General features: G+C 43.5%; 2 protein-coding genes across 3 annotated transcripts in view; both read left to right on the forward strand.

Moving 5' to 3' along the window:
• Positions 1 to 9,525: 9,525 nt before the first annotated feature.
• On the forward strand, positions 9,526 to 57,912 carry BACE2 (beta-secretase 2). The gene is made up of 9 exons (XM_068179567.1): positions 9,526 to 9,941; positions 32,781 to 32,869; positions 39,747 to 39,963; positions 41,707 to 41,835; positions 43,042 to 43,176; positions 45,977 to 46,078; positions 49,474 to 49,623; positions 50,835 to 51,003; positions 56,770 to 57,912. Exons 1-9 carry the CDS (start codon positions 9,627 to 9,629, stop codon positions 57,021 to 57,023), a joined length of 1,560 nt encoding a protein of 519 aa, XP_068035668.1. The 5' UTR covers positions 9,526 to 9,626; the 3' UTR covers positions 57,024 to 57,912.
• Positions 57,913 to 68,810: 10,898 nt separating this feature from the next.
• The window catches only part of FAM3B (FAM3 metabolism regulating signaling molecule B), a 10,857-nt gene continuing 8,691 nt past the window's right edge, over positions 68,811 to 70,976 (forward strand). The window contains exon 1 of one of the 2 annotated variants that reach the window (XM_068179598.1): positions 68,811 to 68,957. In XM_068179598.1, the coding sequence (XP_068035699.1) occupies positions 68,939 to 68,957 (19 nt within the window). In that variant the 5' untranslated portion in view covers positions 68,811 to 68,938. Of the gene's footprint in view, positions 68,958 to 69,503; positions 69,667 to 70,976 lie in introns of those variants that run through there. The other variant, XM_068179596.1, reaches the window with a different exon arrangement.

Consider the following 70,976-nt stretch of genomic DNA (forward strand, 5'->3'; position numbering starts at 1 on the left):
TAGTGGAAGGTGTCCCTGCTTAACATAAAGGTTCTGCAAAGTTCCAGTTTGGTCTACTTTTTCTGGCATTTATCCTGCAATTCTTTTAGAAGAATAATGCAAGATGAAAGGTAACTTTTATACAGTTTTCCTAAAGCCCCTTTACTCTTATGTGGAGCTTTTAACTGGGAAGACAAAGCAGGCATGGAGGGAGAAGATGTGTCAGACTGTGCAGACTGTGCCTCACATCCACATGCATCTACAGCAAAGAGAGAACATTCATCAAAACAGGTAATGGGATTCTTCAGGAAGCAAAAAAAAACCTTTCTGCCCATGCTTCCCTCTTGAAAAAAAAAAAAAAATTGGTGCTGTAAGTTTAAAACTCTGCCTTTGGCTTGCGTGAGCTGCATTTCCTCAGCAGATTATCCCTGATCTCACTGCCCTTGGCAGCATTAGAGGGGGTCACATTTTTACACGGCTGAACTACTTGAACAATTTCTTCAAAGTATGAAATAAAAACATTCTTTCCTTCAAAGCAGCCGTGAATGCTTTCTTCTTTATTCTGTTTGTTCAGTTTCTCTTTTTAAGTCAATAAACACTTTATACCTTGCATTCATTGTGAGAAAAACAAATTCTACTCCATTACTCCTATCTACATTCTGTTTACAGCATCAGCTGCTGAAAATGAAGCATTTCACATGTGCATTCTAAGATTTAAGTGCAACCCCTAAATGATTTTCTCCCCTGCAAAAGTCCTAATTGCATTTGGCAGGAATGGAGTGGGGAGTGACATTTCTGATTATCTTCTGCCAAGCCTCAAAGAGCTGCTTTGTCCTCTTTCTCAGCTCCCAGGAGAGAACCAGTGCAGTAAACACCATCTCCTTAGGTACTACATGTAGCAGCAGCAGACATATTTGCAAAGGTCACCTAGCAGAAGGCATTTCTGCCAATTCCCCTTCAAATCCAAATGCTTATTATGAACTATTTAAAGCTGAGCCTGCTTATACAAGGTGGAGTGAACCCAAACTATGTGTTATAGCTCTCTTTTGTTATAAAGGGGTAAGATTTGCCAATGTTAATAGAGTACGGGAGATGGATAAGGGTATTGCTAATATGAGGTAACCAAAAAATTATTCAGTCCTTTCTCACAAACATTATATTCAGCCTACATGAGACCCTGGAAAGATGAAGCAGAAATTCCTGAATGCTTTTCCTCTTTGAAAGATGTATTCTCTCATACAAGTCTAATAAAGGAGATTACCTCCAACACTGAGTCAGCTTCTATTTTTTTTTTCCATTTCCTAAATAGACTAATAGGATTACCAGTACTAAATCCTGAAAATCATATTCAAAAGCAACACCACCCAAACCTTTGTCATGGAGACTAGAGTAGAAGGTGAAACCCTGAAGATTTTTTTTGTGCTACTTCAGAAACTGTTAAAATGCAGTCAATGAACTCATCCAGCAGAGACCAAGAAGGAAAAGGCCTCTCAGAATCCAGAAGGTCTCGCTGCTCTCAAAATAAGACAGAACAGATTCCTCTATGGAAAATCTTAATTAGTTGCCAAACCACTTCATCTGAGGTGTGCTGGATTCCTGCACGCCCATCCTCACTTGGTGAGAAGTGCTCAAAGCTCCTGTGCTCTGTGTCCACTGCCTGTTCCTGCCACCCCAGCAGGGCCCTTTTTCTCCTCCAAGTCACGTCACTGTGCAGGTCCCTGTCTCTTTGTGCTGTCACAGCTCTTCTGTCCACCCCTGAGCACGCCAGGCCACTTCAGCTGGAAGCTGTCTCCCTCCCTGCACTCTCCCAAGAGTCCCTTGTCACTTCTGTGGTTTCTGTTCAGCACTGCAGTGCCCAAGAGCCCGAGCTCCAAGGAAAGTCTGACCCAGCCCCACAGCAGGACTAAGGAGCTTCCTTCAGCCTGAAGGTGCAGAGCAACCAAGAGATGGAATGTGGTGTAAAAGGGGCCCTGGGAAGGAAGGAGCTGCCAGATGGGCTGCCACTGAGCACATGTAAACTGATTTTTATAGGAAAATAACCATGCTCACATTTGGTTTTATTATATATACTTCATAGGCTAATTTCCTTTGAGTCTGTTTTTTTGTATTCTAGCACCTGGACATCCCAGATTTGCTTCTCACACATGAACACCCCAAATTGACTGATTTTTTTTTTTTTTTTAAGCTACATCACAGTATGCTTTTCTCCAGTGCATTCCTCAGAACAGCCAGGAACAAACTTGCAGAAAATAGAATGAGTCTCTTGCAGACCTGCAGCCCAAAAGATTTTAGCCTCTGAGTTCAGCAGTTACAAGCTTCTCTAATTCAAAGTTCTGTGCATTATCAATCAGAAATCCTGCAAACAACTCCAAGAAATATATTTCTGATGCCCAACATAAGAAATGGTGCAAACTATTTAAGAAGGAAAGACAAATTGAAGTAAAATTACCAGATCTTGCCCTTACAAGCAGCAAATCAATCTGGTTTACTTCAGTGGGCCCTACCTATACAAACGAGGGAAGAATCACCCGAAGTTTTTCAAGCTTTATTTTCAGCCTTCTGCCTTTTCTTGGCCAGCTGCCTGGCAGAGGCTGCAGCTCTGAAACAGCCTCCCTGATGTATTGTTTCCTGAAAACAAAGAATTCCAAGAGGCAAGCATAATTATTCTCATTGTTGGCTTCTGGAAACAAATGGCAGGAGACATAAATTATGAGAAGACCTCTGTGTCTGATGAGGAATAATGAACTGCTGGAAAGACAGAACAACTGAAGTGCAAAGTCATGTAACATTTTGCACATTAATAACTTAATCAACTTTCCAAGCTGACAATTTTTTACTCATGTTTTTAGAAAGGGATCAGAGTGTTTTGCCTTAGGACATTTTTTTTCTGGATCATTTCTTTACTGTCATTATCAGGTAAATGCAGGATAGCAGCCCTTTTACTTATTTGACTTACTTAACCTAAAAGCACCTAAACCATTTTTCAGCTCTCTCCTGCAGAAAGTCCAACATTCACAGCTGAAAACAGTTCATCATCACTTTTTTTTACAGTATGTGTGAGTTTTAAGTAGCATTTTGTGTTTATCATTAGCACAAACACTCAAAAGTCTAAATCTACCCTGGTACATCCTGAACTGGAAGTTCATTCTGTAAAACACAATTCCATTCCACCTTTCTCTGGCATCTCAGAGATCTCCAGAGGCCCAGGAGGATGACAACAAGACCTCATTTTGCAAAGCTGATGGATGCAAACCTCTCTTTGGTACATCAGGTTTTCCCCATGGCTTAGAAGCCAAGAATGTTTCCGTGCCTGTGGACTGCTTTGCTGGTGACATTTTCATTTGTCATGCACACGTTTGTCTTCACATGCATGAACTGAGAAACTTCAACCTTTCTAAGAATTTTGGAAAAATAGAGCTCAATTTTTGGGTTTTTTTAAATGTTTTTTGTTGGGTTTGGTTTTTTAATTCGAAAGAAATGGGATACAGAATAAGTTATTTTGATCAAGGTCAGTGGGAAGAGTGTAAAAATTTTTTTCCAGTGTTTCTCTATTACTATTTTGGATTAAAAAAAAAAACAAAAACAAAAACAAAAAACACCCCAAAAATACACAAAAAATCCAAACCAAACCAAACCAAACCAAACCAAACCAATAATAAAGAAAGTCTTGGTCTTTGGTCTTTTTTCAAGACCAAAAAGCCAGAAATGAAAAATCAATAGCTCATTGTCAGGTTGCAAATTATCTTTTATCAAAAAAAAAAAAAAAAAAAAAAAAAAAAAGGGTGTTAAAAAAACCTTTAATTAATCCCACCAATTACATGCACCTAGATTGTCCCTCTTAATTCTCCTTCATCCCAGAATCACTCAGGAACCTGGTTTGTGCTCAGCCTTCAGCATTTCAGATTGAATTTACCACAGCAGCATATCTAAACTAGAATCCAGCAATGTACTGGCCCAGGAAGAGAGGAAAGGAAGGAATTTCTATGCCCAGCTGGCAGTCACTGGCTTGAGGACCCCAAGTTAAAGAAACTGCAGATTTTCATAGATTATGACAAAATTTACCAGTCCACAGAGGTTCTGCCAGGGTCAGCATCAGGGTCATAAAGAAAGGTGGACCACAAAAAGCAGCAGATTATAAAGACAGGTTTCAGGAACTAATTTCACCATCTGTGAGCCCCTTTATTTCTTGAACTTTCCAGTTCAACAGCTATTGCCTAGAATTCCTTGAGGGTTCTCTATCCCAAGTCCTCCACTTCCAAGTAAATACTGTGGAGTCCAAGCACTTCTGAAAAGTCTTAACCAAGCCGAGTGATTTCCTGAACACCCAGCAACAAACTATTCTTACAATTCTTACTATTTACAATAAATGAATAGTCCACCACTTCTGGGCAAGTGCGTTGCAGCCCCACATTTATATCTGAGTAATTTCAGCAGTGCCAGCTCTCACTGTGTTGTTTTTAAAGCACTGTTATAGTTCACTGCATGTTTAATTTTTCATAGTTTATGAATTTATAACCATTGCTGTTTGTGGTGTAGGAAGGTCTGGAATCAGAAGGTTGATATTGGATCATTTGAAGGTCTAACCCACAAATTATTTCTTCCCTGGTGCCAGCTGCAGAATAGAGTTGAGGAAGCCTGCAGAACTTTCTGAGGAGAAATAACACTTTTGTGGCAGTGGTCAATGCATTTTTCACAAGCTCTGCAGGTTGCCTCAGATGTGGGGCAGGAGCTCAAATGGCAGCTCCCCAGGCAGCAATGAGTTACATCAGACCAGAAATACCCAAACAGAAGGTGGCAAACAGTCAAAGTAAAAATAATAGTGAATATATTGATGGTGCTGTAGCACCAGGGTGGCCATGAGCCTTGCCTTAACTCAGCTCTGTGCTGCCCTTTGAGACTACGTGGTCAGAGCAGGCCTTACTTGCAGCCACTTGGATCTGCAGCTGCTTCTGCCTCTCCTTCCTTGGTTCCTCCTCCTTTCCACAGAGGAGGGATCATGGCTTCTGCACAGCCCCTCTGCTCTAGCACTGGGACAAGCACCAAACAAGGTGCATTTTGCATCTCTGCCCTTTGATTGCTCACACGCCACTTTGTTAGAGAAAAGGGGATCATAACATCATGGAGTGGTTTGGATTGGATGGAAATTTAACGCTCATCCAGTTCCATCCTCCCTACCACGGGCAGGGACACCTTCTACTCTCCCAGGTTGCTCCAAGCCCCAGTGTCCAACCTGGCCTTGGGCACTGCCAGGGATCCAGGGGCAGCCACAGCTGCTCCAGGCATCCTTTTCCAGTGCCTTACTACCCTCACAGGGAAGCATTTCTTCCTGACATCCAATTTAAACCTGCTCTCTGTCAGTTTGAAGCCATTGCCCTATGTTCTGTCACTGCATGCCCTCGTAAAAGGTCTCTCCCCATCTTTCTTGGAAGGCCAAAATTAGGTCACCCTGAAGCTTCTCTTCTCCAGGCTGAGCAGTCCCAATTCCCTCAGCCTTCCCTCACAGGAGAGCAGCTCCATCCCTCACATGTTCAGCTGCAGCCAAAGGAAGCAACCATCATTCTGAAAACTCACTGCACAGACAGTGCAGCGACCAAAGAAGACACCTCCACCCACAGATCCTGTACCCCAAATAAAGAGATGGATGGTGATAAGGATTTGCATCTACATCCCCAAACACAGACTCTTCAGCCACAAGATTCGTTTTGCATGAGCTCTACACACAGGGCGGATACTCTGTCCTTTAAAAAGTCCCAGAAGTGTCCATGCCCCCTCTCTGGCACAGGAGACGTTTCAGAGCCCCAGGGATGCCACTGGAACAGCTCTCCTGGGTGGCACATTTCTCATCCCATGGGCCAGCTCTTTTATTTGCGGCCTTTGAGGACAAACAGAGCCAAACCTTGGCAGACACAAAGCAGAGCCAGACCTCGTGGCCTCTGCTGCCCCTTGATTGTTTACACCCCTCTTGTACAAGCAGTCCTTCACTGGATAAGGCCCCAAATATGAAAAAGCTGATTGCAAGACAACCACAGACAGAGAAGACATTTTCCCAGTCACATCCAGGAAGAACAAAGCCTCTCCTCTCCTTGGGCTACCAAATTCTGTGAATTAACCCTTTGCACACTGCGGGTCCAGCTGGGTTTCCTTCAGGAGCATTGTGGAATTACAGTAAAGAACAATCACTCTTCTTAAAACCAAAGTATTGATTATGCTAAGAGCAAGAACACAGAAAGCAGACACAGCAGTTTTAGGACAGAAGTCTTTGTGGCCATCTGCCCTTATCATTGTGTAACACTAGCACAGGTCAGCCTGACTCCTTCAGAAGCTCAGCAGAGAAACACTTCGATCTGAGCAGTCCCCTAATAGCTTCCTCCTCGGGAGGGAGAGGATCTCTTTTTAGCCACACACAGTTCCTTCTGCTCAGATCAGCTCCAGCACTTCCTCTGCATCCTCAGATGCCTTCTCTGTTCCTGCTGGTTTTCTCAACAGGCCTGATTTAACATCTCCACAGAGCAACTGTCCCCTCTGACTGAGTTCACACACCTTGTCCACAGCACAGAGCAGCTGCATTTTTTTGCTGCTCTGTGCTCTGTAAATACTGGTGGAAGGTTGTGTTATAGAGACAAATGTTAATTCACTGTCAAGTGGCTCAAGGTTTAAAGCACCACGGTGCCATCAAATTGAATTAACACAGAGTTGGATTAAAGTCAAGATTTACCTGAAAAATTCTATTTGGACAGTTGATTTTAAGGAAAAAAAAAGGCCTATTCACAGAGACTGATACTTAAAATTACTTTTAGTATTATTTACTCGAAGAACACATATTTGGGATCACAAAAATAGAGAAAAACAAGATTCACCAAATATTGTAGAATACAAAGCGCACAGACACTTCAATCTATTTCTGGCATTTCATTTATTTGCTGTATGTGATACATAAAAAACCCAAACATGCATGTTGACTGTGGCATTCCTTGCATACAGATGACTTTCCCTTTGAGGAACATCTTGGATGTAGTCACATTTGGCTCTCTGGGAGGATTTTTTTATATATCTCCTTTCCCAAGCAGCTGTTCACATTGCACTTTTAAGGCCCATTCCTGCCCGTGCTCAGAAATGCACTGGAACTTCTCACCTGTACGTGGCACAGCCTAATCCCTCTCAGATACTTAAATAAATAAAGGAGTAGGGGAGGCAAGGCAGAAACCCCATGGCAGGCTGCACACCAGCCCTGCTGGGATGATGCCATGGGAGGGCAGGAAGGCTTCACACACAACATCTCATACACAGCAGCTGCCTGATGAGCATTTGCTGTGAGACTGATCCAGGGCTGTGGGAAACAGGACGAGAAGAACTTTTACCAAACAGCATGAAAAAAAAGGACAAGTTTTCTCTTCAACACTTAAAGGCTATGCTATATCTTCTATGCTCTGAAAACTGTGCACTCCTTTGGCTGGAATTGCTTTAGCCAGGAGTGTGGTAATGTATCTTAGCAACAGCAGCAAGGGGGATGACTTACTGTACTGTAAAAGAATTAAAACAAAATGCACATAGCTGCTGACTGTTCTAAATACATCCCTACCACTCTGAGGGGGTGTTCAATTATACTTCTGATTACTTTTCCCATTCCCTTTTCCAAAGGGGCGGGGGCATTTCTCCAGTTTTCAGCTCACGCATGAAGAGCCCCAAGCATTTTAATTCCCCTTTGGCTTCAGCTGTGACTAGACAGGCCCTACAATGCAACCTGTCACTATCCCAGCCACGTTAGGAAAAGCCATTACTGTAGCACCCCGGAGATAACCTCTTTGTGTGAGCCTGGCTGCCACTCCCTCAGGTGTTCAGCTGCCATCAGCCCACAGCAGCATTTTCCCTCTGTCTGGAGCAGGTGAGACTAGACAGACCAGGGCTGCAATATTTCACTTTCCTACTTGTCAGGCAAAGAGAAAGCTTTGTGCAGCAGGGGAACTTTGCACAATTTCACCTCTTACCAAGGTGTGTGGTTTCCCACAGCATAACAACATCCTGAGAGGAAGCTTCATTTATAACCTCTCCTCCAGCCCCCAGGCAGGCCATGGTCCTTGCAGGATTCCCCTGCAGCATTTTCCTTCTTGCAGAGAGCTCCACCAGCCAGGACAGGGTCTGCATCCCCCTCCTGCCATGGGTGCAGGAGGAAAAGCATCCAGCTGCACCAGAAGCACTAAACTGATCCAAGGGAGGCCCTACAAAGTGAGCACAAGGGCTCCAGATTTGAGGTGACAGAGCCAGAGTAATGAAAACATCAGTGAAAAAAAATGTGAAAACACCTCTTTTCCTTCAGCAAGGGAAGGTGGGCTCCCACCTTCTTTTTAAGGATTATCCTCTTCAAGCAACTCTGACAAACGCCTACGGTTAACAGCCTTACCCGAGTATCCTTCCCCCAGACAGCCTCCCCAGGAATGAGCACTGTCTACCTCTTAATAAAACTTCATTTAATACCTGTGAAACACCTGGAAATCTTGTGGACGATTACTCCAGCTCAAGGAGGGGAAGGGGGGAGCTCTTTCAGTTTACTCTGGCAGAGAAGGGATCTCAGTCCACACAGTTCTGCACAGATTTACACACAGGGAGAGACCAGGTGGTTGCCTAAGACAGCAAACTGATCAGGGGACACCGAGAGTACACATGACTTCAGCTGGCTATTTTTCAACTTTATCTACAAGCGAGGACTGGGGGAAGAGCCAGAAACAACCACAGAGTGACTCTGCTTAGACTTGCCCAGCGTTACATTTCAAGGTTTTTGGACTACGCGCTCCATCCAACGATCCATCAGGCACTGTCATTACTCCAGAGATGTCGAGACTAATTCCACCCTAAGTGTTCCCATCTTTCAAAAGGCCGCACTTGACTGCCGTTATTAATTCCGTGCATGATGAAGACATTTAAAGCCTCGCATGCTCTCTCAAGCAGACGCCTTGCGTGCCTCGCTCTTGCCGGTGCAGCAGCTGAATTTCCACACGCACACACACACACACACACACACACGCCCGCTCCTCACACCAGCCGCCACCGTGTGAACCGGCACACGGGGACACGCTCCCGCATCCCCGAGTGACCCCACATCCCCACCTCCAGCTCCTCCTGCCCGACCTCAGCCTCCGCTCCCGCGGGGTCGCGATGGGAGCGGCGCCCCACGGAGGCTGCCGGAGCCCGGAGCCCCGATCACCCTCGCACCGCACCGGGAGGGGAGCGGAGCCGCGGGTCCCCGCTCCGCCGCTCTCCCTTTAGGGCTTTCGGAAACTTTTCTCCCCACGGTGCCGTCACGCCCCGTTAGCGGGGTTGCGGGCAGGGCCGAGCCGAGCAAGGGAAGTTTCTCCCGTGGGCGCTGGGTCGGAGCAACTTTCCCCGCATGGCCCCCGGAGCTCCGAGCGCTCCGGCTGCCCGGGGGCCGTGCGGGAGAAACGCGAGGAGGAGCTCGCTTCGGGGGAGGGGGAGATGGAGCCGGGGCGTGGGTAAGCCGCTCCCTTCTTCTTCTTCCTCCTCCTCCTCCTCCTCCTCCTCCTCCTCCTCCTCCCCCCCGTCGGCTGCTCCAGTCTGGCAGCCAGGCGGCCGCTGCCTCGGGCCGGAGCCGCCGCACTTGGGAAGCGACTCCCGGCCCCGGCGCTGCCGCCGGGATGGGGACGCCGCTGGCGGCTCCCGGGTTGCTGCTGCTCCTCCTGGCCGGCACCGCGGGGCTCTGCCGGGCGCTCTTCTCCCTCCCGCTCCGCGTGTCCCACCCCGCCGCCCCCGCCGGGTCTCCGCCCGCCCCGGTGGTGCTGCGGCCGGCGAGCGGCAGCCGGCAGCAGGATGCCCCCGGGGCTGCGGACGGCTTGGCCTTGGCCTCGGATCCCGGCGGCACCCTCAACTTTTTAGCCATGGTGGAGAACCTCCAGGGAGACTCTGGCCGCGGCTACTACCTGGAGATGCTGATCGGGACCCCGCCGCAGGCGGTAGGAGCGGGCCGGGGGCTGCGGGCTGGGGGCGCTGGGAGGGATGGAGAGGAGGGGGCCAAACTTCTCCTGGGTGGGAGCGACTCGGCCGCCTCCCCCCGGCTCCAACGCAACTTTGTCCCGGTGCTCGGCGCTGGCGCCTCCTCCCTTCCCCTTTCTCCCCCTCCCTTCCCGGGAGACGAGGCCGGTGCCCGGCGCGGGGGAGCGGCGGCAGCAGCAGCGACTTTCCGCGAACCCGCAAGGGAGGAGAGAAAGGAGAGAAGCATCCCCGGCTGCCCTGTCCTGCCCTTGCTCGGGAAATCTGCCGATCTGGTCCCCAGGATTTCTCTTAGGCTGTGTCTCGGCGTTTGGATCCGAAGCGAGCTGCTCTGCCAGTCGAACTGACCATGTTTTAGAGACAGAGGGTGCTTTTTTGGTTATTCTTTGCTTTTTTAAGCTGCTCTGCATCGTGATTGGGTGCTTTGGTAGATCTTCCCGGGGCTCCCGGGAGAATCACTCGGCATCTTCCTGCTAAACTAAGTGATGGCTGGGCTCAACCAGCCCCTTCTATCGGGAATCCATGTGTTGCTGATTAACGGGGCAAAGAACGTGTGTGCGTTCTGAATATTGTTTTCAGGTAAACCGTGTTGCCTTGAATCTTCCCTCTCTGCCTCCACCAGTGTGGCTGAAGTTTGTTTCGAGTTTTTTTTTTTTTTTTTTCTCTTGTTTTGTTTTGTTTTTTGTTTTTCCATGTAGTTGCTCTTTCATCTGTGTCATGAGATCCCAGGAGGAGCGGTGCTGGGCTGCTGGTGGGATGACTAGTCAGCTGAGCGGGGATTAATTTCCTGAGAGCCCTCGGGGCTTTCCTTCAGAACTTTGTGTTTGCTTCAGGAGTTTCGGTCCTGAGGTTCCCAGTGTAGACAGAAAAAAAAAAATCTTTATTCTTCTGCTTAACTCCCCTACGTAATAAAAAGCCAATGAATGCCGGAATGCGCAGCCAATGGGGAGTGTTCAGCCGTCATTGCATTTTTGGATGTCTGTGAGCTCTTTCTTTTTTTGCCCCTCGAATGTAAGAGGATTGGCCACATCATCTCTCTAATCACAAGGTATCACACTGGGATCAATACATGCATTGAGAAAGGCTGGCATTGTTTTATGATCAATAAATAGAGATTAAAAAAAAAAAACATACCTAGATCTGACATATCAAGGTGTGGCCCAGTAGCCACAGAGGCCATGAAATAATTTTTTTCCTCTGTTTTGAGTGATGCATATTTGACTAGTTCTGTTAGTGTGGTGTGGTGTGTGCTTCATAACTCCAGGGAACATTCAAACATTCAATATTGGCTTCTGCCAGAATCGAGGCACCAGATTTGATTGGACTAATCACCCAATTCAGCATGTCTTAGATGAAAAAAATAACTTCAGGTAGGAAAGGTGACTATCAAGTATATTATCTCCTTACATGTCTAGGGGCATTCTGAAATGGGAAGAAATGGAGAAGGAAAAATGTGACAGGCCTTTAATAATATGACTGGAGGTCTAAGAGGGATAAATGTGCTGCCCTCAGTACACCCACAGGCTTCACTTATGCTTAACAGCTCGTATCACTTTTATTACAGGTGATGGAAGGTTTCAGCTAGACTTGCCTCTGATTTTTATTTTTTCTAGATTAAAAAAACATGTTTTGAATCTGATTGCAAAGCTTTTACTACTTCGAACTAGTTCTGACTTCTTGCAAAGTTAATTATTTTAAAGACTACCACTGGTTTAGCACATGTGAGGTTTTATTCACACATAGACCCACTGAGGTTGTAAGTAAGATTATAAATGCTTGTTTCCCAAATCAGATCTTGGTGTGTAATGACTCAGTGGAGTGCAGTTAGAATTTATTCTGTACTTTTGATGAGGACGAATTTGTTATCTCATTCCCTGCCTGAAACCAGAAGACTTAAAGATCACAAATGTACTTGCTGTTTTTCTGCTTTGCAACGAGTAGTATAAAGCTACAAAGCTGCTGCTCTTGGTACTTGAATGCTTCACATGCTGCTACTAAAAGCAAGTGTCTGCATAGTGCCAAGCGTTGGATTGTGTTAAGCTCCTTGGGCAAGTCGTTGCTGGAGTTGGGAGTGGGCTGTGCATGATGGTGTAGAAAAGGAAAATCTTTTCCTGATTTAAATGCTCCTCCCAACCTGACTTTGCTTCACGTCAGAAGCTGCGCTGCAAAGTGACGCTTGGACACCTTCCTTTGCTCTTGTACCCCTCCAGCTTGGGGCTTCCCAGCTGCCTGCCCGAGCCAGGCCTGTCCCAGGACTGCCAGCCCAGGGAGCCGGAGCGCTGCCCTGACATTTTGCCAAGGAGGAAGGAGGATGCTGGCAGCGAGGAGCGGCGGAGCAGCGCGGCTGCGGTTCCGCGCTCTCGGAGCAGGAAGGTGCATGGCACAGCTGCTGCTCTGCACGGGAGCAGAGAGGGGATGGGGAAATGCTCGCAGGGCAGTGGTGGACCACGACCAAGTAGCAGGCTGTGAGAAGAGAAAGCAGATTTGATGTCGTGGTTACAGTAGAGATGGTGCCCAGTGACTTCGGGAGCGTGTGCGTCAAGTGTTGGAAGCTGCTGTGCCAGAATAGGGAATGAACATTTGTGAAAGGCTTCAGCACTACTGGGCTTGCTTTACTGCTCAGCTGCATTTTTAGAAATTTTCCTTTTTTAATTCCTGTTCTTGGAAGGAAGCTACTATGACAGAATCTCATTTTTCAGGTCATTTAAGGCATACTTTTTGGCTTTCGTTCCAATTCTGATTTGTCATATAGCAGATAAACACAGCACAGAACTGAGATTCACAATGGCAGTTCTGAAACACTTGTTCTGATGGTACAAAAATAGAGCAGCTGTGTGAAGTCAAAATTTATTTTATTTCCAAAACAGGAAACTTCAGTGCAGTCAATCCAGTTTTGCAAAGTGTTTGCAGCCAAAGTGTTTCTGATCATTTCCAGTTTTATGATACAGTATCCTTCCTAATCCTATCAGATCTCCAGACCAGCTAGCAGGTTGGTGTCAGGTGTTATTATTCCCACTAATTCTTATTCATTCACATGTAGACCTACTTAAAAATTATGTGAAAGGTGAAAACGATCTGTTGTATTGAAGGGTGTGATGTATTTGTCCCTTATTTTATGGATGTATTATGTGTCCTACTCCTGATGGATTATGGGCTTTATACCTGTCTGTATAGGTGCACTTCTTCCAGTTCCAGATTTAAATAAGAGGTGGCAAGAGCCCAATATAAATTGTGTGCAGTGTTCGTAGCTATTTCTTTAAATAATCTGATGGAATTCCTTTGCTCTATCTTTTATTATTTTGCCTACTCTGAGATTATAAGCACTGTGAGAAATTGAATCCAAGATCATTTAGGTTTTTTTGTTATCTTCACTGCAGTTCTCTTCATATTAATTTTGTTTCTCCTACAAGCTTTTGACCAAAAGAATAGTCAAACTCTTAAAAAAACCTCATGTTTTTCACAGCTTTCTTGAAGTCCATCTGGACTGCATTAAATGTTTGCAGGGACAGTACCATTGCTTCATCTTGCCTCTTGTACAAGGTGGTGGTAGTCCTGCTGATCCCACTGCATTTCCAAGCTGTGTTTTTATGGAGAACAGGTAAATGTTATTCCTGCAGCTTCTCTGTGAAGGAGAGGCCAGGCGTTCAGCCCCTGAGAGCTCCGGTCTGATTAACCACAGAAGGACCCAACCTGTGCTCTGAATGCCACATCTCCTTTCTTTCAGTCTCAGTTTTTCATTCTGTTCATGAAGAGGCTTTTAAATCTGCTGTTTATCCTAATGGCAGTTTGTTCTGTGCACAGGGTGAGCAAAAACCCCTTCTATAAACTTGCTCCCAAGTTTTAAGGTCAGTGTGGATGTTGGGTCTAATGGCCCCCGCTGCAAAACACAAACTTCAGTTCCCACCTAATTGGTGGGAGGTTATCTTCCCTTCCATTTCTTCCAGCTATTAAAGAGAGGAATGATAAAGAAGGATATGTATTAAATAACTCTAGTGTGTCGTGGAGTCAGAATTTATGGCTTCGTGTTTTGAAGGTGATGTACACAGACATTAACAAGTTCTGAACTTGCAGCCATTATTCCTTAATTGGTGGTAGCTCTCATTCCCTGAGTGTTGAAAGGAATGAAGATGTGAGGAAAGATTCAACTGCTCTTGTAATCTGATTTTTGGTGCTGTACTATTCCCCAGCAAGCTCAGCTCCGCTTTCTTAATTTTGCTGAAAAGGGGCTCACTGTCTTTCTAGATACAAGGAGTTTTAAAATTTGATCTTTCTTTCTTCAAATGTCAGAAGGCAGGTTCCATCTCAAGTCTCTCTGTCTTCTTTTTTTTTTTTAAGTAATTACTAAAGTCTTTTGTATTTATTTTTGAGTTCTTATGAAAGCTGAAAAAAACAAAAGGCTGAGAAGCAAAGACAAGTTCGTGTTTTGAGGTGGCAGCATCGAAATCCTTCCAGATCTGTCTAGTGGAAATAGTATTGAAATGCAAAATATTCCTCTTTTTAAATGGTGATTTGAGTCAATTTTGGTTGTTGTTGTTGTTGGATACCTGCAAAATAAAAAGGACAAGGACCTGGCAGTTGTAATTCAGGACTAATACAGTGAACAGCTGTGGGCTGTGATGTGTTTTTGACCCAAGACAAGCAAGAAAACATACCAGGTTTGAGTTGACCAAAAAGTCCCTGCCTTTACAAATTAGCATTCTAGCACTTCCTTCCATCCAAAATTAGCCCTGGCAAAAGAGGCTGTGTAGGGGTAGTAGAGCCTGTACTATAGAAATAACCCAAAATGTGAGTGCTGATTACACTGAATGGAAGAAGCTCACTGTGGTCATTCCTCAGGATGTGCTTCTCTCCCAGAGTTAGGGATTAGAGCCCCACTAACTGTTCCTTGAAAGGAGCTTTCTACTCTTCAGAGAAGTGATTGAAGCTTTATTATCCAGGGTCTCTGGTTGAGGCAATCCTGAATTCAGATCCTGGTGGGTCAGGGCAGAAGAGCTGTTGTGAGGAGCAGGGGTGGTGGAAATAGGTGTCAGGCTCACATTTTTTACCACTTTGCATTTCATTCCTTATCAAGGAAAAAGCATCAGTTGAATCTAGAAAGAGAAAGTAGAGGGCGAGCAAATAACTGTTTTGCCTGAATAAAGTGTAAATTAGTTGGGATTTGGAGCAGAAATGAGATGGAAATGAAACAGTGGATGAAAGAAAGCCCATGTGGAATTTCCATGTGTTTGGTTCATTTGGATTATTAAGGAAGAAATTTTTCTCTTCTTCTTTGGGTTTTTCTTGTGTTTTTTTTTTCCCTTTTCCCCCCACTCTCTAACTAGAGGACTGTGAGCTCTAGGGATTGCATCTGGCAAGACAGATTTAAAAGCTACTAAACCTTGCAGGGGTCTTAATTTTCTTGAAGAGCACTTAGGACTTCGAGTATGTGAGGACACCTTAGCTATTACATTGCCTCCACATATTATAATTTTTGAAATGTCCTCACTCAGTGTAAGTGAGTGTCCTCACTCAGTGTAAGTCTGACCTGATGTGTTGTCTGGTCATGGTCAAGTACAGCTCTGCTTGAAAAAGGAAGCTGGTACAATGGCTCTCACATGTGCCTCTCCAGTGTGACTTGGACAGACCTCTCTCCCCCTTTTCCTACTGGCTGTAAAATACAGATTTAATTGTACAAACAACTTGTGTAAATAAGTGAAGGAACCTGTTTCTTCTATTTCAGCATAGATTAGGGTTTGAGATCAAATCTTCAAAGTAAAGGAGGCAGCTCTCAGCTGCCTTAAAAAAAGGAAGTGTTTTTTCCTGCTATTGACAGGCCTGTGCTACGTCTTGCTGCTTTCCAGCCTGGGTTTGCTCTGTAGATCCAAGCTGATGAAGCAAACACAGAACATGTTCTAAGGTCACTTTTACACCTGAATTTGTATCCATCAGCTCAGTGCCCTTCAAAGCACTTAAAGTAGCCCAGGACTAGATAGATCTTACTTTCCTTTCTGCTCGTGCCTCCACCACAGCCCGCCGCGCGACTGGATCGTGGTGTTAAGGAGCTGGGCTGGCAGGACCTGGCTCACTTGGGCTGGGAGCAGCCTAGCTGAGAGGAGATCCTCAGCATGAGCAACCCACTGTGCTTTTCCCTTGGCTTGAAACGCTCAGGGAGCTCCTTCACCGCTGGCAGCACCCAAAGGAGGTCAATGTAGGAGCTTGCCCTGGAAGAGATGGGCCAGAGACTGCCCACACAGCCACACCACAGACAGCAAACATCAGGCCTCAAGAAATAAGAAGCCACAACTAATGACATCCAGGCAGTTTATGGCGAGGAGCAAAGGATGAGCAAAGGACTCTGAGACCAACTGGGAGTGGCCATGCAGATCAACAGCCTGTGGTTGGCCAGAAGGCTTTTATATATATATATATATAGTGTGTGTGTGTGTGTTGTCCCCACTTTGGGGTCTTCTGAAACAGCCTCTTTATGGAAACAGCCTCTTTATGTTTTGTTTTGAATCCCTGTTTGTGCCATTTTAATTTATTTAATAAATATCTTCAGTGCTGGCGCTTCACTTGTACCCGTCCCTTCCTTGTTTCTGTGCCACGTGCCCACAGCATCATCGAGCTCCCGAGAGCAGAGGGCTTCCCTGTGCACCCCACAGATCCCTTGGGGTGTTGTTGCCAGCCCATCTCCAGCTGCTCTGCTGCCAGCCGGGTTGGAGATCACCGGCGGCCGGACGCACACCGCAACGGCTCCGGTCTGCACCAACCCCACAGCTTTGGTTTCGCTGCGGTGGGTCCTGCTTGGCACAGCAAGGGATGCAGCAGCCTGGCATCCCCTGAGAGCCTGTCCCAGATTGAGAAGCAAGATGTATTCCATTTGCCATCTGTATGGCAGTTGTCTTCTTTTAAGTGGGCAGTTTTCCTTATCTCTTTCACAAACAGTTCTTCCAGGGAGACATCTGCTGATAATGGGCTATTGAATGTCACTGCCTGACTGATAAGAACTATAACATCCCATTGTGGGGTGCTCCGCCCAGAGGGAGGAGCCAAGCATTCCTAACTGGATATAATCTGGGTTTTTGGAACACCAGACTCAGCCTTTCCACTGGTTCCCAACAGGAGCAGCTGGGGTTTTCCACTGGACCTTCAGAGGAAGATTTTGCCCTTCCCTGACAGAACAAGACAATTTTTCACCAAAAGAATAATAAAGTACTGGAATTGTCTTCCCAGGGAAGTGGTACAATCACCATCTCTAGATGTGTTTAAAAAAAGACTGGACATAGCACTTGGTGCTGTAGTCTAGTTGAGGTGTTAGGGCATAGGTTGGACTTGATGATCTTAGAGGTCTCTTCCAACCTCATTCTTCTGTGATTCTGTGATTCTACAGGATCACTGCTCCAACAGAACCACATCTGTCACTCCAGGAGGACTGCAGCTATTCCAATTTGGATGGCTACCAACACTGTGGCCAAAAGGGTGTCAAGTTGTATTCTGACTCTGTCAGTGATTTTTCTTTTGTATTATTGCAGGTATTTTGTTTCTTTTCCCCTTTCCTAATAAATTGAATTTCTGACTTGGAGTCTCTCACTGGTTTTGCTTTCAAACCAGAATAGAGCCTCACCACTGAGCTCTGAAAACTTCTCCCCCTTAGGGTGAGAGCAGCTGCTGCTGCCCACAGGCCCAGCCAGTTCAGCAGCCTTGCCCCAGGTGTGGCTGTCCAATGGACTTTTGGCCATGCACGTCTGAGAGCAGCCACGTAGCAAAGTCAGCCCTGGAGCCTTCAGAAAGCATCAGGCCAGAGTCAATGTTTGCTCCCTCTTTTGCCAAAGGCTGATAAAATAGCACCTTTTTCCCCCTGATCTCACTCCTCCCTCAGACTTCTTCCCTCATTCTTCATTTTGCCTGTCTTTCCTACTGGTCTCGCTGCCTTTTCTATGTCTAAGAGTATTTTATGGGGAGGGCAGCTGGGGATGAATGTTCTAGACTTTTATTTTGTTGTTTTTTTTTAAAGTCCTTCTCTAACAGATGAAACCTGTCGGGTATCATGGGGAAGGAATTTGAGGAAAACAAGCTAGATGGGGGAGAAAGATCTTATTTGAATGAAAATTACAATTCACTGAATACAATTAATGTGTCATAATTAGGCCCTTTTGAAGGGAATCTGTTAAGACAGTAATTGCACTCTGCAATCCCTTTTTCCCTCACCACTGCTTACTAATAATTTGATATTGTGAAAAACAAATTACTTGTAGATTTTGTGCTCTTTGCTCAGCTTGCGAGTACTAAAATTAGTTTATTTTATTTAGCTTTATGGTTGGCTTATTTTTGTACCTATTTACTAGCAAAAACTGCTATTAAGCTAGATTGCATGTGTTCGGGGAAAATGCTGGTTTCACATCCTAGTCTGGTCTTATTTTAAAAGAGGAAAGGTATTAATGCTGCAGTAACACTTGGTAAGCTTCTCTCCCTAAATACAGAGAAGAATCCATCCTTAGGGATCCAAAACTCCAAAACTGGCGTTTTTGATTTAAAGAAAAAACATGACAACTCAAGAACTGAGAGTCACCTTTCCACTTGAGGGAGGGATTAAAGGCCAGCTCCTGCCATTTGACAGGGGAAAAATAATTGGATGCTTTTGTCAGCCATGTCTCAGATAACTCCTTGATATTTGTGAGTGGATCTGCCTGTGAGAGTGGCTCTTAGCAGAGCACCTTGGAGCCCACCTAGTGCTCAGGCTCAGGTCAAGGCCAGATGTGAGAATTTTTTCACCACCCAGGCTCTTTCTGCTTCCTACTTTGCTTCCATAAGAAGCTTCACACCAGAGAAGATCAGGATTTGGGGTTTCTACAGGAACAAAAGGCTTACCTACTTTGTCATCATACGGAAGCTTGGGTCCTGCATGTGCCAACTTGAACATTTTATTGTGGCATTTGGGAAGAAAAGAATTTGAAGAATGCCTTTGGCAGTAATAGTTTTGGCATAGAAAATAAAATACTAGGGTGTTTTGTTTTGACTGCAGGATTTGGATCTGTTTTCAAAATTGTGACTTTGTGAAATCTCGAGGGAGGTTTTTTCCTCACTTTTTTTTTTTCTATATAAATGGAAACTTTACTTCCAGAATTCCATTATGATACCTGTTGATACAGAAACCTTGAATGTCAGTGTCTGCAGTATAAGAAATTAACAGTTGTGGCATCTTTTCAAGGCCAGGTTGGATGGGGCTTTTAGAAACATGGTCTAGTGGAAGGTTCCCTGCCCATGGCAGGGGGTGAAATGAGATGATTTTTAATGTCCTTCCCAACCCAAACCATTCCACGATTTTATGATTCAAGCCAGAGCACACTATAAGCAACTTGAGCTCTTCAGGGCAGTATTACTGTGCTGCCTAAGCATGGTTTGGAAAGGCGGTGCCTTTTTTCACTGTACTGCCTGGTAGATGTCTGCTACAGGAAAGAGTGAAGTGTGAGGCATGTCAGAAAATGATTCATCTTTCCTACCTTTTCTCTGACTAAAGAGATTTTTATTTAATTCATTCATTTTTCTTCTCAGCGACTCTTGGGTTGCAAATAAGACAGAGTTCAAAGGTGGTCACACTTCTCAAAAGTCTGGGAGCTGCTGGAGCAATGTAACATCTGATGCAGTCACAGTGCTGCAGTTTAACTGTCAGAGGATAATCTTCTCATTACTTCTCAGATGCAAAGTCCTCCAGGGAATAACACAAACATTTCACACGATCCAAAGTGCCAGGTTTTTGCATTTGAACCACTGAGATAAACCATATGGGGGATGGGAAAAGTTCACAAAATTTCTCAGGAGATGTGGTTATGAACGCTGGTGTGTGCTACATGTTCCAGCTAAAATTAACTTTCATTTGCACTCTGCTGAGCCTTCAGTTTTACCTTGAATGACCTTTGGTCATTGGCAAGTGACCAGATGCCAGTAGTACTTGCTGCAGCTTTTTGTCCAGATTTGGGAGCTTTTCTCCATGGCAGGTGTGCACAACAGCATTTGCCATTGCCAGAGGGCAAAATTCCACAACTCCGGTGCCCTGAGCACCATCAGCTCCAGTGGTGTGAATAGAATAGTTTGGGTTGAAAAGGATCCTCAAGACCATCCAATTCCAGCTCCCATCACACATCCATCATCACACAGTGGGATGTAACCCCTGGCCAGAGTAGAAGGAAGCTCATTCCGACACTGGAATTGTTGCTGTGTGGAGGAATGGGTTGTAGGGAGCTGCTGTTATGGCGTGTCCGGGCAGACTTTATCAACCCGAGAGCATAACAAAGTCTTTTAACTTCCTGCCCTACAAACTCAATCTGGTATCTGGAAATGAAGCTGTGTTCCTGCATGCCTCTGTGTTCTCCTGTGTAATCAAGATTTTTATAGTGGAACTTGGTTAACAATTGTAATGATGTATGAGCCACGGGCGAAGCTGGTTCATTTCCCAGAGCTGCTGCCTCTCCAGCATCAGCCAGGGGAAAGAGTAAAGTATGAATGTTTGAGAAGGAGAGAGAGAAATAAACTACTCGAATAGCAGGGAAGGAACAGTGCTGCTTTCAAAAAAGAGAATTTTTTTTAAAAGCATATCTTATTTCACCTGAGAATCAAAACTACCTTTTAAATTGTCCTGACAAATTTTTAAGTAAAAACATTAGAACAAATATGAATAAAAAGCACGATTCTTATTTTAAATTAATCAAACACATCATTGGTTAACAGCTTTTTTTCCATTTTTTTCCTCTTTTTTTCCTTTTTTTTTTTCCCTAATCAAATAGTCCTTCCTGCTAATGTGGAGCATAAAGCTGATTTCTGTTTGTGCCTTTTAACTCCCTTGTATAATTCTGAGGAACACCCATGATGACAATCAAACTCTGCTTGGCAATATCCTAAATAGGTCAGGTGCAATGGGGAGCAAAAGCCTTCCGTCTGTTGTATTCCCTTTATTAATTGCCAGGGAAATAAAACCACTGGAGTTGCATCACCTTGTTTGTGCTCTGGGACCTGGGACTCCCTGTGCACATTCCTGTGGCCACCAAAGATGGCACGGAGCACTGGGAAGCTGCCTGGCCCTACACCTTTTCCCCAGAGGTGTGGCTCAACTTTCCTAACAGGAAACACGATCAGAATAACCAAATTCTAGTCTTTGTGCCTGACATTGATGAACTTGTGGGTTTTATCCTGATCTTTCCCTCCTTCCCTTCCTTTGCCTGCACTGGCAGATCCAGTCATGTCCCTTTACCATCCTACCAGCCCAGCAAGTGTGTGAAAGTGTGGGATGGTGGTTGTTTCTGGGCAGAAAGGGAGGAAAGAGGTGGGAGCTGCTATGACAGGTGAGGAAGAGGTGGTTCAAGGTAGTTAAGAGGGTGGGATCAGCCTCTCCAGCTCCTCAGGCTGATACAACCCAGATCTCGTGTTAAATAAAACCTGGCAGTGCTGCAAACCAGGCCTGAAGAACAAGTCCTGGCATTTTTATAGCAGAGGTCATGCCTTGAAGTACAGGGAGTCCATAGCTGGCTTTCCAAGGTGTGTGCTTGTTTATTTACCTCTCCCCATACCCATCTATCCTGGCCAATCCAGGGATCTCACTGGGTGACCATGGGAATGTCTGTACTTTCCCGGCCTCCAGGAGGGACAGGCTGCTTCCAGAGCCCTGAACTTGTCTTCAAGCAGCAAGCTGGGTGTTCCCGTGGCATCATATCCATTGACTTCCATGTTTTGGGAAGGTTGGTTGCTTCGCTGTTGTGGTGAGCAGATAGAGAAAACCCAGGGAAATATTCTGCACTTTGGGTTTGTTACAGCGTTTTAGGAGAACAGAGTGGAAAATGTCTCTAAGCATTCAGTGTCCTTGAAGAGAAGCACCAAAAACACATGAGGAGGTATTCCTGAAAGTGGGCAGTAAGTGCAGCTAGGAGGATGCTCTAATGAGTGCTGCCCCACAGAGTGGGTATGGAAGTGCTGCTGGGAAGAGCTCATTCCAGGGAGAACGGATAGACTTGATGAGTCAGGAGTGTCCTGCTTTCACCTCTCCTCCTTACAGCTCTCCAGGCTTTGAAAAAACCTCTGCTAACACTCATCTCCAAAACTAACATCTTGACAGAGGAGGGGAAAAAAATAACCTGGAAAGAATCGTGTCACCACAAGAGCGAGGTGAAGGGGGGAGGAGAGATAAGAGATCAGACCTGGCATGCAGCCTTCTGAAAAATCTGATTTTCCTCACTGCTGTCCTGCAAGTCTCATTTTCTTTCTATTTGCCTCCAAAATGTAGCCTTTTTTCAGTGCTACTCACTACCTTCAAATCAAAGAATTATTAAATGGCTTGGGTCAGAAGAGAACTTCAAGATCATCTTGTTCCAAACCCCTGCCATGGCAGGGACACCTTCCACTGTCCCAGGCTGCTCCAAGCTCCATCCAGCCTGGCCTTGGACACTTCCAAGGATCCAGGGGCATCCAAAACTTCTCTGGGCAACCTGGGCCAGGGCCTCACCACCCTCACAGGGAAGTTTTCCCTAATATCCCATCTAACCCTACTCTCTTTCAGTTTGAAGCCATTCCCCATGTTCTTGTAAAGAGCATCTCTAAAAAACAAAACAAAAGAAAACAAAAAAACCTTTCTGAAGTGTTGAAGGAGCAGCTTTGGTGCTTGGTTTCACATCTCCAATGCAATTTGAAAGCCAGGATCTTATTTAAAATTGAGCTTGAAGTTCAAATCTTTGGTATGAGGGAGACTTTTGAAAAAAGTAGGAATACAGGAGTGGGACTGAACACCTCTTGCAGGGTTTCTGCCTGCTGCTGAAGGGCAAGGGGGCTGTGGTGTCTTTGGCAGAAGGGAGATTACCAAAAAAACAGCAGTGCTCATGAGGCTAGGGATGCCTTCTAGCCTAAGCTCAAGAACATTAGGAATGGGCTTCATTCCGCTGATGAATTTTGTTATTTCCAGATGGCACAGTAAACATGGGCAGTGACTAACCTAGAGGGTGAGGAAGGTTTTAAGATTAGTCCCTTCAAGCTTCTTGAGTTTCCCTAGCATGGCTTGGCTGTGTACATATGTGTAAAACTGTTTTGGTCTAACTGCAGTTGGAGGGCTGTTGATGTAGTTTCAAAACAACTTTTTTTTTTTTTTTTTTTTCTGTAGGACTTCTGAATCTAGGTAGAGAAGAAGAGTTAAAAATGCTTTTTTTTTTTTTTTTTTTTTTTTTTTTTTTTATTTGACAGCAGTTTCACTGAGTCTAATGAGCAATAGAGGAAAAGAAAAGAATGACCTGACAAAATAAATTGGAAGCTAATTTTGGAGAGCAAAAGCCTCGGAAAATTGAAATTCTGAACTGAATGCAGCTTCTACTGTAATCATTCACTGGGTATAATACATTAATGTAGGCTTACTGATTTCATTTCCTTAACCCAAGAAATAAAAAAAAAGGCAAAAAACTCTCCTTAATATTGTATTCTGAAAGGTAAGGTAGTAGCATGATTTCTGGGGTTTTTTTTGTGACACCCTTAAAAAGCCCAACCTCTAAAATTCATTGACATGATTATACTTTTTAAAAAGATCATGCCCTAAGTAGTGCTGGTGAGCAGAACAGCCACAGCAGACATTTCACCTCAGTGAAACAGTAAACAGTGCCCTGTTTACTGTGGAGCTGGAAGCTCTCGCCCTCCTCAGGTCCTCCTACAGCATCCTTAGCTCCATCTGATGTCCCAAAGAGCTCAAAATCCTGCTGGACAGTGCCCAGCAGGTCTGCCCTGGGGTGGTGACACTCTGTGGTTTCCAAGTGAGGAAGAGTTTTATGCTGAGAAGGAGCCTGTGAAATGGGTGATGCCACTCACAAGCACATCTCCAAGAGTTAAGCTCTTTTTAGCTATGGAATTATTGAATTAATAGCTGTGTCTCCAGCACCTTAAGTCACCCTGTTCTCCAGGGAGGGAGGGGTGAGCTCTGGATGAGACTCTTGCTAATTTAGAACACAGGGCTTAGACTTAGCCTGTCTCTAAACCAAGGCTGCGTGGGCACTGGGATTCCTCTTGAGGCTTGCAGTTAAATGTGAGAGCTGCTCCCAGTGGCATTTGGCTTACAGCCTCCCTGTCTCGTCAGTGCTGTGCTGTAATTACCAAGAAATTGATTAATTTCGTTCCTTTACACCTACTAACAGGTGGAAACGGGCTTTTGGATTTGACAAGAGCTTTGTGTGCACTTAAGCACAAATAGCTGATGTCTCATGCATTTGTTCTTGAATTTCAGAGTGTTTGTGGGAGTTTTGTTAATCGTCCATTTGTCTAGGCACTCATTATCCTTCCATTCAAGAACGTGTGTGGTATAAGTACAGCAAATGTACAGATTTTCCTCACTCAAATTTGGGAGGATTTCTGCTGCTCTCAGTGAGCACTAACTCTGCTTGTGCTTAAGGGTTGGTGCCTACCCTGGGGAAGGCTGGTGAAGGCACCTCTCGGCTTCCATGCAGGTTTGGCTTCCTTCTGAAAGGTTTGGCTCCCTGGGGCTCTCTGTGGCACCCGAACATCTGTTAAAAGACTGTCACACTTTTCCTTCATCTTCTCAAGCCATTTAAAGCCTGTCAACACTTATTTGCAGGTGATTTTTTTCTACACCTCTAGATTATTGTCGTTACTCTGCAATTAGTCCAGATTTTCCTTAAAACCCAGTGCTTTGGGCCAAGCATGACTTCAGCTGCAGCTGGTTTATGTGAACTACAGGACTGCTTCACACACCTGGTTTTGTGTGCTATAGGGTGTTAGGTGGGAGAGAAACTCGTATCTGGGGGTGGGGGAAATAAAAAAGGTTAATCTTTTCAGAAAAGGCAATGAGACAAAATTGCTACGATTCACACAGCTCTAAGATAAGCAAGTAATGGCTCATGTTCAACAGCAAAGCATGTTCATATAGCATGAATAGGATGGATGTGTTGTATGATAAATCTAGACACAGCAAATAAATTTCAGCCTGAAAAATAAGATAGCACATGAGATGGCATGTGCAGAAAGAATGCTAATGTTTAGGGAACCGAGGGCATTGGCAGGAAGGAGAGCGTAGAAATGAAGAATAGATATTTTGTTTTGTTACCAGGATTGATTGGCTGACTTTTTTTTTTTTTGTCTTTAAACCATAATAGCCTTCCCTTATTGTCAAAATGATAATATATATAAAGCACTTCCTGTAATATTTTTCTTCAAAATGACTATTCATCAGTCCCACAGTCAGATGCTCATATTTCAACTCACAATTTAGTTTAGCAAGTTTATACTTCAGAGCAATCCGTCATTTTAGCATTTGTGTTTTTTATACAAATCTCCTCTACAGAAGCATGCAGTGCTCTTAAACACGGATAGATTGGCTAATCCAGATAGTACTTTGTAATCTTCTGGCAAAGAAAGAGATTATTGCTTTTCAGGCAGGAAAAAAGAAATATTCCTTCCAGACTAGCAGTGCAGATCATGGAGAGATTGAGGGGAAAAACTCTTGGTCTTCTGCTGGGCACAGTGAGGGTGTGAGAGTGTTTGGGAATAAATGTTTTAAGTGGCTGGAAAAGAGAGTGAATGTGAAGATAGTAAATGTAAAAGTAGTAAATGTAAATCCCAGGTCCTGGCACCACATGGGAATGGAGTGAGGGGAATGGCAGCAAAGGCCAAACACTCTCTGGAGAGCTTGGTCTGCTGCTGGCACTGGTTCTCCTGTTAACTCCCCAGACTGCAAACACAGCACAGTTTCTGTGGCAAACTTCTGCTGTTGTGAAAGCAGGAGTTATCTTTGGTGATAAACTTGACCTTCTGGTTTGCCCACATTTTCGTGCAGCAAAAAGTCACCTTCCTTTGCATCCCCAGAGCTGCAGCAAAATGTGGGCACCACCTGCTGAACAAACGTCATTAGAAAATTAATCTCATTCTTTTTTTTTTTTTTTCTTTCCTCACAATGCCTCTCTTATGTTGGCTGCATGGGTGAGCCCTTCTTGTGACCATGGGAGGGGTTTTTTGGAGGTAGGAGCAGATAGGTCTGTTTCCTCTGGTGAGGTGACCTCACTCAGGGCAACACTGGAAATGCCCCTCCTGGACTTGCTGTAAAATGTGGATCTGCCTTCCTTCTCCTCCTCCTCCTCCTCCTCCAAGGTGAAGTATGATTCCACCCAAGCTGCAAAGGACCATTTGGCTTTGGGGTGAGGTGTTCCTCCAATGCAGGGACTGCTTGTGAGCAGTGAGAAATGGGAGAGTCCATCCTTGCCCCAGTGTTCATAGGCAGTGGGCCAGTCCAACAAATTTACCTATTTTTGTTTTCAGTCTTAACCTTTTAAACAAAGTACATAACATTCTGCAAGCAGCAATCTGTCATTGTGGAGGCTTTTCAGGTTTATGCCTGACTTTGCAGTCTTCTACATCTAGAAATACTTCCAAAATTTTCTCTTAATTCATCTTTTAATTTGCTTTCATTTCTGCATCTTCAGAGGAACAGATGAAGAATCTATATTAAAGCTTAGCCTTCTGATACTTTTTTTTATTAGAAAGTAGGCTGTAAATGCTAACTCTAAGTAACACAGGGGAGAAAAAAAAACATACAGTATGTTTGTACTTAAAAAGCCACTGTATATTGTAACATTACTAATTTGTAGAAACAAATTACTGAAATAACCTGACTGACAGTCAGTGCCAATAATAACACGTAATAACTGTGGGCAAACACAGCATATAGTTACTGGTGTTTTCTTTTCTGTGTGATGGTTGTAAGCAATTCTTGCCAGATGGGCTGATAATGTAATTAGGAATCATTGTGTTAAATGAGGCAGCATTTAAATTGCCAACTAATTTTCCTATCTATTAACCAGCTTGAAAAAGAAGAGCTGTTACCCAAATGATTTCTAGCTGCTAATCCCTTACAAGAAGCAGTACTTCTTTGAGCCATTTCTTTTTTTGAAGCACTGTCTAGCATATTATTTTCTGGAGGGTTTATTATGTGTGGGACAAAATAAGAAAGAGCATTAAGAGATAGTACAAGCTCAGGGGTGAGATGGGGTGGACTTCTACATTTACATTGTGATGTGTGGTAACAGCTCCTGAGCAGGTAATGGGATGATTCCTATTTCTGGTCTCTCTTTACATGGGGATAAAAACTTTTTTACTTTGTCATAGTTCACTGTGTGACATGCTCCAGCAAGCATATAGAATTACAAACCCTATTTTAAGTGGGTGCTTTGGGAGAACTCATGAAAGCATGAAAAGATTTTGAGTGGCACATGAATGTTAGTGGTGTGGAATGGTTGTGCTCTTTACTGAGGACAAGAGAAAAGGGAAAAGAAAGGGGTGCCCTTGGGTCGAGTTAAAATCCCAGAGGAGGCACGATGGCTTGTAGTTTTCATCATGAAAAGAGATATCTTTGCTAAAAGAGAGTAGGTTTAGATTAGATATCAGAAAAAAATTCTTCCTTCAGGAGGGTGGGCAGGCCCTGGCACAGGGTGCCCAGAGCAGCTGGGGCTGCCCCTGGATCCCTGGTAGTGCCCAAGGCCAGGTTGGACATGGGGGCTTGGAGCAGCCTGGGACAGTGGAAGGTGTCCCTGCCATGGCAGGGGTGGCACTGGATGAGCTTTGTGGTCCTTTCCAACCCAAACCATTCTGTGGTTCTGTGAATTCTTACAGAGTCCCCTTCGTTGCTCTGCTGCCTTGTGAAGGAAACTATCAATTATCATTAAAGTCTTGACTGACCCCCAGAGTAAATGTAAGGCTGAATGAGATTGTTTTCTTTATTTATGGCCCTATGTGTGCAAATCCTAGTCCTTTTTTTTTTCCTCCACTCCCTATGCTTTAGCTGAAGCTGGAGCGAAGAGCCAAATACATTTTTGCAGTCTGGTTTCTTTACAGAATCACGGAATAATTAAGGCTGGGAAAAACCTTTCAGATCAAGTCCAACTATCAGCCCAGCAGCACCACCATGTTCACCAATAATTTATGTTCTCAAGTGCCATATCCATGTGTTTTTAACAATTCCAGGGATGATGACTTTTCCACTTCCCTGGTCAGTTTGGTCAAGTGCTTTACAACAATTTCCAAGGAAAAATTTTCCCCAATATCCCAAACCTCCCCTGGTGCAGCTTGAGGCCATTTCCCATCATCCTGTCACTTATCTGTGAAAGAAGACTGACATAGCTCACTCCAACCTCCTTTCAAGTAGCTGTAGAAAGTTAGCCTGTCCAGTGGTGGAACTTTATTGCTTGACCTTAAAGGATTGATCAGACCCATGAACTTGGGAAAAAAAAAATACAGTGGATTTTTCTATGGACCAGTCTTTTAGTGTATCCCAGTATCCCTAGTTCAGTGTGGGTGACCCAGGGAATCACATCAAAAGCAGCAGGTTTGCAGGCAAGCCCCAGGATTCCACACCTGGAAAAGGCTGTGGATGCTAAATCATACAGACAGCTGCTTCAAAAAAAAAAAAAAAAACAAAAATCTATTTTGAACTTTCAGCCTGTGGGATTTGTTTTGTATATTTTTCTGGAAGTTACCAAAACCTCCCACCCTGAAACTAAAACAGGGAAGAGGAACTTCTACAAAGTCTGAGCAGGGTGTGTGCCAGAACAGAGGCAACTTCTGTCCCAGCTAAGGGATAGGAGCAACCTCTATGCAACAAAAAATGAATGATTGCTGCTCTCACTTTCCCTTGAAAATGTGAAGGAAGTCACTTTCTGAATGCATGGTGGATAACTGCAAATTGTTTTACGCCAGGCAGTTAAATGAGGCATGAATAACATCCAGTCTAGTACGGATGTGTCATATGGACATCACCTGCTGTACCAGGGCAGTGCCTGAACCACAGATAGCCAAAGCTTTGCTGAGTGAAAAAATGATAACACATCAATAGGCAATTTTTTGGTTTTTCTGGTAGCAAAATACAACAGTATTTAGCAACGGAAGGCTTAAAAATATTAAAGACATAGTGGTAAGTTAAATTATTGAAGCTGTGTAGCATGCAGTAAGTGCTATTTGATGCTGCTGCTAAATCAAGCACTGGACAGTTTAAGGGATGTATTGACAAAGTGTTTGACTTCCAGTTGAAAGAAATCATTGGGACTGGGGAATTTTTAGTGTTTCTACCCCTTCAGAATAGAAAAAATGTAGAATAGAAAAAATGTAAAATGCATGACCTCCGAGGCTTCTGCTTTCAGTGCTCATGCCTTTCAGTTAACAAGTTTGGATTTGCTTCTTTTTGCAACCACAAATTAATGGCATATAGATGGTGTCAGACTCCCTCTGTGAGTTTGTCATGGCAGAGGTGGATGTTCCTGTCTTGCTTACTGTAAAATAGGGATCTTTATGAGCCTCCTGTTAATAATAACAACTCTATTTGCATATAGGAAATGCAGACAAATGCAGCAAAATAATCTCCAGGTACTTTACTAGGTGCAGATTTTGTTTCCCACAGCTGTGGTTAAGGTGACCTTTAGGGGGAAGAAACAATTTAGTGCATTTGCTCTCAGTGTCTGTTGTGTGAGTCTGAAATTGAACTTGGAAAACACAAAAAAAACCCCACCAAAAATCTCATAAAAAGGCTTTGCTTCTTCCAAAAGCAAAAGGAAAGTTGTTTTTCATTTGGTTTAATGCTAATATCTAATCTAAACCCACTCTGGCGGTTTGAAGCCATTCCCTGGGTCCTATCCCCTGGAAATTGTCTCTCTCCAGGTTTCCTGGGGCTCCTCCAGGCCCTGCAAGGCCACACTGAGCTCAGCCCAAAGCTTCTCCTGTGCAGGTGAACAATGCCAGCTGTGCCAGCCTTTCCTGCCAGCAGAGCTGCTCCATCCCTCTGCTCATCCTGGAGCCTCCTCTGGGCTCTCTGCAGCAGCTCCAGCTCCTCCCTGGGCTGGGACAGGGCTGGGGCAGCTCTGCAGGTGGGCTCTCACCTGAGCAGGGCACAGGGGCAGAATTCCCCCCTCATCTCTGCCCACGCTGCTTTGGATGCAGCCAAGGACACAGCTGGCTTTCTGGGCTGCAAGTTGACATTCCCGAGGACATGTCCAACCTTCCACCCACCGGCACCCCCAAGTCCTTCTCAGCAGGGCTGCTGTCCGTGGTTGAGTAGGACGGGGAGGATGGACGGCCCTGGACCATGGCTCCTTCAGTGGCCACCTTGTGACTCTCCAGAGCTTGCCTGAAACTGCCCCAGCAGCTCCATGAGCCCGTGGAATGAGACAACATGAAAGTGCCTCTAATGAGACGTGAAGGCACTAAAGAAAATTCAGGAGAGAAAGGGAACTCAGTAAGTTATACCCACCCCAACAGGAGCTGCTAATCACTAGCGCTATTGTGAGGACTACAATAAATCAGTGTCTGCCCCCGCCTGCATCTCATTATGCACAAACATGTGGATGGAGAATGTCAGCCTCAATAGCATCTGTCATGTGAGCACTGCTGTGTCCGAGTGGGCTGGAGCCTGCACGGTTAGCCAGCTTTGTACTTTCCCTCTTTCTTTGTGGGGGATATCTATTTTCTTCTGGAAATCTCGATTTGCTCCGTCCTGTGGGCAGTAAATCTGCCCTTTCCTTGGATGGTTCGTGAATTCCATGACGATAACATTGTAATTAAGGTGTGGGGGTAAAATAGCATTCTTATGTGTCATATTTAGTGATTTTTGTTTGGTTTTGGTTGGTTTTTTTTTTTCTCCCCCAAGTCCTCCTCCGTGTATGGTGCCATGCATATCACTGAGGCTAAGGCAACACCTACATGTATTTATGCAGCTGATCTATAGTGCCCATTACTCAAGCATCACAGACTACCTGGGAAAGGCTAATTAATTTAAGCCCTGCAGCACCCCTTTGAGGCAAATTTTGTCAGTCCTGATAGATGCAGGCATGCATTGTAGTTGCTCTTTGTTGTTTATTTTTAATATGACCTCTATGCCAGAGAAGGGGGGGAAATGAATAGTTTGTACTTTGTTAGGTAGTTGAAAAACTGTTAGGCTTTTGACAGCATTGAAATGAAGTATGTAGCAAACTTTGGATTTTATTGCAGAGCCTCAGAGGTTCTTATTTTCTTTTAAAGCCTCAGCTCCTAGAGCCATGTGAACTTGTGGATGTCCTTTTGTTCTTAGATGTCTCTGTCTAGCTCATGTGGTTGTAAAATAAATTTTAATGTATTGTCTTTGCTTAATCTAAAATCTGGGATGCAGCTTGGATAAGGTTGTTGGTTTGTTTCTTTTTAGTCTTAAAATTTCTGCAAGATTAGGGCTGGGAATACCAATGACAGAGTGTGCCTGCAGTTCAGAAGAGATTCTCAGAAATTACTGTATGGTTTTGTGTTCTTGTTTAAATTTCAGAGTTCCTCAGTCCCATACTATATTAAAAGGGTGAAACAAGGGTAACCATCACCTCCCCTCTCCTCTGTGAACAAACCAAAGATGTTTTTAAACATTGACTCACACTTTTTGTCTACACTCAGTCTTATTAAAGAAGGATTCAGCACATCTTTTTCAAATGTTTTATCCTCCTTTGTGTTTACACTCATTTCTGAGCTCAGCCCTTTTTCTCCACTTCCTTTGTCAACACCAAACTTGTTTCCCTGACCATTTTCTCTTGCCCTTCCCACATCCCCTCCTGTTGTAGATCCCAAGCTACATCGCATCTTAAGGAGTGATGGGACTACCAAAGGGGTTGGTTTGAGCTGGCTTTAAGCCATGGCCAACCAAATCTTCATGTTTCACTCTCTCCTACAGGAAAATTCCTAATTCTTTAATATTTTTCTGGGGAGCAGGTGTTTTAAGCCAATCTGTTGTCACCAAAGGAGGGAATCACCCTTCTCTGGTATCTGCTCCTACCATATCCATTGGAGTGGCTGTCTGATATGGCAGATTGCTATTTTTTCATGGTATCTGTGGGTGAGGAACCTGATCTGGTTTGCATCACAGCCCTGTGGCTTTGCCAGGGAGGCCTGGGAAGCATCCAGCCAAGAGCAGGGGGAAAGTGTGACCAGTGCTATTGGTAGCAGTAGAGTCTCTGACTGACTTAAACTTACCATTTAATGGCTCTGTACCTAAAGTGCTTTCCAGGTCTCACTGAAGGAAGTGATCCTGCTTTGCCATAGTGCAGCTGTGATGGAGCAGCCTCGTTACCTGAGCTAGATGGGGAAGGGAGGTGTCCCACTTTGTCCATGTTTAGGCAATTTTTAGGCTAAATCACCCTCCCAATCAACCAAAAAAGTGGCCCCCTCTTAGGCCACCTTTCAATCACGGTGTTAATAAATCTGCCATCCTCATTTTTAAAGGTGGTAAAGGCTGTGGAAGGTTGCTGCTGCTCAGGATGAGCTGGGCATTGCTCCTGTGTTTTCCAATCCATGAAGCAGCTTCATGGTTCTGCTTATTTCTGTCCAGACCTGCACTCTGCCCTTACCTTGAAATCTCGCAAGCTCTAAGACAAAGAGAGCTTTAAGCAGTCCATAATTCAGCCTGTGTTCTGGACAGGTTGCCAAGACTCATGGGTTGGGCCAGAAAGAAATTTGAGATGATCAGGAATTCATCTGCTGTGCAAATGTGGGCTTGGGCCAAAAAGAAATTTGAGATGATCAGGAATTCATCTGCTGTGCAAATGTGGGCTTGGCGGGTTTTCCCCCTTCCAGGAACAGGACTATTTTAAAGCATTTCAGCAGGATCAGTTTTGGATGGGCTGCAGCAGCATATCTGTCCCAAAAGTGACACTAAATTTATTTCTCAGGGCAATGCTTATGATGATTTTAAAACTGAAGATAGTTTAGACAAAAACTTCAATGTTTCTTTTTCAATTTGTTTAATTGGATATGCAAATCACCTTTCTTTTCTTTTCTTCTTTTTTTTTTTTTGGCAGTTAAACATTCTGGTTGACACTGGGAGCAGCAATTTTGCTGTAGCAGGTGTGCCTGATCCTGATGTCACAACCTACTTCAATCCTGAGCTGTAAGTACCTGTTCTGCACCCGTGGTGGAAATCAGGGGGATTCTGGCTCCTCCATGCAAGACAGGATGATAAGGCAGCTCCTGGGGCTCCTGTGACATCCCATGGGAGTGGGATGTTGGTTACCTGGTGGGGATTTTGGATTTGCCAGGTGCAAAACCCTGCCTGACACCATGAACAGCCCCACTGGTGGCAGCGCAGCTGAACTCTGAGTGAACATCAGCAGCACTAATTAGAATTGGAGAAAAGAGAAGATGATTACAGGGTAAAAATCATTTGCAAAATCACACTAATTTCAGCCAATTTCTTACCTAAATAGACGTGCAAGGAATTAAAAGTTTCAATATGCTTTGCCTTTGTTTGAAAACAAAAATTAAAAGCTGGTAATTGTATCAGTTACTTGACGTTTCATCCAGAAGCAAAATTACTTAGTCAAAACCTAATTTGTTGTTCAGTTTAGCTGCAGGCCTCAATCAGTCAGTGATCTGGACCGACCCTGATGAATCTGGTTATTTATAAAATACAACTTGGTGGTTCTGGTGTTTGTTATGCACTAAATCTGCTGTGTTTAGCATAAGCTGACATTAATCAGAGCCAAGCTTTGTCTGTCTGAATCACACTTCTTCTTCCTTCCTTTCTGCCTTTCTCTAGTCTCAATTATTTCAGGTAAACTTCTCCAAAATGCAGTGTCTATCTTTAGCTGAAGCATATGGATAAAAATACTGAGTGCTGGGAAACTGGGGAGTATCAACCTTCTCACTATCTCACATAAGTTTCAACATGGGGTTTTACACTTTTTTTTTCCAGTAAGATGCACTAGGAATGGAGGGAAATCCATTATTTCCTTGCTGCTTACTAGACCAGCCTCACCTCCTGTCATATATTTAGATGTTAATGGAGATATTTCACATAAAGCTGATATAATACAGGTCTGGAAAATCCAGAATTTGCACTTGATAGCTATTTCTGCACTACTGCAGGGTTTTCCATGCCAGCCAGCTATCCCCTTCCATAGGCAGTGGCTAGAGAAAGCTTAATTGCAGGAATTAAAAGCACAAGCATTCTTTCTCCTTTGTCTCTTAATTGATGTTATTGAGACTGGAAGGACAAGGCCTCTCTCGTCAGAAACATTAACCATTAGAAACAGCAACTGCAGAGCTTGTGTATGGAGAAAGACAAACTGAAATAATGTGAAGGTTACAGCCCCTGATCAGTGCTCTCATGTGTCTTGAGAACTTTAATATAAGGTTAATAATGAAACCTTGAAGTCCAGGCCCTGAAGAGTGAGTTAAGGGTGCTTTGTAAAATTACTCAAAGTCAAGTCATTACAGTCCAGAGCAATTGCAGCAAGAGTTTCTGGTTTGGGTTGCACTGATGGAGTCCTGCAGTGGGCTCCGAATTAGCAGACTCCTGGGTACACCGTGCTTCTTCAATTTTAAATATTTTAAATACATTTAAATAAGTAAATTGGAAGGATCCTGGCCCCAGTGAAATCAGGTAGATCTTCTAAAAATGTTGGTTGCAAGAAAGCTCTGTAGGTCACCTAGCACACATCCCAAATGAGCTGGGGCTGTCGCCAGAGCAGGTGAGCCATGGCTGAGCCCAGCCAAGTCCTGTAAACCTCTGAGGATGGAGAATCCCTGCTCTGTCCAGGCAGAGTGTTCCAGTGCCATGCCACAGTCTCCTGGGGTGGAAATATTTCCTGTTGTCCAACCTGAACCTCAAAAAATGTAACTCGTGGCTATGACAGCTGCTCCCTTTGATGTAGATCCCATGCAAATCTGAGTGTGCAGTCTGTCCTTCATGTGGGCTCTTGATGAAGACCTTCACAGAACCACAGATTCATTTAGGTTGTAAAAGACCTCCAAGACCATCAAGTCCAACTTGTGACTGCTCCCCACCTTGTCACCAGCCCAGAGCACTGAGTGCCACGTCCAGGCCTTCCTTGGATACTTCTGGGGGGGATGTCCACCACCTCTCTGGGCAGCCTGTTCCAGTGTTTAACAACCATTTCCATGATGAAATTCCTCCTGGTGTCCAGCCTGAGCCTCTCTTAGCGCAGCTTGATGCTGTGTGCTCTTGTCCTGTTGCTGTTGCAAGGAAGAGGAGCCTGACTCTCACCTGGCTGCACCCTCCTGCCAGGGACTTGTGAAGAGTGAGAAAGTCTCTTCTGAGCCTCCTTTTCTCCAGGCTGTGGAGTTTTTCCTCCACTCAAAACCCCTGGGGCTCTGCTTGTCATGAGTCAATGGCTCCTTTGGACCCAGGGGTGCAGCCCATCTTCGGCCCACACCATGGCTGGTTTGTTCAGCCCCACATCCTCAGCTTCCAAACAGGAATGCCATGGGAGGTGGTGTCCAAAGCCTGACTGAAGCCAGGATGTGCTGCAGCCACTGTTCTCCTCATCTTGCCTGCAGTCTTGATGTAGGAGGCAGTGAGATTGGTCAGGTGTGATGTGCCTGTGAAAGTCCTCGTTGAGTGTCTGTGACTGCGTGACTGTCCTTCATGTGCTTGGAAACAGATTCCAGGAGGTTTTATTTGAGACTTTTCCTGACTGGAGGTGAAGCCTAGTCACCTCTACTTCCTTGGGTGCTGCTGCTTGTCTCTTTTTGAGACTGGCCTTAGGACAGACTTTTCCCAGCAGTCAGAACGCTTTCGCTGACGTTGTGATTTAAACCCCAATGGCAACTCAGCCCCACACAGCCACTCACTCACTCACTCACTCACTTCTCCACCAAAACCCCAAACATTTCTCCCTCCTTCCCCCAGCTGTATATGCTGAGCATGGCACCATGGTGTGGGATATCCTTGGGGTCAACTGGGGTCACCTGGGTGTGTCCCCTCCCAAATTCTCGTCCACACCAAACCTGGCAGTGGAGGGGTGGGATAAGAGGGAGAAAAGGCCTTGTCTCTGTGCAAGAGCTGCTCAGCAATAACAAAAACATCTCTCTATTTCAACTCTGTTTCTAGCACAAATCCAAAACACAGCCTGTGCTAGCTGCTGTGAAGAAAATTAACTCTATCCCCCAACCCAAACCAGCACACTTGGTTGTCATGATTTTGCAGGGATGGTAAACAGGGGCACTGATATCACATCAGCTGGATCTGTAAAATTACCCAAGAGCAACCTTTGCCCATGTGTAAATGAGAAAAATGACCTGTGTGTACTTTTCTTCCTTCCTAGGAGGGACACTTAAGATTAGATAAAGGGGTTTCCTCTCATCTGGTAATCGCTCCTGCAGTTTTTCCCTATATTGTCATGGAGTGCTTCCAGCATCTTAAACTGCAAGTTGAAGACAAGGGGAAAGAAAGATTAGTAATTTGTTAAATTAATGGGTTATGAGTTACAGATGTGTGCTTATTAGAATATTCATGTTGTGTTGGAGAGAGTGATGGGGCTTAATTTCCTGGTGCCACACTCTTAGTTTAATTTTATTCAGATGATCAAAATCAGAAATTGAATGCATGATTCTTTTTTGACCGAAATTGAGGGGGGTGCATGGGAAAAGCATTATCTTTGTTTGAAAGGACCCAGAGAGTATGTTTTTCAGGAAGAGCCCTCCTGGAGCAATTCCAGAACTAACTTGTTAAATTATATTGTGTATCATGTAATCTATGTGATATAATCCTGCTGTTTAATTATCTGGCTCTTTCTTTACAATGTGAGTAAAGCTGTTACCATGCAGTCTTTTACTGCTTGGGCTTTTGAGTGGCTCTGACAAACCTTTGCTGTAAAAAGTTCTGAGTTTGCTGTGATAATCATGCTCTATAAGTCACCACGATCTATAAGGTTTTGCAAAATTACCTGATTTGTCCTGAACTGAAAAGAAATCACAGTGTTTGTTTCTCATGCTGTTGAAAATAGCAAGTAGTTTTGTTGAGTACTCTACTTATGATAAAAGAGCTACTTAAACAGACATATAAAGGGATTTTTACACTTGAACCCAAGTGATCAGTGATGGCTCTGCAGCAGTATGTAAATCTAACATGTTCAGGGCTCTCAGTATTCAGGAACAGTATCCAGTTTTATTTCAGTAAATAAATAAAGAGTACTACTGCCTCACCATCTGAATCTTCAAAAGCAAGCTGCTCAAGAGTTGATCTTTCCAAGAGATAAGGAGGTAAGAGAGATGTAGACAATAAATTGAGGTAATACAATAAGTTCTACACCATCAGACAAAAGAAACAAAGCAGCTTGTTTTGCTGCTTTTGCAGCGTGATCCTGGGAGGTTGGTTGTGTGCACTGTGCAGGTTGTGGTTTGGGGTGAATTGTAAACTTTTTGTGGAAGCCCTGCAGATTAGATGGGACTTCTTGGTTAGAAATCAATAATTTCTGTTGTATTTTCATGTCTGCTTTGTCTTAAAGTTGTTTGGTGAGGTTGGTGTTTCACAGGGCTTCCTGCATGTGGTGGATTTGCTGTTGCCATGTTGAGCTTGCTGCAAAGGGATTGTGACATGAGAAATAAGATTTGGGTTGTGTTTTGTCCTGTGCTGTGTGCTGGTAATGAGGATTAACTCTGCAAGAGAAAATTACCCCATTGCTGGTTTGCTCAGCTGGGCCTCGAGATCCATTTGAGGTTTGAGGACCAGGGTTCTGGTGGCTGCTTTGGAGAGAAGATAGGAATGGGAGGAGAGGGAGAAGGGAGTAGGATCACTACAGCACCATGATGTGGGGCCCCCTATTCCTTGCCTCTGGCTAAGATATACTTTGTCCTGCTGGAAGAGGTGAATGTCTTCTTTTCTCATCACAGCCAAAACAGCTTGTTTGTAATTTTCTTTTCTGTGCTGTGTGTTTATTTTACAACACTTGGCCCATGAATTACAACAAGTCTCTAGTTTTAAACTCTAAAGTTTTCTTCCCTTAGATCAGTGAGGTAGAAAGGTGAAAAAAAAAACAGTGTCTGATTACCTGTAGGAAGATGGGGAAGTGGTTTTGCAGAACAGAATATAATTTACTCCAAGATCCCTTCCTGTGTTACCAGTTTTGCTCCTTGAAGGAAGTAATAAAGTCTCCTTCTCTTCAATATGACATTTGTGAACTTTACAAATGAGATGAGTGTCTTCATATCCATTTCTGCAGGTGGGGAAGCTGAGGCACAAATGGTGAGGAAGGGACTTGCCTTGCCTTTCCACAGGAAAGGTCACCAGCTGTGCTGGAAAATGAATCCAGTCTTTCTGTGTCCCGGTCCACAGCTCTTCCTGCTTAAGGAAGAAGAGCTGTGTGCTGCTGTTCTAGTCATGCACTGCTTGTGTCTGCAGATTTACTTCACTTTATTCTCCCAGCACTCAAATTTCTGTCTGATTTCAGATGTTTCCTCCTCTGCTGCTCAGCCTGACACTTTTCTACATGAAGAAAAGTATTCTCCCTTTCATTTCCTGTCCCCCAATTTCCCTTATGCCACTAATTATTCAGACTCTGTTTTGATTTAAAAAATGTCCTGCCAGTGTCACAGAGGTGTTCTGAAGACCCTGCCTGAGCAGAGATGTTCCTTTGTGTAAGTGTCATACAAATGCAGAATTACACAGGAGCAGTGGAAGTGATCAGATGCAGGTAATAGCAGTATCTCCAGAACTCCTGCATTTTGAAATATTATCTCATGTATTTCTGCTGCCTTGGATGTTAACCCTTGAAGGGTGAGGCCTTGAGAGTGTCAAGAATTGCTTTAGCGTTAGAGTCTGGCCTCCCTCCCATGGAAGAGTCAGTTGCATGGTCTGCACGGCCAAAGTGTTCCTCAGGAGAAAGTGTTTGAATCATGGGACTTGGCCTTGTTGCCATCTGAAGGTTGTTCCTCATAATAATGAAAATTACCCCAAATTCAGGCTGGTGAGCTCAGGCACAGGGCCTGTGAAGCCACATCATGTGGCTGTTAGATTAAAGCTGGGTTGATCAAAGTATCTGCACCTGATAAACCCTTGCCCTTTCTATTGTTCTACACACATGTAAAGATGCAGTTATAAATTTATTTTACTCTTTCCCCCCCTTAATTTACTTTCCAAAAAGCTGTGAAAAGTCTCTTGAGATGAACTGAGTGTAGTCATCTGTCTCTCCAAAGGAGGAAGCTGTGTGCCAAGGAGAGGATCCAAAGTAAATTGTGAGGGGTCTAGAACTTTTGAAGCTCTTCAGTAGAGATGTGGGTGGGATATGATAACAATACTTATGGATTACAGGTCTTTAAAATGAAAAATCTATTGAAGCTTTTACTATTTTTTAAGCCTTTTAAACAGGATTCAGTTCCTTCTTTTGTTTGCCATACTCAACTGCTTTTGCTTCCCTGGTCTAGAAAAAATTAGTTCCTTTTCTCCTCCAAGTCAGTGAATCATTTGTTAATGATATCAAATTCTACCTACTTCCTCAGAGATAGGTCAAACTGCAGGTTTAGGAAACCTCTGTCTTACTGCTGATACTCACAATGATATTCCAATTTACCCAAAAAGGATCTTTTAGGAATATTAATGAGGTATTAGTCTACAGCTAGTCAGTTAGCTTTGCATTTCAATTTTAGATTTGAATTCAGCAGCTTTCCATTTCCTAGTGCCATTTAATACATTCTTTCTCCAGTTAAAAGAGTGTTGCTCCTAGGGATCATTCTGAGTCAGGGACACTGCACTAGGTGACATAATACCTTAGATTATTTATTTTTTTAAAAAACACATAGTGAAGACCTGAGTTATTGATGGCTTCTGGATAAAAATGGGGCTTTTAGTTTTGGGGTTTTTTTCAATTTCTGCTTTTTCCTGATTTTACAAGCAATATAAATACATATTTTGCATACTTACTTTACCTATTTTTTCCCTCTCTGAGCAAAATTGAGTTGGAATATATTCTGTTGTCTTGCATTGTAAATGAACAGCCTGTGCATCATTGAGTCCTTTCCTTTTAAAGGTCAAGCACATACAGATCTCAAGGGATTGAGGTGACAGTGAAGTACAGCCAAGGCAGCTGGACTGGAGTGCTGGGCACAGATGTCATCACCATGCCCAAAGGACTCTATGGCAGCTTCACCATCAACATTGCCACCATCCTCGAGTCAGAGAACTTCTTCCTGCCAGGGGTTAAATGGCACGGGATCCTGGGTCTTGCCTACGACGCCTTAGCCAAGGTAAACCATCCCTTCCCCCCGATGGTCTTTCACAAGGACAATAAATAGAAATCTGTTAAAATCAAGCCAGCAGATTTAGCATTAGGCTCCACCCTTCCAGCCACTCCTTCCTACAGGTCTTCTGTCTTTGTTCCAGAAAGAATAAATTGGGTTGTGCTGGTACCACAGTCCCATGTGAGGATTTTGGGTTTTTTGATGATAGAAATGCTGGTTTTAGCTCCTCTGGAATGAATAAGGTTTTACAGTGCTTGCAGTACCAGAGTGTGGTTGTGGGATGTGTGTGGAGGGAGGTATTAGAACTCTGAGGATACTTTTCAAAACTGATCCCAGGCAAAGTCCTCAGCAGTTCATTCTACGTTCATCAATTAAAAGTTGAGGTGGATGGATAATTTCAGAACAAATCTTAGCTACAGTATTCCCAGGAACATAGAACCAAGCACATCCTGCTCCTCTGGAGGCAGGAAATTCAGGTAGAAGATTCAATTAAAACCTGAAATTTGTAATCCAAAATGTATAACCTTAAAATCTAAAGCTGAAAACGTGATTGGAAAACTACAAAGTTACAATTTTCAACCTTCACATCCCAAAGTGAGTTCTACCCAGACAGAACAAATGATTCAGCACTGCCTGGCGAGTCTGCTCTACTCCAGAGCTGTGTGAGAGTTGTTTTTATTGATTTCATGGACTGTCAGCAGGAAGAGAAGGGAAAGGAGAAGAGAAAGAGAAAGAGAGGAGAAGAGAGAAGAGAGGAGAAGAGAGAAGAGAGGAGAAGAGAGAAGAGAGGAGAAGAGAGAAGAGGGAAGAGGGAAGAGGGAAGAGGGAAGAGAGGAGAGAAGAGAGAAGAGAGAAGAGAGAAGAGAGAAGAGAGAAGAGAGAAGAGAGAAGAGAGAAGAGAGAAGAGAGAAGAGAGAAGAGAGAAGAGAGAAGAGAGAAGAGAAGAGAAGAGAAGAGAAGAGAAGAGAAGAGAAGAGAAGAGAAGCTGTTCTCAAACTCTGCTTAGGGCAAACAGGGCATTTGTTCTTCCCTTCTTCCAAGGACTTCAGGGTTGTTGGCTTCTGAGGCTGCTCTGGGCTTTTTGTAGTGAGAGCACTTGGCCCCTCTCACCTCCATGCACACAAATCTCAATTACAGGGAAGTTGCAGCACTCCAGTGACTGCAAAGGAAAACAGGACCTGCAGTGTCAGGAAGAACCTGGCCAGTACCCAGCTGGAGAGAGCGTGCTTGGGTATGAAGTTCTTTAACGAAAAGAGAGGAAATTTGGGCCACTCAACTCAAAGTTTGTTACAATTCAACAGTGCTGAAAAGCTGAATATCTTGACTTTAAAATTCTGCTTTTTAACTGTGGAAAGGCATGAAAGGCAAGTTACCTTTGAGTGTTCTAATAACACAAAGCCTTTTCCAAACAGAAATTATTGGTGAGAGTTTCTGCCTGAAACTGGTGTTTGAGTTTGGAAACTGCAATTGAAAATTACTCCTGTGTTTTAGGGATTTGGTGGCAGCAGGGCTGACAGTGGTCAAGAGTAAAAATGTTTCTAAAAACAAGAGAAACAGAAAAATGACAGATATTTGGGGTTTTAATGGCTTATTAGGTCTAGAACTTTCATCAGCTGCTTGTCAGAAGTTCAATTTGCTCATGAAAAGTGGTCTTGTTTGAATGATTTGCTGATTTCTGCGAAGAAACTTTCTAATGAACCCTGCAAATTTTTTGTTTGTTTGTTTGTTTTGCTTTTCAACACCTTCAAGCCTTCCAGTTCTGTGGAGACATTCTTTGATTCCCTCGTGAGGCAGGCAAAGATCCCCAACATTTTCTCCCTGCAGATGTGTGGTGCTGGACTCCCTGTCTCTGGAAGTGGTACCAACGGAGGTAGTCTTGTGGGTATCTGTCAATAGGAGAGGGAAAATGTATCTTTGTTCATCTCTCTCCCTCTTTTCTCTGACTATCCTGCTTCTGCCAAATTCAGCGTTTAAATATATTTTCGTATTTTAAATATGTTTTATATTTTTTAAAGAAAAGCTAAGCCCTCGGGCAAAATTTGAGTGTTATTTATTTTCATTCTCAATTCTTTTTTTTTGTCTCTCAAGTTTGAGTAAACTTTTCATCTTTTAACAAAGAAAAACATGAATGTTGTGGTGTGTTTCCTCAGGGCAGATTCTGCTATATTTCTCAAACTGAGTAGTCTCTTATTCAGCTGATAAATTTGCTCAGTCTCATCAAAATGCTACAGTATTTTTTTTATGTGATGTGAAAAGGGGGAGAGGAATCAAGGGTCTTTTTTTTTTAACAACATATTAAAGGGAAAAATCTGTAGATCAGATCTCCCGCTTTCTGTTACTCTGGGAAATCTTTCCATCATCTTCAGTGGGACCATGAATTGGCCCATTATGTATCTGGAATTGGGAGATGGAATGACTGTTCCCAAATGATGCTGAAATAAACATCTCAGCACAGGAGCTGATCACAAATACTTATTCTGAGGAAAATTCACATATTGTAAATGTCTTTCATATATCTGGAGACCAAGAGAGAAGTTTCTTAGGTTTAGCTCAGAGTCAGAGAGTCCACAAATGCATCCTCAGCCTAGGTTTTGATGAAAGCTGAGTGATAGCAGTGACAGGATGGGATTCCATTTCAGGCGTGTGTAAGAAGAAATGAAATCTTCTTGGACAATATTAAAGCTTTTCTGATCTGATAAAGCAAATTTTTCACATGTAAGTTTATTATTCTGTCCCACTGTTATCCATTGCCTAGATTTAACCACTGAAGGTACTGTTTTTAAAATTAAAACAGTGGAGTTTTCATAATAGAATCAGTGTGGGGTTGTAGGTGAAAGAAGATGCCAATAATTTAGCCCAGTATGGGAATTCTGTTTGAAGCACAATCTGTTTAATGTCTACATGTTTCATACTGCTCTATTATTGACAGAGAACTTGACAGTAAAATCCTAACAAATGGTGCTAAATTAAAACTTGGATGCCCCTGAGTATCACAATTAAATGTCCCCCTTTTTGTGTGCACTTGCCCCAAAACTAAACACATGGGGTTTTCAAGTATGTGACTTCTTTTCTCCTCTCCCTTAGGTGCTGGGTGGGATTGAGCCGAGTCTGTACACAGGGGACATCTGGTACACACCCATCAAAGAAGAGTGGTACTACCAGGTGGAAATCCTCAAACTGGAGGTTGGGGGGCAGAACCTCCAGCTGGACTGCAGAGAGGTATTGGCCCTTGTGTGTTCCTGTCTCTGTGAAATGCAAGTTTGGCTGAGGAAAAAAGAAAACGAAACCCTGTTGGTCAGTTCTGTCTTGGCAAGCAGATGTGCATTGCAGTGTCCTGAGAACTGAATTAAAGCAGTTCTGGTCAAACAAAGGAAAGGGGAGGTTTTGGGTTGACCCCTGTAGAGCTGTCTAAGCTCACAGCTCATGATGGCAGTGGACAGGTGTCACCCTGGGTTGCTTCCTACAGTTCTCATCCTAGGCTTCCTTTTTTTATTTTATGTTCTTGCAATCAACTTTTGCTCTCTTGTGGTTGGCAGTTATTATTCCTGATGGATAAGCTTTCTGTTTCTATTAAGAATAATGTTCTGCTGTATCTAGATCAGTCTAATGAGACTGTGCTGTTGCAATTTTTATTCCAAAGGCATTTCAATATGTTTTTTTTGTGGAGGATATATGTGTATATGTGTGCTTTATCTCTTTCTTACTCTTGCTTGTTGGTATTCATGTTTTGATTTTAGTTCTGTATTTTTTATGCCCCAATTTCTTTAGACATCCTAATTTCATTCTACTCTGATGCTCTTAGTTGGAGATCAATGGGATGTGATAAGTTTAAAGTTTTTATAGTTTATATAAATTAAGTGAAATTCATGATTCCAGTATAACATGGGCATAAATATTATATTTCCATGCAAAATATTGAAATAATATTGCCATATCAATTATTTAAAATGAGTCACAGCATCTTTCAACTCAATAAGCAGAACAAGGTCTATTTAAATGTCTCTCTCTATTGTGCTGTTAGGAAAGCAAAACCACTGGTCCTTTAAAACAAATGTTTGCTTTTCTTTCTTGCCTTAAAAAACAGTCAACATGTTTTTGAAGGGGAGCTCTTCAGTGGTTTAATACATGCTGTTGCCAGAAAACAGCTCACTGAAAAATTCAGTGGTGTGTCAGGAAAGTTTCCTGTAATTGTTGCTCTTTTCTGAGCCAGGGGTTGCTTTCACTGGTGCAGAAGGATCAAGCCTTCCTGGATCAAAAGGAGACCTTCCCACAGAAATTCCACAGAATTTCAGAGGAAGAGCAATAAAACAGGAGCAGTAAAATGCAAGTTTGGCTGGTTAGGAGCTCACAGAGGATGCATGATTCACTCTAGGATGAGGAGCTGTGTGCCCTCTCTCCCCTCTGTTGTTTTCTAGGAAATGGAACATTTTTTCACAGCTTTCACCAGGGACTGCTCCTTTCCTTGCTGGGGAAAGCTTTTCCCCTTGCTTCAATGCTGGGAATATGTCCAGAGCTCCAGCACAGCTGTGGCCCTGAGCCTGGCAGCTGGGGCTGGGAGAAGTCCTGAGCTGCCAGAAGTGCACTTTGCACTGGTAAATATTAACCAGGAAAGCCAAGAAGGCAAAACCAGGTGCTCAGTCCCCATGTGAACCATCCCACTACTCCCAGATTTTTGCACAGGTTTATATCAGTGGTCAACCCTTTTAACAACTTTTTTTTTTTTTTCCCAAGGGTGGCATTCCAGGATGCCAGTGATTGTGTATTTTGTGGTGCAAATCTGTTAAAATGGACTCCAGAATGCCTTGGCATTTCTTTCCACTCTTTAGAAGTATTTCTGAGTGTGTAATAAATGGTTTCCTGTTTGCTTTTCTCTCAGCTCTGTGTGGCAGCCCCATAGCAGCTCTTTCAAAAAATGTGGAAATAACTGTCAAGAGTTACTTTTTCTTACTTTTATGGTGGGTTTTATTTTTGTCACTGCCCTAAAGGGACTCCATGTGACTTGGTAATATCCAAATCAGTGTATTTTAAATTCACTTGCTGTTTGACCTCTTCCTAAGTAGCTTAGGCTGTATATCATCCTGTGTCTTATGATTATGCCATAAACATGTCACAGCTCAGTTATATTAATCCTGCTGCCTAAGCTGGCAGCAAAAGTAGTTAATGCAAATAGCTGCCACTGCTACTTGCCTCCCCCCCCCTACAGTTAATCATAGTTTTTAAGGAGTTAATGAAAAAATATTTACCCTTTTAAAAGTTTATACCTCATTGAATGTATCTGAAGTTTGCTGAAATCTCTTAATTTTAGGTTAGAACTTTTAGTAATAAGAGAGCTGTTTGCTATGGGTGTTTTTTTGTGCAGATTTTAAGGCAGCAAGATTGAAACTTCAAGTTTCTTTGTACTTGTTTTTTGGGGGTTTTTTTGGTTTTTTTTTTTTTTTTTTTTTTGTTTTTTTTTTTTTTGTGTTTTAGGGGTTTTCAGCAGTCAGGGGATAAAGGTGTGACATTTGTACTCTTGAGCCAGTACAGACATGTAATAAGGCCTATTTTTTTCTGGTTATTCTTATATTAGATATGCCAGCCTTTATAACAGGCTGCCATGTTTAAACTAGAGTTGTTCTCATGCCAGCAGAGACCATGAGTTGAGCTTAGAAGCTGCATCAGGGTGTTTAATACCTCTCTACTGACTATTAAAGTGCTTTTGCCCCCTCTGAGAGGGGCCAGAATTCACTTTTTTACAGCACTGTGACCATTTGCACCAGCTCTGGTGACACAGTAATTTCCTGACCTGTGCAGATAAGTGTAGGCTGATAGTATCTTGCTTTTTTTTTTTTTCTTTTCTCTCAGATTTCACTGGGATTGAAGCTGTCAGCTGGAGAGAGCTGCTGACAAGTATGACATGCAGTTCTGGCAAGGCAGCTGCCAAAAAGGAGCAGCTTTGTTCTGCTCAGGAGACAGTGGGATCTGCATTACAGTAACTGCAGCATACAACTTCTCTCTTTTTTCTTTCTCCCCTCCCCAGTACAATGCTGACAAAGCCATAGTAGACAGTGGAACCACTCTCCTTCGACTGCCAGAGAAAGTCTTCGGTGCTGTGGTGCAGGCAATAGCTCGCACGTCCCTGGTAAGAAAATGCCATGAAACCTGCTCAAAAATGTGAAATTCCTGTTCAAGGATCATGGGGTCTTTGAAAGGAGTGTCATCTCTGCTGCCTGCCTTGCAAGTCGTGGGTTTTTCACCTGAGGGGAGCAGGACCTTCCCTGGTCTAGCCCTGTTAATAAGGGAGAAATGACTGATGGCCTTTGATGGAAAGGAAGAGGTGAAAAAAAAAAAAAAAAAAAAAAGGGAGGAGGGAAAAGGGGGGCCACAAGTGCAGACGAGAAGTGTGTGTATGGAAATGCATCAGAAATAGGGCAGAAATGGTGTGTTTTATTCTAAGCATTTCAGAAACACGGACATAATCCCTGTTGCTCTGATTCAAAGTATTAAAGAGTGCAAAAATCAGTCTTCTCATTCAAAACAGTGTTTATAAAGTAGGAGAACCTGCTGCTGCAAGCAGTTCCTTTCCAAGTATAATTCTTAGTGCTGTCTAGAATAAATGCCATTCATTAGGGTTATTCATATCAATAAAGCTGCTTTTGACCTTCATTATTGAATTATTTATGTTCAAAAGCATCTTTCTTTGGAAACAGAGTGGGCTTTAGAAGTAGGGCACAGGGATGGTGGAGTTCTCTGTGTGCAGAGTGGCTGAAGCAGCATTTTCTGATTAATAAAAACTATTCATAAATTTTTGTTCAATACAAGGAACAGCACCAAGAAGGTTAAAGAGGAAGAATAAACACCAGCTATTTCAGTGTGAACAAACTCGATATTTTTGTCATGGACTCACAGTCAGACAGTGGTTGTTGATGCAAATCACAGGAAACACAGTAAGCAGCTGCCCCAAAACAGTGTTTGCCTGTGTGCTGATAATTCAAGATTGAGATCCTTTTTCCTACTTGATGGAGAGCAGAGATTTGGCATGAAGTGTTCTTCACTGCCTGCAGATGTCCAATATCTGAAATAAATGTACCAGTTACGAGTTCTTCTCTTTGCACAACACTTCAGTGTTGACTGGAACGATTTCAGTCCATGGCGGGGAGAACTGAAAGAAGCCAGCCCAGGAGCTCTTGTAATGTCACCCTGTGGATAAGGAATCCTCCTGGGAAGTGGTCACAGTGATCCACATTTCCCTCTGATGCTGGTCAGGACATTTGAAGTGGGGCCTTCCACCTCACAAGGAAACAGTGGACAGATCAATAAAGTATTAGAGGGGAACCATTCACTCTGCTTAATGGTTTGTTGTTTTGTTTTTTTTTTTCTGTTCCTATTAAAAATGCATAAAGTAGCTTTTTTTTCTGAGTTCTTTTTAATCTCAAGGACCTTCCTGCTCTACCCCTTTCCCTCCACACACCCCAGAATTTACTTTGACAGCTCTAAACAAAGGAGATAGTCTACTAAATAAGAAAGCAGTTACAGGGTGCAGGGATGGGATTCCAGCTGTGTAGGAGCAATGTCAGGAAAATGGGTATTTTCAGCAATTGTACTGCGGCTCTGTGCATCTGCCAGGAGATGTACCACTGGAAAAAAAATCATCTGCTGTAGTCAGACACACTTTTTTGGCCACGGGTGAGCCAGGTTAACAAGTTTCTGCTCCTCGTAGCTTGTTAAGAGCACCCCAGCCAGATGTTATTTTCCCTCTCAGATAAACTGGGATAACAGTGTGTGACACATTCCTTTATTCAGCTCAGTTCAAAAACAAGGCTGTGAGCTCTATGCTCTTGATTGGTCCAGATGCTTTTTAAACTTAAATTATTTGGACTGAAGGCTTTCAGGGAGCAGCTGTTATGATGCAGTTTGGTGTTGAAGGGTGGTGATTTTGGCAGATGGGCAGAAATGAGCCTGGGAAGGGGGGCACCTACTACACCTCACTGAGCTGAAGTCAGGACAGCAGGAATACAGTGTTAAGTTAGAAAGCTGAACAAAGGAAGGCTCAGATAATCCTAAAATCTTTATTTTAATAGCCTTTTGGGTGTCATGCACTCTAATCTCCCACGTGCATTGCTGCAGTGTGGAGAAGGAAGGAAGGAAAAGCAAGGCATTAAGCAGTCTTTCTGGGAAATTAAAGCAGGCACTTAAAACAGAGCACTTTATAAGCTTGGCCTGACCTGGCTGGGTGGTACGTTGCAATTTTTCTCAGATCTGCTTTTCAAGAGCAAATGGAAAGAGAGGAGAGCTGTGTTTCTCAGCAGGTTTGGCCTGGGACTCAGCTGTGAGGGAAGAGGGTTCTGCCCGTGCCAAGGGATGCACTTCATCATGAGCTGAGAGTTCAGGGTAAAAAGCCTGCTCGTGGTGAGAAATCTCCTTGTTCACATGAGTCTGTGCTTGTTGAGGCCCAAGAACAGGGCAGAGCACCTGGAAATGGGAAGAAGTCTCTGTGCAGCCCTAACAAACACTTCATTGGCAGGCGTGTGGCGAGGGTGAGTGCCTGTCACCTGTTAAATGCCATATTTTAATGAATGAGCTGATGCTTACAGAATAATCCATATCACAGGTAAATACAAATGAGCAGAGTGCAGAGGCTGGATTCCATCTTTTTCCTTCACCCAGATGGGAGGCTTTGGCTGTGCAGCCTCAGATCAAGCTCCTCCCTTCTGCTGCCTTCTGGGGGAACAGGAACCAGCCAAACTAATGCAGTAAAATGAGGAAGGGTTTTGCTCAGATCTGGCAGCAGGTCAGCTTCAGGCAGCAGGAACATTGAGCAAGATGTTTGTCTTAGCCAAACAAGCTCTGTAGGGGTTGGCTTTTTGTTTTGTTCGTTCCATGGATATATTACAAAAGACTGTTAATCAGATTTATTTCAAAAGTGTGTCAGGTTGTACTGGTAGGAAGTGACAGGGCTTCAAAAGAGACAGAGGGTGTGTTTCTTTCCATTACAGCAAATGATTCCCTCAGATGCCAGGAGATACTTGGCTTAGCCCTTGGCTTCAAAACCCTCAGTAAGGAGCTGTAGGTGCATGAGGAATGGACGGGACCTCATGATCTCATTATATATTCACGCGGTGTGTGTTTTGGTTTGTGTTTTTTATAAAATGTAAAATGCAAAACCATTGGTGTTTGGTCAGAGGGGAGGGAGGGAGGCAGTAAAATCCCATTGTGGAAGTGATTGCTCAGGGAGGCCACATGTGTTCACTGCAGTAGAGGAAATAATGGGACAGAAATGGGGAGGGAAAGGAGAGCTAAAGTTGCTTTTGCCTCTTCCCCCTTCTCCAGGTCATGATGGGTCATGACACACCTTGGTTTGGGTGTTGGGTTTTGGGATTTTGCCTTGGTCCTTAAAGAAGCAGCTCAGATTTCTGCTCTTGAATTTCTCCATGGAAATGAAAGAAGTATCGAATAGTGGCTGTGATCATTCACAAAGATCTATCAAAATGGCTGTAATCTCTAAGCATAATTTTGTTTGTTTGCTTTGTTTTACAGATACAAGAATTCTCTTCTGAATTCTGGACTGGTACACAGCTTGCATGCTGGGATAGAACTGAAAAACCCTGGTCCTTATTTCCCAAACTCTCCATTTACCTGAGGGATGAAAACTCCAGTAGGTCGTTTCGGATCTCTATCCTACCACAGGTCTCAACCTTCTTTGTTTATTCATCTGTGCATTTATTTTTACTGTTATAAAGCACATGCTCTTAAAAAATAGGAGCTATTTTTAGCAGTAACAGGGAAATGGCTTATTGCAAGCAAGGGAAACCTTTTTTAATCAAATTTTAAAAATCAATTTTTAAATAGGGAAAATAACAAACTTCTCAGTCCTAAAAGCAAAAAAGAAAGGGACAAAGCATTTTCCCTCTCAGTGCAGTCCATCTAGCTGGGAATTTTTTTTTTTTAATTTGTCAGGAAAAACAGGCAAGTTTCTGTTTTGTTTTCATGAGCTTTGGCCACATCAGATGTCAATACAGAATGTCTCTGCTCATTTTGATCTTCTCATTTTGGGAAGGGAATTGATTTGTTTCTCGTGGCATTTTGAGTTGGAGCACTTCTTCTGAATATGAAAATCTTGGCAATGACCCTTTGTGAGCTCTTCACCAGTTTCTGTAACTCGCCTGGTTTATCTTTTATTAATATTCCATCCATACCATTATATTTAGAATATAATGTGCCACTTTTGTTTTTCTTCTCTGGCTTCTCCTCCCAGTGTAAGTTTCAGTACAGGCTTGTATTGTCTAACATTACTAATACATTATTTTACCTCAAGGGATGGGCAGGAGCAAAGGAAAGAATGAACCTATTAAGTACATTTTAACTTTAAATATAGTAAAGCCTTATGATAAGCTTTTTCTGTATTGATCATGTAGCTTGGCAATCATTCATCTTCCCCGAGGAGACAGGGGGTGAAATGTGACTTGAATTTATAAAATCTAGAACCTTGAAGCTGACAATGAATGCTCTCTGAATCAACTCAATCCTAATAATTCTTTTAATAACTAATTATTCTCTAATTTGAGTTCATCTCCCAAGTTCTTCCTCAGCCATCCTTCCCTTATGGAAATTATGGTCAAATGTGAGAATCTCAAGAATTTGCTGTTGACCTGCCTGTAGTGACTGACTGTGTTCAAATTCATTTTAGAATCCACGAGCTTTACCTCTTTACCTGCCTGTTAGCTTTGACCAGTTTTAAATCATGTACAAAAATCTGTTTGCCCCTATCCATTCTCCATTTCCAGTGGAATTTGTGTGCCTGAAATATAAGAATGAAAAGTCTGAACATCTACCTGCTGTGAGGTGTTGCTTTTTACACTCTGCCTTCCCATTTTTTTAATTTTTTTTTTTTTTAACAGCTTTATATTCAACCTATCCTTGTGATAGGAGATAATTTGCAGTGCTACCGATTTGGCATCTCCTCCTCCACAAACGCTCTGGTCATTGGTGCTACAGTCATGGAAGGATTTTATGTCATCTTTGACAGAGCCCAGAGGAGAGTGGGCTTTGCAGTGAGTCCCTGTGCAGGTAAGAGGAAAATTTCTCAGGATTTGGGGAGCAAGGAAACTCAGAGAAACATCTTTGCCACGTATCTGTTGGCAGGAACCGTGAAAGGTGTATTTTAAAGAAATTTCAAGTTACTCACATTTCAAAGGAAAGGGGGAAAAAAGAAAACCCAAAATTGTATTGCGACATCTTTTGGCATGAAGTGATTAACCTCAGCTCTGGGCATCTGTGCTGGGTTCTTCCCTCTCACAGAGATGATCTTTCTGGGACATCTGTCTGTGTGTGGAGTTTCCCCAACAGTCAGACGAGTCCCTGTTTTTAATGCAGCTTCATTTTGGGCTGGTTCCTGCTCTGAGCTGTGCATAAATGGATTCTTCAAGCAACTCTTGCAGTGTGCAGTGAAGTGCCTTACTCACACTTTTCTCTTAATGTAAATTGAGCCTGTTCAGCCCCTCAGAAATTGGCAAAGAAAGAGCTGAGGTGAAAATGGGACTCAGATTAAGACTCGTAGTGTTTGTGGTAATTCTAAACAATTACTTCTCTCACTGTAAGCAGAAATCCATTAATTTATTAACCAGCTGCTGAGGAGATGTGAAAAAGCTCATCATTTCTGGCTGATTTTACTGTGCTGGATAACTTTCATGATTTCTCTTTTCTCACCAAGAGTAGCTAAAACCCAAAAAGCTTTGGAGTTTCCTCCCCTTGTTGTTCAGACATTGCTTTGACATCAGAAGAACCTCCAAGTGGGAGAGGAGGGGAAGGATGTGCACCCATATTCATGTCTCTGTCCCAAACAGGAATGGTCTGTGTCCTGAAAAACATTGTCTAACCTGAGGTTTGCATGAGAAAAGGACTGGAACTGGCAGTGCAGTCTTTAAGGTCTTAGAGATGGTAAAGGTAGTTAGGACTGGAGTGCTTAATGCAATCATAGTGGGGAAAAACAGAGATACTGGTTGGCTGAGTTGTAGCTTTAGGGCAATTTTAAAGCTTTTTTTTTTTTTTTTTTTTAATCTCTCCATTGTCAACAAGCTCAGACTTGTTGGCTTTGAGCTGGCTCCCAGAGAAAATCTGGATATTGATACGAGTTGCTTTATGGACAGTTCTGTGAGGTGCCAGGCAGTGATGAAAGACATGTTTTGTATGCATCTGGCAGGAGAGTGTAGCTGGACAAATACTGCAGGCCAGGTTTTCCTGCCTTTCATTCTTCCTGGTGCCTCCTGACTGCAGCTGGAACAAGTGTGGAGCTGCCTCCTGTCCCTGTCCTGCTGCAGTGGAGGGAGGAAGGGGCATCTGACACCACACATTGACCATGCATGGTCAGCAGGGGACACGAGGCAGCTGCTGAGCATTAGAACTGCTTTGCCAGCCCTTCTTTGTTGAGAAAAATAACCTGAGAACCATAACAACAGCACCTTGGTGCTAGTATTGCTACCTGCAAGCACAGTTTGACCACTTCACGTAGTTCTGCCAGAGAGGAAGAACTGAGCTTGCTGAACAGAGCTGCCACTGGAATTTCCACGAGCTTGGACACGTGATTACACCCAGCTGGTGTTCCAAGCCATTTCCTTCTTGTCTCTTTGTCCACGTTTTCTGCACATGTCTCACTCCACATCACGGGAACTCGGCTTCCTGAGGAATCAGCTGAGACAAGACGCACGGAGCTGCCAGATTCCACTCACACGAGGCAGATGACATTTTGCTGGATTGTGCCAGTTATGCTGAGTTTCACTCCTTCACAGCTTGTGGTTTCCATATTTAACAGCACTTTGACGAGAGAGCCACGGCTGCGAGTGCAGGATGAGGGATGGAGCTTCCCCTGGAGGCCAGCCCTGCCCTCCACAGCAACTGTGTTAATGGCATTTATTTGGAGCCTTCTAGTCACCTCGTGAGCATAAATTAAACTGAATTACTTGTGGCTCCAATCTTCAGAAGCAGAGGAATGTTAAAGACCATTCAGTGTGGCTTTGCAATGGCTTGTGCTTTCTTGGTGTGAACATTAAATTAAATTAATTGTGTAAGGTGTTAGAGCTGTACGTGATGAATGCAAAAATTATGGGAACAGGATTAAAAACCTTAAATTCATTGAACTTCCAGGTTACTTTTCAGACTTGGTTAGACATGAGAATTGGCTTATCCCACATTATTCCTTGGACCATTTTCATTCTCCAGGATGTACCAAGAATAAGGAAAGTTAGATGTCTGCAGGAAGCTCTTCCACTGTAGCAGGAAATTTGCCTTTTCCTCATTACATGAAACCCTTTAAGACTTATTTGCACAAATAATTTTGAGTTGCCTGTTGATAACTAGTGTTTACAGTATGATTAGGACAGGTTTTTGGATCAGGTCCCTTCTTGAGACAGGATGTTCAGATCAAAGAGTTAATTTTAGTGAAGCAACCTGGAAATGTTCAGGGCTAGGCTGGATGGGACTTTGAACAAGCTGGTCTAATGGAAAGTTTCCTGTCCATGGCAGGGGGTTTAAACTAGATAATCTTTAAGGTCCCTTTCCAAACAAAGATTTTTAAAAAAGGAAAAAAAATAGCCTTGTGGGAAAAGAACTGGAGTTTTAGTAGGCCCTAAGCTGAATGCAAGCCAAGGCAAGTGAAAATGAAATTATGTAACAAAGAGCAACATCTACCAGGGACATTCAGGAATGTTGGAAGTGAGGTGTTTCTTCTTCACCAGGTGGGTGGTACAGCACTGAAACAGGGTCCCCATCCTTGGGGTTTTACAAGGCCTGGCTGGATAAATCTGCCACAGAACTGATCTGTTGATGCTGACAGTCCTGCTCGGAGTAGGAACCTGGTCTAGGTGACTTCCAGGGGCCTCCTTCAAGCTGTACCTTACAATTCTATGATTCATTTTATCTAATTCCAGGTTTACTGCCTTTGTAACCACCCAAGTGGGTGAGCTAGCGTGTGTTGAGTTCTACACAAATGTTAGAAAATAGCATTTTTCCAGAGACACCTTTTTTGTCCTGTAATCATCAAGAATGAAGAAAATCTCATTTATTCAAGGTTACACAAGTACTGTAGTTAGGTACCACCAGATATTCCAAAATAATACATCAAAATCCTCTAATTCAGTTAATGTGTAATATGCTGGGTGTGTGTGACTGTTAGTTTATGTTAAGGTCTTCTTTGTACAATTTAGGCAAATTTCCTCTCAATTTCTCTGGGGGTGGAAGAGTGTGAGGGAAAACTTTTTTCCCTTTTGGAGGGAATAAAGCAGAGGCTGTGCTCCTATCAGGCATTCTCAAAATGCAATTTAAAATGTCAGCCACTATGGCAACAGTTTTGTGTTGTCTTCTTTAAATTGTGCTGGAGCCAAATAATGAGTAATTAGAGACTCTTTATTTTCAGAGTTATTTCCAATGTGGAAAATTGTACTGCTTTTTCTTTCCCCCCACTTCTTCAAAATACAACTAAGTAATGATATTTAGGCCTTGCATTTCAAATTGGTGTTAAATGTGGTTGAGTTTGGTGTTGCTGCAGAACTTCATAGAGACAAACCAATGGTGTGAGGGAGTGAGATGTTCAGAAGAAATAATTGCATGAGAAATAATTGCAAAGTGCAATCCTGGGGCACTGGACAAAAGGGGTTTATTCCACAGACCTTCTAGGCAGAATTTTACCATCTAATGAGTTTGGGGAGTGGGTGTTTGGTTATTCACCAGTGACAGGGTCCTCGTGGGTGCAGCCTCGGGTGCCCCCAGTTCGCTCTCACAGCATATTCCTGCTAAAGGAGTCTTCCCACACTTAGGGGTGGAGAAAGGATTGGTTCAGATGAGTTGATTCTACAGAAAATTCCTTGTTTGGGCATTTTGTTTGTTGTGAAGGTTGGTCTCCCATCTGATCTGCGAGCTGCAGCCTCCCATTCCCTCCACCAACACGAACAGGGCTGTGAGGGACAGGAGTGAGGGTGCAGGATTGTCCCTTTCAACACCAGCCCACAATTAAATTCAATTAAATCTAACAAAACCTAAATCTTAAAATAATACAAGGTCTTATGAGGCCAGGGACTGAATGACGACCAAAATCTATGCAGATAAAGCAATCAAACTATTCTGCATTTCTTTAAAAACCTGAAGAACTTTAAAGGTCACCTTTGTGAAATCCAGGCTCCCTTCTTCCTTCCAAGGGGGTAGTTTATGGTAATCTCTTTAAATGTGGTTTCAGCAGTTGTGACTAAGATATGTGAAACTAAGAGATACAGTTTTTAGTAGATGGGATCACTTCCAATCGGGCAAGAGTGTTCCTGTATGTAAAATATGTGAGAAATAGAACGGACAGTTAAAACTGAGGCCTTCATGAAAAAATATTCAGATGTGTCATGGAAGTGGCTGACTAGAGAAGTGAATTACAGCTGCTTCTTGTCTTAACTTTGTCATCATTTTTGAGTTGCTGGGTTAGTTCTCCTGGCACAGCACTGTTGTTCCTTCATGTCCCTGTTCCTCACTCCTGACCCTGGCCTTCCTCTCCTCCACTCCCCTTTTGTGGACAGCTGTCACCCAGCTCTCCTGCCTCACCTCCCCTTTCTTCTGGATTTGCATCCATAAGAGGGTGCTTTCCACACTGCACCTTGTGTTTAGGATAAAGTCCTTTCAGGCATCTGTGAAGCTGATGAACCTTCCTGCTGCTCCCGAAGAAGACAGCAAACACAGAAGATCAAAGCATCACCTGAGGTGCTTTTCCAGTTGTTGGAAATGCCAGAAACAAGCAAAAAAACCGCCCAGGCCCTGCCCGACACCAGGGTGGATGTTGTAGGATATTTAAATGGATATCTTTGAAAGATTAGTGCAGAGGCAAAGAAGTGATCCAGTGGTTTGGGCTTTGACTGATTGAAATGCCTGTCCTCTCCCAGACAGCCTGTGGAGATGTGGGAGAGTCACAGTCTCCTTATGCTTCAGAGTCCCTTTTTATAAACATAGGATTCTTGCTTTTTGTCTTGGTTTGGAAAGCCAGGTGTCTGCTGAGAGGCAGGAGCCCTCCCTGAAATGGAGAATGTAAATCCTCTCCCTCCAAATTATTATAATTTTGAAATTAAGGGGCTCTCAGGCAAAGATACAGGAGTAGGAATAACAGTTCTTTACTAGAAAAACTAAAAATACAAATGCAATAGTACAAACAAACAAAAAAAACCTACTGCCAGAGCCAGAACAGGCCCTGACACCCTGTGGGTCAGGGTGGTGGCAGCAGTCCCATTCCATGGTGGCTCAGCCCTCCTGCAGTGCCAGCTGTGCTTCTGCTGGAGCAGGGATCCTGGACAAGGCTGGAGTTTTCCTCTGAAGCTCCAGGGCTGGTGGAGATGGGCCTGGGCTTCCTCTGGGAATTCAGAGGAGAAGAAAGCTGCTCCTCTGGGAATGCAGTGGGCAAAGGCTGCTGTGGTGTTGCAGGAGTCAGATTGTATCCAGGTAGGAATGCTTGGCTCCTTCCCCTGGGCGGAGCATCTCCCCATGGGATGATGGAATTTTCTCTCCATGGGATGATGGAATTTTCTCAGCCATGCAGGGACACTCACTGGCCATGAACAGAAGAGATCTCCTGAAGGGAGGATTGGCTGTGGGAGGGATAAAGAAGAAACTGCCCAATGAACAGGAGATACCTGCCCCGCAGATAGGAATAGAATACACACACCCATTTCCAACCTAAGACACTTTTTTATTGCAATGAGAAATGTGGTAAAACGCGAATGTGCTGAGATGTGTGATGACAGAGGGAGAGGGATGTACAAGTACTTTTTAACTGGTGTCTGCAGTCCTGATCCTTTTGTTTCTGTAACTCTCCAGAAGTTGACGGCTCGCCGGTCTCTGAGATCGAGGGCCCTTTCACCACAGCGGATGTGGCCAGCAACTGCGTCTCCAGCGTTTCCTTCCACGAGCCTGTGCTCTGGATCGCCTCCTATGCCCTGATGAGCCTGTGTGGGATCATCCTGCTGGTCCTGATCGTGCTGCTGCTCATCCCACCCCGCTGCCAGCACCGCTACACGGACAATGACGTGGTCAACGACGAGTCCTCCCTCGTGCGCCACCGGTGGAAATGAGAGGCTGGACCCCAAAAACAGACTTAAAAATGGGACCAAGGACAAAGAGCTCTGCCAAGGGGAAGAAGCCAATGCCTCCTCAGTCCCTTCTACGTTCCTACAAAACGCTGTTGAAAATCCCACCAAATACCCTGCATCGTGACTTTTATAGCTTTATTTTCTAACACCAGTTCTGAACCAAAGCACTGTTAAACACCTCTGAAGTGCTACGGTACTGGATTTGCTACTGCAGTACAGTGAGCCTTTATGCTCTCTACAGTACCTTCTTTAAAAAAAAAAAAAAAAGTTTAAAAAAAAAAGATAGAAAACCACGCCATGATGTTCTTCCACTGTCTGAACAAAATTGTCCGTCTCTCTTTCACAAAACAAAAGGAGCTGTCAGTATTTTCTAACTAATCAAGCCCTGACTGTAGAAAAAGAGAAAAAAAAAATCTTTCTTATTAATTGCATTAAATGAATACTGCTTTCTGTTTACATCAGTTTATTTTGAAACTGTGCTTATGGTGTGGGGGAGGGAGAAAAGTCAGACTTAAGCAGCAGAGAAAAAGCAAGGGAGATCAAGAAGAAATGTTGGTTTGTGTTTCTTTCCCTCAAGATCACTGCTGCCACTTGAGAGGGTTGCCCTCCCTGAGAGCTGTAACAGAATAGTCCAAGGTGGTGAAAACTGGGAAACAAACTTGTTCAGCCTTAGAGTAAAACAAGACTACCTCTCTTAATTTACAAGGATGCTACCACTGGTGAGTGTGTGGATTAGAACTGGTCTTGAAGCACAAAAGATGCTCCATACAACCAAATGGAACTACTTGGCTTTGAATTTTTTTTGGATTTTATAAAAATCAATACTTCATGACTTTCCACTTTGGTGCACAAAAAAAGAAAAAAAAGAGAAGCCTTTCAGTTTCCCCCCCTCGTGTGGGGTTTTGTTGTTTTTTTCCGAGTTTGATATTTAGAAAAGGCTGATCTGCATATGTATGGACAGACAAGACAGCGAGGTCTGTCTTCTGCTGTATTTCTAGAGAGCATGTAACAGAAAGAAAACAAAATAAGAATGACAACTTTTTAAATTTGGCTGAGCTCAGCAACCTAGAAATTCAAAGGAGACGTACCTGTCTTTATGGACAGGCTGTGAAGTGAAAGTCTTTATGCTGGCTTGTTTTTCAGCTTGAGGTGTTCAGTTTGGCATCAGTCAAATGAAAAGTGTGTGTGTCCTGCCTGGCTGAAAACAAACACGTGGTGGGACTAGAAACAATAGTGGGAGAGAGCAGGGGAGGATGTATTTGACCAGGCTTCCATTCTGCAAGTGCAGATCTTCATGCTGAGGTCAGAACGAGGTGTTTTCTTTGCAGATAGGACAATTTTTCTTTTCTCTAGTTGCAGCCTTCTCTGTAACACTGGCCTAAGTGTTTGGATTGGAAAGAGAAACAGTGCAAGGCTGAGAATTTTTTTATACATTAAAAAAAAAGGAAAAAATATTTATTTTCATTTTGATAGCAGAGCAGTTTGCATATCTGTATGGGAAATGAGGAAATTAAAAAAAAAAAGCTTAGCTCTGAATTTCTCAATCCCTCGCCTAGACTATTTTCCCAAAATCCCTTCTTATAGCTCTGTGATCACACTGCCTCTGCATCCAACTCTGCATGGAATAAGGAAAGATTTTGGTTTTTTTTCAGGAATGGTGCATTTACAGAGGTGCACGCCATATGTGTGAAAATAAAACACAGTGGGGCTTTTTTTTTTTAGCTAACTTATGTCTTTCACGTCATAACTGGAAGTGCCTGTGGTTTTCTTTTCAATTCTTGCACTTTCAGATTGTTTGGCTCAGTGGAGTAAAATAATTGATGCTGTGATCCAACGTCTGAAAATGATTTCTCGTGGAATTTCAAGTTGGAAACAGGAAGGACTTTTGAGCTTGTTTCCTTCCTCCTCTGCCTCTTAGTTTCTAAGAGGAGAAAAATTGTGAATTCCATTAAATAAGCCATAGAGCTTAACTGTTTCCTCAGCGTTCTATTTTCCATATCTCTTTATTAATATCTTTTAATTAAGAGTTCCACGTTGTCCTCCTGGCTTTGGTTTTACACGTAACAAATAACTTCAGAGTTCTATTCCTCCTTTTCCTACAGTATGGCAATAGAAGTTATGCTTCTGTCACTTGTTTCAAAGAGAAACACTGTATGGATTTTGGATGGATAGTGTTAAACAATAAACCCTTTTTCAATTCAGAAAGTGAAAACAACTTGTATGCTCTTAAAAAGTTTCATCACTGCTCCCCTCACCTCAGAACCTCCTATCTCCTTGCCACAAAGAGTTTTAGGAAGGAATTTCTTGGGAAAGGTTCTGAGTAGGCTTTTTAAAGAGATTTCTTCTGAGCTGGTGAACAAAGTCTTCTTAGTGCAATGGATTTCATATAGAAGATTTAAATATTACCCCTTCCCTTTGAATGTCCTTGGTCAAGATATTTTAAGGGAAACACTTCAATTAAGAGGAGCAATAACCAAGTAGAAATAGTGATATATTCTTGAGTTTTCCTGGCATTCCTTCCCACTAAAAATGTGGCTTGTAGTAAAAATGCTGTGAGTGACACCTGCAAGCAGCACAAACTTCATCTGGGCTTGTAAATTGATACTTACAGTGGCAGAAATTCAGGTGAGCATTGCTTTGTTGCTCTGGCAACAAGGAGAGTAATGGAAACCCTTGAGGGTTCATTTTTAGCCTACAACACATTAAGAAAAATAATGCTCTCGAGCAGTTTTGTATGGAAGATGAAACACAGTGATAGACTACACTATAACCAAGTGTAGTCACTTGGTAACTCACAGTGATCTCTTTCCCTGATATATTTTAAAAAATATATAAGTTGGGAGATGTGTTATGCTCCTGTTAACCAACTTCAGGTGTAAGAATAAACCACAACTTAAGGGGGAAAAAAATGGAAGAGGAGTGAAAAAAAAAAACAGAGCATTGAATAAAGATGATACAGAAAAATATCCTTTATTTATTATGAGACAAAGGATGCTCCGAATCACAGCGCTCCAAACCATCCCTTGTAAGAAATATCAATATTTCTTGCTGACCCAGCTCTCCCCTGATGGGAATGTAACACCACGTCCCAGGAAAGTGTCAGAAAGCTGCATTCCCCTGGCTGCAGCCTCGCAGGTAATTAGAAACCATCGGTGCCATGCCAGGGATTTGAGGGGGTGTGGTTTGAGTTCCAGTGGTTAAACCTGAGCCCAGCCCCGGGAATAGGTTAATTCTATCCCGCTGCCTTCGCAAGTTTTAGAAATAGTATCATGGGGGTTTGGGTGCAATTTAAATGCTGAGGGAAACAGATGAAGCATTTTAATAAGGCTTTTGTTCAGGTGCTGCAAAAGTGACGTGGAGGGGATTGTTCTGTTTTTAAGGTGAAGGATTGTGTTTAGGATGTGCGTGTTGAATCAACCTAAATGCAATGTATCAAGGGGTTTTGGTATCTCCTGTGCTCAACAGCTGTAAAATTCATCAGTGAAAATCAACCTACGAGTTGATCCAGTTCCTGCTGTGTATTGGCTGGCTTTGTCTTACTGCAGGATGGGCCATTTGTCTACCAGGCTTTTCCTTTTAAATATTAAAAGGCTTCTGAGAGTTGCATAGCACTGCACAGTTCCAGGGAGAGAAAGCCAGGTCCTTACATTTTCCAATATTAAAAAATGGTTGTGCTGCTGGAAGTTGCTTTGATTTCCATAGGGGTTTCCAATAACTGGGCTGTTCTTGGTTGTCATATCCTCACCTCAGACACAAATATAAATAGCAATATGAGCAGTGTAATGAAGGGTGTTGGTACAGTGACCTGTGGAGGTGCAATTAAAGGGAATTACAGAAAGAAAAATAATCAGGATGCCTTTAGCTTCATTAAAAATTGCAAGAGCATAACAGATTAATCCTTTTCAGAAAAGGCTGCACTTTTTACCAAGACATTAGTTTCTGTCAAACTTGACTCTCTGATTGATAAATTGTTCATTTCTGGCTGCTGAAGTCCTTGCTGCTGTTGAGAGAAGTGAAGACAGGTTGGTAACAGGATATAAGCAATCTTCTGAGCCAGTTAGATTTGCTGGCTTTTGAGGCTTAATTAGATGCTAATCCAGGCTTGTGAGTAATCCTGGTTATGGCTCTTTGGGAATGCTAGCAGAAATACTTGGCTTCAGCCAAACCCCTGGCTGAGATGGATCCAAAACACAAAAGCCACAGAAAGACAGCAGCTGCTGTAGGTGCAACATCCAACAGTCCCCATTTCCCTTGGCAAGGGTCCACCTGCCTGAATATTTTGGAAACCAGCACTCCAAGGTGCCTTTTGGTGCTACTGGGAATTATCCCCTCCCAGGTGAACACAGGACACAATCATCTTTAGGGAGGATCATTGCCCAGCTGCTGAATATTCCCCTCTCCATGTAACTCAGCGCTGTTTCTCACCCCCAGCAGTGGCATTTGGAAGCAGCAGGACAGGAAGCCATAAAATATGTTGACATCAATGACTGTGCAGTAGTAATATAACAATGGTTTGCACCTGCCTGAATCTTTGTGGTCAGGTAGTCTTTGAAATACTGGGAATTTTAGATTAGACCATGAAGGCACATGCAGAATTTCTTTTGAGCTAGCCAAAAAGTAAACCACAAAAGGTAATTTTTAGAATTTAAAAAGAAGTAGCTCTCAAAAAGTGTTCTCTTCTTTTTTTTTTTTTTTTTTTTTTTTTGTAATTGATAATGATCACTTAAATATATTTTAGTATAGTTGCTGTCCTACTTATTCACTGGTTCTAAATCTGATTTTTCTGATTTGTCTTCTAGGCCATTCACCCCTTCTCATTTCCCCTCCCAAAAAAGTTGCTAAAAGATTAAGGTCTTCATTTTCCAGTTTCAGCTTTCTAACAAAAGATACGTTTTTCTTGTTTGCCATTTACAAACCTGTTTTAAAGTAGTTCCTTAATGCTTTAAAAAATAACTGTAGGTTGAAAATATTTGCATTGTCCTTAGGAGAAGAATTGGAGCCAGAAATTTACCTGTGCCAATGGTCCCTGAATTTTACTGTGTGCCAAGAACTCCTTTGTGCATTTGATTATGTTCCCTGGACTTCTTTCACATCCCCCTTGGAAATATGCCCTGGTCCTGCATATTCTCTTTTTTCTCCATCCTCAGGAAGTACAGGGGTGGAGAAGAGAACCAAAAGGAGCTGTTAGAGCTCCATCCATTACATTTTTTGTCCTAAAAACCACTCCAGCTGAGCAACTGAGTTTGCTCTGATTTTACAGCAATGTATATTAAAGCAAAACACTTGAATAAAGGACATTGTTTGTAACAACCCTCTCATCTCGTCCCCCTCTGATGAGGGAAATTTTCACAGGGCCAATTCAAACCTAAAAAGGGCGTGTTTATTCCTGTGTTTTCAGAGAGGGATTATAGAGCTGAATGTTTAAATGGCTGTATTTGTAGCATGGTTGTCCTTTGGAAAATTCTGTGGTAAGAAAAAAAAACAGAGTTGAGAATGTTTAGAGGTAACAAAAAGACAACTAACAATTTCTTGATAGCACAAAGGCGTGGATTTACTGCAATATGTGCTGGAAAAATTGCTCTGGTAGCCAATACTCTGTGTGTGCATAAACCATACCAAGTTCAGTGTTTAAGACTTACCTGAAAACAGGCAGTTCACATTTTTATTGCAAAATTTATATGGAGATGCAGAGATCTTTTAAGGCTTTTAAAACTTCAATAACTGTTATGTTATTTAGGAAGTGTGGAAAGGATTTCACCTTTAAGGTCAACTTAGAGAGGCATTTCTTCACCTGTTGTTTTGTTTTGTTTTTATTACACAATGTTTTTAACATTGACTGAAAAGAAAATGGGATCAAACTTTGGAGCAAAGGGGTATAGTCTTTCTAATTCAATCTTCAGGTTATGTTAGGATCTCTATCCCATTTACTGTCAAGCCTCATTACTCAATTTTCAAAAAACATACTTTGTATTTTCAGATCTTGCCATTTTCAGATAAACACTATGTAAAAAATCAGATTTTATGCTGCGTAAAATAAATGATTAATTCTTTCAACCTATTCTGTGTGTCTTTTAAAATCCTGTTAAGAAGAACTTCAAAGCTGATAAATTATATCCATCCAAATTCCTCCTGTGACTCTCACCTCCAGCTTCTGGCTGTGTAGATCCCAGCTGACCCTGGCAGGAAGGAGAGGCAGCCAAGTTTAGCTCCGAGGTGATTTTTTTCCTGTTTATTCCCGAATTACAGATATTCCTGCTTCCACTTTTCATTTCAGTACGGGGCAGAACCGAGCAGAGAGAACATGAAGCTGAGAATGTGGAGGTGCTGATGGTTTGGCGTGGATTGGGGTCATACTTGGGGCTGTTCCTGCCTGGGATGTGGATGGGGAAGGGACACAAATCCCTGTCCCTGTCCCCAATCCCTGCTCCGCCCTCTTTCCTCGCCAGGTGGAGCCCAAGCGGCGTTTTCCAAATCTTGGAAACATGATGCCTCAAGTTTTAGCATTTCTATTTTTTAGATTCTGTGCTGCTTTAGTGTGTGGGTCTGGGCTTCATATCAGGGGATGGTGAGCTCTCTGCACAGAGCAGGGAGACAAAACAATTCCTGCTCCAGCTGGGCACCAAGGACAAATGATCCAAATCTCATCCCAAGAGCACAAACAACGTGGGCTGGAGAGAGGAAAACAAGCAGGATGGGACTGCATGGGCTAAAGCTGGAATGGGACAATGAACTCCAATGTGCCAATGGAGCAGAGCTGATCCCAGTGAGAGCCCCCGGGAGCGCTCGTGCATTTTGGGACCATTTGGGTTCATCTTGGGTGCAGCCCTGGCTGGGCTCTGGTGCTGCCCAAGGTGCATCCATGGAGGCCTTTCCATAAATCCCTGCTTTGTTCTTTAGCTCTGTTCAGCTCTGCTCTAGGGCAGCCTTCTCAAGGCATCAAGCCCATTCAGCACTTTCTGTTTTTTTGTCCAAATTCCTTTAAAAGTTACTTTCTTTTTTTTTTTTTTTTTTTTTCTTTTTTTTTTTTTTTTTTTTTGAATATCCGACCTCAAAGACCCTTAGCTTAGGGTCTTCTGATCATTTATCATCTCCCTCTTCCCTCCACCTAAACACCTCTTTACAAAGTCCATTATTTTAAGCCCTGAACTTTTTAAAGGCAGCACAGTGTATTTATTGTGTATGTTATAAATTTAGGGCATTAGTCAAGTAACATGGAGTCACACCAACTGTTTATTATTTTTCCTTCAAAGCTGGCAGGTTTTGCTTATTTCTGTCCTGATATTCAGTGAAGCTTCTCCTTTACTGCCACAGGTGTCCCGCAGAAGTTGTGGATGCTGCATCCCTGTAAGCGTTCAGGCGTTGGATGGAGGTCTGAGCAACCTGTTCTAGTGAAAATTGTCCCTGCCCATTGCAGGGAGTCAGAACTGGATGATCTTTAAGGTCCCTTCCAAACCATTCCATGATCCCATTATTACACAGCTCTGCTCACAACTTTTCATTCTTTTTCTTGGGCTTAAACTTATGCTCTTGAAATTACCATCATCTTCAGAGCACCCTCCGGAATTCAGGCTCATTGAATCCAAAACTGTAAAACGGTTTATTCACACTTCCCTTGCTCATCTTTGCCCATGAAAACCGGCCTGTTTAGACAAAACAGCTTTTAAGTTTGTGTGTGAAACACAAAAGTAAGAATTTGTTGCAAGAATACAGTTTTTTTTTGATAATGACAGTGGAGTGTACACAAATACATGAAGGTTGGAAATGCAAGTGCTCTGTGTAATTTTACAGTACAATGTGTAATTCTGATGGCCACTTAAACAGTAAACATTTACTATTTTCCCCTTTCTCCACCAAAACAAACTCTTTAAAAATAAATGGTTTGTGGTTTCTTGTTATTTTTTTTTTTCTTTGTAAAGGCTGACAAGTACCACTTGCCTACATCTTGACTCATCATCTGTTTGGCTAGGGAATTCAATAGCATTCCCCAAAAAATACAGGTTATTGTAAAGAATACAGAGATCTGTGCTGCCAGTGCCTACACAAATATTAGAGTATTGGATTTTTACAGCTGTTAGCTAGATGAGACTACTTTCTATGAATAAACAAGGTATTATGATTCTTCAAATTCTTTCTTTTCATGCACCCAGAATTGTTCTGAAGTACTATGAGTAGGAATACTATTTACTTTTCCCTTGAGTGCTTTTTAATTGTAAATTTAACATTGCTTTCAGCTTTCTGTATTCTTATTGAATGAGATTCTTTTTATTGCTGGACAACTTGAACATTCTCTTGGCTGGTGGTTTATACTGATTTTTAACTGCTGATTTATTTTCGACTGCTGATGTGTCCACCTTCTATCCGGATCAAGTGCAGTTAAATATATTCTCTATATGTTAATCCTCTGGATTAACAAAGCAGAAGAAAAACACACAAATCAGCCACACCTTTGTATTGCTCAGCAGGCCAGAAATGCCCCAGCCTCACGAACTTTACAGGTTTTCCAGCTCATCAACTGAAAGTAATCAATGCTTGCTTTTTGCCCTTTGTTAAATGATCCATTTTTGCATATCTTGGGGAAGGTGACTTTAATCCTTTATATCCACAAAAGAAGTATCTAAAAGTTCTCATCTTGTTTTAAGTATATGTTCCTGCATTTCATAAAGACAGTCAAGGTATACCAAAAGAAAACTAAAAAAGGGGAGGGTAAAAAACTCAAACAAAAACCAGGGGAAAAAAATCAACAGTAATTTTATTATAATACACATTTACATCTCCATTTCTCTATGTTCCCCTTCATGTCACCACCACACAGGATGCTGAGTTATGGCACAGGCACATGGTGAATTATGGGTGAGTTAAATTATGGCACGGGCACATGCTGAATTATGGGTGAGTTAAATAACTGCTCTTCCACACTGCTGCCCCTGTTGTCCACGTGCATGTCCTTGTCTGCCCCAAGTCTCAGGTAAAATTAGACACCAGTTGCACATTTTATGTAGGAGGTCTATTATTCTTATGTTCTTGTGAGCTCTACAAGCAAAGATTTAGTCCAACGTTCTCTCCCTGCCTTGCTAACTCTGCCTTCATTTTAAATCGTTAAATTCTTTGCACTTGTCCTGGCAGGACTGAAAATCCACTGCTGGCCATTTGTGAGCAAGGAGAAAACACAAATTAAATTCTTACAAGGGCTGAAATGACACTTCTGTTAGTCAAGTGAGGTGGATGCAGAAAATCTCTCTGTTGGTGCCATGGTTCAAAGGGCAAGCAGGAACCTCCCGGTGTAGTTTGTACCGTGTTAGACCATAAACTTCCTCTGCTGACTGGGTTTTGTGGTGATATGACAAGAGCAAGGCCCTGTAGATGCATTCACCTGCTCCATTCAGTGTCATTTGCTTCCTGGGTTTATTTCCTGTCCTGCTTATCACCAAAGGGTCTTACAGGAATTAAGAGTGCAGATTTATATTTTGTAAGTTTTTCTCTAAGCTTTCAAATTACAGAATGAATGTCTGCAGAATGAAATCAGAAGTTATCCTTCAGAAGGGTTCTGCACCCCACATCTTCGATTAATCACTAAAGAAAGAAGTGTCACTTGGGTTTTTTTTTTTGCAGATACAAAAGATACACGAAGTAAAACGTTTTAGAGTTTCCTCTTCCTTAGGCACTTAAAATCTCCTCAGCCACTGGATCCCTGGGATTTGGCAGGCCAGCAAACCAGGATTTGGAGCAAATGCCTGGGTGTAGTTCCATGCGGTTTAGGCAGTAATGGAAAGTAACCTGCTACACTTTTTTGTGGGCTAAAGCAGGAAAAGTTTCATCTTTTCCTACAGACATTAATGGCCAGTGGGTTTTTCACTGTATTGAGGTGGTGACAAAGTTCCAAAGGGCTTAACATTTTTCCCTATGGAATCTGTGACCCACCGATACTCATACAATAAATTCATTTCAAAATTGAATCATCCCAAGTCCTAGTTAATATTCCTTGATTTAATAAAAATATATTAATTTTTCATTTGGTTACCACACAGTGATTTAGGTTTAGAGCTGGATTATTGTTACTTTAAGGGCTAGAAGTGCAGTCTTCAACAGTTTCAATCACTTATTAACAGAGACATCATTTTCTGATGTGCCAGCTTGCAGGTTAACACTTCCTGCAGAAGTAATTGCATATTTTTAAAAGTATGTCAGACTAATGTTGTCCTTAACTTCCTCTTGCCATCTCATAACTTTTTCCTTTCTGTCCAATGCTTTTCATTGCTTAAGTTTATTTGTCCCACGTTACCTCTTTAATTATTCACATGCCCAGGTTTCATGGGATGTTGCTTTTTCATTTGCAAGCTCCAGTACATTTGAAAATAACCTGCAGCAATTACTCCCTTAGGTTTTACCTGCAATTTACAGGGTATAATAATATACCACTCGCAGACAAGGACAAGAAACACCTCTCCTCCAGGGACTGGAAACATTTACAGCTTTCAGCAGCGTCCTGGGAGGAATGCAAAAGCCCCTCTCTGGCTGCAGTTCCTATATGAGCCCTCCTGCAGGATTTATTCATCTGTTTGCTGAGCTAAACATAATTCCTGTGCATCATTAGAGGCAGAGGGAATGAAAGAGCTTAGTGGAAACTAAATCTGAGAGGTTTTAAGGGCAACTGCAGAATCACAGAGCAGTTTGAGTGATTTTCTAAATGAAAATTAGTGACCCAGCTACCCCAGCAGGAAGGAAATCTCCAGGTGATGGTGCACAACACCTGGTACACAAGAAAAGATGAGCCAAGGATGGGCTGCAGCTCCTAGTGGAAATTGTGTCATCCCAGAGCCGGGACAAGGGGTGGGAAAGGAGGAGGGGGCTCCAATGGAAAAAGCCCTGGGTTGTGACTCAAAAATAACTGGTTCACCTGGAGAATGGATCCAAACTCAAAGAGAGTCGGTTTAGGTTGGATATTAGGAAGAAATTCTTCCCTGTGAGGGTGGTGGGGCACTGCCCCATCCCTGGAAGTGTCCAAAGCCTGAGTAACCTGACATAGTGGGACATTCCCTGGCCATGGTAGTGGAGTTGGGAGCAGATGATCTGCAACCACCCACACCACAGAAAGGAAAGGGAAAGGGAGAAAGAAAGCAAGACAGCAAGAAAGAGAGAGAGAAAAAGGGAAAGGGAAGGGAAAAGGAGAAAGAAAGCAAGATAGCAAGAAAGAGAGAGAGAAAAAGGGAAAGGGAAAGAAAGGGAAAGGGAAAGGGAAAAAAAGGGAAAGGGAAAGGGAAAGGGAAAGGGAAAGGGAAAGGGAAAGGGAAAGGGAAAGGGAAAGGGAAAGGGAAAGGGAAAGGGAAAGGGAAAGGGAAAGGGAAAAAAAGGGAAAGGGAAAAAAAGGGAAAGGGGGAAAGGGGGAAAGGGGGAAAGGGGGAAAGGGGGAAAGGGGGAAAGGGGGAAAGGGGGAAAGGGGGAAAGGGGGAAAGGGGGAAAGGGGGAAAGGGGGAAAGGGGGAAAGGGGGAAAGGGGGAAAGGGGGAAAGGGGGAAAGGGGGAAAGGGGGAAAGGGGGAAAGGGGGAAAGGGGGAAAGGGGGAAAGGGGGAAAGGAAAGGAAAGGAAAGGAAAGGAAAGGAAAGGAAAGGAAAGGAAAGGAAAGGAAAGGAAAGGAAAGGAAAGGAAAGGAAAGGAAAGGAAAGGAAAGGAAAGGAAAGGAAAGGAAAGGAAAGGAAAGGAAAGGAAAGGAAAGGAGTGGCATATGTGCTCTCCTTTGTCCCGCGGGCCAGCTGGGTGCTCTCTGCAGACAATAATTAAAAGTTGTTAAACAGGGGCGGTGCGGCGCTTACAGGCGGCCGCTCCCCTTCCCGCTGCCTTCCCGGTGCTGGCAGGGGGAGGCTGGCAGAGGGACGAAAAGAGGAGGAGGAGGAGGAGGAATAATGAAGCTGACCCGGCACTGTGAGTAGGATGCGTCCCGGAGCCGCTCCGGGCGGGGTGAGACCCCCATCGCCAAGGGGAAGGGGCGAGAGGGCTGATGCCGACTCAGCCCTTAGACTGGAATAAGTCATGCTCGAGTCTTAAATATATTCTGGTTTTTTACTTTTTTTCCTCTGCTCAAGCCCAGCTGCGTGCGGATGGATGTGTCTGTTAGCGAAGTGTGGCTGCGTGGGGCTTTGGAAGCAGCTAAACACAGAATAACCCAATACCGGGCTTACATTTAGTGATTTCGTTGCTGCCAAGAGGCACCTGCAGGACAAGGGAAATTGGGAGCTGCTGACACAGGAGCCGAGGGAAGGGCAGGAAGCTCTCTCGGGGAGAGGAGATATTAGGATAGGGAGATATGAGGAGGGGAGATATTCGGGAAGGGTTTTTCACCCAGAGGGTGGTCAGGCACTGAACAGCTCCCCAGGGAAGTGGGGAGCACTGAACTTGACAGAGCTCAAGAAGGATTTGGACAACGCTCTCAGGAACAGGGTGGGATTGTTGGGGTGTCCTGTGCTGGGCCAGGAGTTGGACTGGATGATCCTTGTGGGTCCCTTTAAACTCGGGATATTCTTTGATTCTGTCATCTTTTCCTTAAGCTCTGCTGTTTTACATGTCCTGCTGCACCTCCATCCTGACTGTCCTTCCTCCTGGCTTCTCTCTGCCACCTCCTCTGCCTGGCACTGTGAGTATTGTGAGTGTCCCTGCCTCATGACAGTGACAAGATGTAACTCTCAGGGAGCTCCTCCGTGGCAGAAACGGAGTGAGGGAGGCACAGCAATACCTCTGCAGCTCAGCATCCCCACACTGCTCCTTGGTGCTGAGCAACCACAGCCTCCAATGTCAGCAAAAGCACAGTCTGACTTTCCTGCATATAGGCTGGACTTTGTTTTATAGCTCTTAATTGTTTAATCACAAATATTAAGCTCTCTTGACTATCTTAACTTCGTCTGAGCTTATGGCTTCACTGTTAATTGTGTAGAGGTTTGCACATGTCTGCAGAGAAACCCAAAAATGAATGTATGTGTGCAGGATAAATAACCTCAGTAAATCTAAGAGAGCCAGCCAGCTGGACCCAGCAGCTGGGTCACTGAGATCTCTTGATACCTTCTGAGCCCCAGAAAGCAAAACTAAAAGTTGGTTGACATTCCATGAGTTTTGAGAGCCAGGTACAAACTGTGCAGGAGAGTGGGGAAATGTATTCCTTGAGCCTTAAAAGGTATATTTCAAAAAACGTTTAAGAAACTTGTGTTCTAAGTAAAACACAGAATATATTATAGATTCACAGAACTCTTTAAGCTGGGAAAAACCTCCAAGATCATCGAGTCCAACCTTTGATTGATCACCACCCTGTGAACTAGGGAGAAGCACCGAGTGCCACATCCAGTTGTTTTTTTCACTCCTCCAGGGATGGGCACTCCAAACCTCCCTGGGCAGCCCCTGCCAAGGCCTGAGCAGCCTTTCCATGGGGAAATTCCTGCTGCTGCCCAAGCTGAGCCTGCCCTGGCCCAGCCTGAGGCCATTCCCTCTCCTCCTGTCCCTGTTCCCTGGCAGCAGAGCCCGACCCCCCCCCGGCTGTCCCCTCCTGGCAGGAGCTGTGCAGAGCCACAAGGTCCCCCCTGAGCCTCCTTTGCTCCAGGCTCAGCCCCTTCCCAGCTCCCTCAGCCCCTCCTGGGGCTCCAGCCCCTTCCCCAGCTCCATTCTGGCACACTCCAGCCCCTCAATGCCTTTCTTGTAGTGAGGAGCCCAGAACTGGACACAAGATTCAAGGTGTGGCCTCACCAGTGCCAAGTACAGGTGGGTCCTGCTCCTGTGACCACCCTATTCCTGATCCAAGTCTCAGTCCATCAATCCAGCCTGTCCAGATCCCTCTGCAGAGCCTTCCTGCCCTCCAGGAGATCAACACTCCCACCCAACATCGTGTTGTCTGCAAACTGACTGAGTGTGCCCTCGATCCCCTCGTGCAATAAAAACATTGAACCTGACCGGCCCCAG

The sequence above is a fragment of the Anomalospiza imberbis genome, chromosome 2 (genome assembly GCF_031753505.1).
Source record: "Anomalospiza imberbis isolate Cuckoo-Finch-1a 21T00152 chromosome 2, ASM3175350v1, whole genome shotgun sequence".
Taxonomy (NCBI): Eukaryota; Metazoa; Chordata; class Aves; order Passeriformes; family Viduidae; genus Anomalospiza; species Anomalospiza imberbis.

Coding starts and splice junctions, on each gene's coding strand:
- BACE2 (XM_068179567.1), top strand. CDS start 9,627: ATGGGGACGCCGCTGGCGGCTCCCGGGTTGCTGCTGCTCCTCCTGGCC. Junction 46,079..49,473: donor CAATAGCTCGCACGTCCCTG/GTAAGAAAATGC, acceptor TTTGTTTTACAG/ATACAAGAATTCTCTTCTGA. Junction 51,004..56,769: donor TGCAGTGAGTCCCTGTGCAG/GTAAGAGGAAAA, acceptor GTAACTCTCCAG/AAGTTGACGGCTCGCCGGTC.